General features: G+C 47.2%; 1 protein-coding gene across 1 annotated transcript; it reads right to left on the reverse strand.

Moving 5' to 3' along the window:
• Window positions 1–636: 636 nt before the first annotated feature.
• LOC147100386 (sialic acid-binding Ig-like lectin 12) lies at window positions 637–32,979 on the reverse strand. Its single transcript, XM_085968233.1, has 5 exons — window positions 32,839–32,979; window positions 31,412–31,574; window positions 6,436–6,783; window positions 1,697–1,999; window positions 637–959 (listed from the first exon to the last, which is right to left on the reverse strand). Exons 1-5 carry the CDS (start codon window positions 32,977–32,979, stop codon window positions 637–639), a joined length of 1,278 nt encoding a protein of 425 aa, XP_085824359.1.
• Between the last annotated feature and the right edge of the window lie 39,110 nt (window positions 32,980–72,089).

Raw genomic sequence — 72,089 nt, forward strand, 5'->3', positions numbered from 1 at the left:
AGGCAGTGAATTGTTGTTGGATATTTTACCAATGTCAAATTTTAAATTCTCAATCATTATTCTCATTGGTTAAGGGGATACCCTTTTCGTCCCGTTGTTCACCAAGGTCGCAGATTCCCTGTTGCCCTCACTGCGCCATTACCAGCTCACACTTCCAGCAACTTTGTCGGACAAAAATGTTCAAACCTAAACATGCACGAACAAGTCTAGGTAACAGGGCATGCTGCGAGATGCTCTGCTCCAGCAAAATCTGGGCCAGCGATCTCCATTCTTCTCATAACTAGAGGAAGGTCACCTCTTCTTAATCTGTCAGATGTTCTCATAATCTAACAGTTATTCTCCAGACCATTTTGTGTATTTGTCTTCAAGGCAAAGGCAAAATAAATTCCGTTAAAGCAACTGATAGAGCTCCATTATAAAGTCACAGCACAATATCTGAGCTATGATTTTATATGAGCAAGATATAAAATCGAAATATGCTATATCTGATGCAGAATGCACCCCACATCTATCACACCTATAAATCAAACATTGTTTTGCAAATTAAATTATTGGATAGGGAGCTTTTTGTAGTCTATGTCCCAGAATGTTCCCTTAATAATTCATGCATCAAATCCGTCATTAATCTTTTAATTTCTATTTACCTTCAGCTTTTATCCAAACACTTGTGTTACCCCAGCCGTAACTGTTGTTTGCCATACACCAGTAGACTCCTCCATCTTCAGTCTGGAACTTTCTTATCTTTACTTTTGAACTATTTAATCCAGCAGTGAGTTGTAACATCTCAGTGAGGTTTACCCTGTCTTTCACCCAGGTCACAGAGGAGGTTGGGTTACTATCCACAGAGCATCTCAGTTCCAGGAATGAGTCAATGGGGACAGTGATGGGGCTACTCGTCCCAGGATGGTAACTGTCATTGTTGTTCAACCTGTACATTATTGTGGGATCTTTTGGTCCATCTAACAGTAAAGATAATGTACACTTAATTTTACATAGAAACAATATGAATACAATAATCTTAACAACTTGCATTTACATAGCGCATTTCTGATAGGAAAACATCCCAAGGTGCTTCACAGGAGTCTAATTAGACAAACATTGACACCGAGCCAAAGAAGAAAATATTAGGAAGTGTAACTAATAAATAATATTATAATTATACTTGCATTTATATAACGTAATGTTTCCAAAGCACATCACAAAATGAGTGATACTTTTAGAGTAAGTGACTGTTTTTATGGAGTTGAAAGTGGCAGAGGTGTTCCAAACCAGCCATGGGGTAAACAACTAGTTAACCTGTTTACTGATGGTATTGGCTGCTAGGGGGAATATTGATCAGCACACTGGGTAACTCCCTGCTTTTCCTCAAATGGAGCCATGGGATCTTCAACATCCACCTGAACCAGCAGCCAGGACCTTGGTTTAACATACCCGAAGGATGGCATCACCAGCAATGTAGTACATTCTCAGTATTGCATGCGAGTGTGAGTCTAGATTATGCACTCAAGTCCTGGTGTGCAGTTCAAACCCTCAACTTTCTCATATCAAGCTGAGAGTGCTACTAACTGAACCAAGCTGACATAGTTGTAAACCACTGACGGAAAAGGAATTGCTAATTGGACAGTGAGCATTTTTTTTATACCTTATGCTCTTAAACATTACTGAAAATAACAATAATGTTGAGGATAATACTCACACATAACATGTAGTTTGATCTCATTTATTACTGGCTGCCTGAAAGTCACGTGGTTGATCTGACATCTACAGACAGATCCATGGTCTCTCGCTTTAGGGACGATTTGAAGCTGGCTGGTGGCAACAGATGTATTGTCACCAGATCTTTTCGAGGTCAGTGTAGTGATGGTTGTGGAGATGTTTGTTCCAAGGCATGCCCAGGTAAAGGAGATATTTTCAGAGTACAATCCCTTGGCAGAGCAGGTCAGGCTGGACTGATGTCCAGCAACCAAAGCACCATCCACAGTAGAAACTTCAGGAGGTCCTGAGAGAGAGGACAACAGATAATATATGAAATTATAAACAGCATATCCTGCTCTGTGAATATTTATTAACATCATGTGCATTGATGTGAATGGCAACATTATTAGAGATTCTTAGTGCCACTAATCTGAAGATGTATTGCATATCATAATGTAAAATCATTCATTGCTGAATGAATAGTTAATTCTAAATTAAAATACACTTTGCCATACTTTCATGCAGAACCCGTTATTTTGGTGAAATAGAGTCACATTGGTAGATAAATCAGCCTTTCCACTTGATCAAAAGAATGAAGAAACAAAATATATGTTAGAGAATTACACCAATGTCACTCTCGATGCCCTACAGACTGTTTGTGGTCTCCCACATTAGGGACAATCTCAAGCTGGCTGGTGACAACAGATGTACCACCACCAGCTCTTTTTGTGGTCAGTGTAGTGACGAGCATAGAGATGTTTGTTCCATGATCTAGCCAGGTAAAAGAGATATTCTCAGATTAGAACCCTTTAGTAGAGCAGGTCAGGGTGGACTGATGTCCAGCAACCAAAATACCATCCATGGTAGAAACTTCAGGAGGATGGGCAACAGTCAGCAGCCATGTCAGTGGGCAGCAGTTTTTTTCTGTGTGCCTTAATGCCAAAATGCCAGTATAACTCAGGAGTCAGGATGGTGAAGTACAACAACAACAACAACTTGTATTTCTATAGCGCCTTTAATGTAGTAAAACATCCCAAGACGCTTCACAGGAGTATTATCAAACAAAAAATTTGACACTGAGCCACATAAGGAGAAATTAGGGCAGGTGACCAAAAACTTGGTCAAAGAGGTAGGTTTTAAGATCGTCTTAAAGGAAGAAAGAGAGGTAGAGAGGTTTAGGCAGGGAATCCCAGAGCTTAGGGCCTAGGCAACAGAAGGCACGGCCACCAATGGTTGATCGATTAAAATCAGGGATCCTCAAGAGGGCAGAATTAGAGGAGATTAGATATCTTGGGAGGTTGAGGGGCTGAAGGAGATTACAGAGATAGGGAGGGGTGAGGCCATGGAGGGATTTTGAAAACAAGGATGAGAATTTGAAATTGAGGCGTTGCTTAACCGGGAGCCAATGTAGGTCAGCGAGCACAGGGGTGAAGGGTGAACGGGACTTGGTGCAAGTCAGGACACGGGCAGCCGAGTTTTGGATCACCTCAAGTTTACATAGGGTAGAATGTGGGAGACCAGCCAGGAGTGCATTGGAATAGTCAAGTCTACAGCTAACAAAGGCATGGATGAGGATTTCAGCAGCGGATGAGCTGAGGCAAGGGAGGAGACTGGCGATATTGTGGAGGTGGAGATAGGCAGTCTTAGTTATGCCGTAGATGTGTGATCGGAAGCTCATTTAAGGGTCAAATATGACACCAAGGTTGCGAACAGTGTGGTTCAGCCTAAGACAGATGTTAGGGAGAGGAATGGAGTCAGTGGCTAAGGAACAGAGTTTGTGGCGGGAACCAAAAACAATGGCTTCGGTCTTCCCAATATTTAATTGGAAAAAATTTCTGCTCGCCCAGAACAAGCAGTCTGACAATTTAGAGACCATGGAGGGATCAAGAGAAGTTGTGGTGAGGTAGAGCTGGGTGTCATCAGCGTACATGTGGAAACTGACGCTGTGTTTTTGGATGATGTCACCAAGGGGCAACATGTAGATGAGAAAAAGGAGGGGGCCAAGAATAGATCCTTGGGGGACACCAGAGGTAATGATATGGGAGCGGGAAGAGAAGCCGTATGACTCCCTAATACATTACAGCAAGAATTGTGAGATCACCTCCAACAACAACTTGCCTTTAATGTAATAAAAAGTCCGAAGGAACTTCACAGCATGGACACCAAGCAGTAATAAAAAAGTTAGGATGTAGTAAGGTGGAGAGATTTAGCAACGGTGTCCAGAATGTGGATCAAGATGGCTGAAGGCTTTGCAACAATGGAATATAGATGGGGGGCATGTACAAGAGGCCATGATTGGTGGATCAAAGGACATAGGCTATGATATAAGACTGGAGGAGATTGGAAAGATAACATTGGGTGAAAACATGAAAGGATTTGTAAATTAGGGAAAGGAGTTTTGAAATTCCTGTGGATAGTTTTTACCTATTTGGAGCATCAGGTGTAGGTCAATTCTAGACCCTCATGATTCACATTTGAAAAGTTCCTGGGCGTAAGGTTCTTTAAATGTTACCACAGCTCTCCCTTGTCATTGCTCTGAGTAAGTCAGCTGAAACACTGGGCTGGATTTTCCGGGGGATCAGCAGGCAGGATCGGTGGCGGGTCAGGTGTGAAAGTGTTTTTTTTCCCCTAGCGGGTCGGGAACCCGCTGTGAATCCGCTGCCATGTGCAGGCCGGGTCTGTCAGCGCTGAACAGACCTGACATGCAGTGGCGGGGGTCTCAATTCAGCTCATTATGACTTTGTTTAGAGATGATTAAGAACACATTTGAGCTCACCTTTCGATTTTACGTGCTCTCCCAGGGAGTCCTTGCTGCACGGCAATCACGACTGTTAAGCTGAGGCTGGAGTTCAATTGCCATTGAATCAGCTGTTGAGTTGACAGCTTCAAATGTCAATTAAAAGCTCCCACCTTATAGAGATATCTTCCCTCAGCCACAAGCTCTTCCTCACTGCATTTCCACAACAGATTCACCATGCTGCAAGTCATTACACAAGTCTCCATCCAGTGACCTCATTACCTCGCTCACCATTGACAGATCGCTTCTGTCATCTCTGCTTCACCTGCCATCTATTCCATCATCCCTGGGTGCAGCCCTTTATACTCTCTCACCTTGGTCCTCAGAATCCCACCATGATCAGCCCTAACACCAGCATCACCAGGCACAGCAGCAGCACCAACAAAAATAACAACCTTCTCTGCAATGGCACAGGGCACCAGCACCCGACCACATTGCTGCCTGGGAGGCCAGGGGTGGCCTCACCATGTTTAGATTTACTTCACTTGATGCTCTACACCCTGGCTGCCACAAGATGCGCCAGGTTGACACCACCTCACAACAACACCATAAAGCATCCCTACAATGCCCAAGCCATTCCTTTCACACTCATCACCATTGCGGGGGGTATTGCTACGTCTCACCATTCACTGCAACTCACTAAGCCACTTCCAAGAGTGCACACAAATCTGTCCAAGAACGCAAAGTGTTGAAATGAAGGTTTGAATGTTTGACACCACATTAACAGAAACTTTACATGAACGTTGCATAAAACACCCAACTGCCTACCCTTGTGTGTTGTTAGTTGGTATGATTGCACTTGGATGAGGGTGAATGTGAGGAGTGGCTAGTGTCCTGGACATTATGGACATTTTTACATGCAGATAGCACCCTCTGGTGGTGGTTATTTTGTTAGCAGTGTGTTTGTATGAAGCAGAGGTCATTTGACCTTTCTTCCTGTGTGAGAGGTCATTTGACCTTCCTACCTTTCTTCCTGTGTGACCCAGGAAGTAGAATCCCAGGAAGTAGAATTCCAGGAAGAACCTGAACTGAGTAATGGAGAATTCCATGAGGGTTTCACAATCCAATGTAATCTGAGCTCATATGTTAGGCCAGACGCAATATCTGTGAGTATCTTTGTCTGTTTGCATGACAGCAACTTTGTCAGTGTAGTATTTTGATAACACTATGTTTATAAAAGGTTAATATTTAATAGTTACAGAAGTTAGTCCAAATGTTAGTTAGTTATACAATTAGTCTATTCTAGTGTTGTAAATATGTTATATCTTATGTAATATTGAATGTATAGTACTCAGTTTATGTACAAAACATACTTTGTCTTTGTTTACAGTTTCACAAATTTGTTCAAGTAAAGCTTCAAACAGCAAATGGCTTCACGAGGAATTATTTTGAATAAGTGTTTAACTTGCTGGATAACTAGATAGGAGCATGTCTAGTGAGGCCAGTACAGCTAGTGAGATGGGGAAGTGATAATGTAGATAGAGAGGGATGGGTGGAGGTGCAAGCTAAGATGGTAAGTAAGGATGTGCAGGAGTAGGGTAGGGAAGGCAGAGTGCTGGGGATGTGATGAGTGACACAGCAGGATGAGGTTGTGTGTGGCTTTGTACTAACATTTTCGTGATCTATTGAGATCATTGAAAGATTTGCGGCACTGCCCCCAGGTCCTCCTGACAACATCCCTGCTTGTGTCCTCCTCTGCAATGTGCAACCAGACTGTGTTGATCTCCTAAGGAGGTCTCTTCCATCCGTGCTGTGACTCTCTCCATAAACATATGGTAGGGAAAACTGCGGCAATGGTCACCGAGCCAAATAAGCACAGCCTGTCCTACAACTTGCTAGTGTACATTGCACCATGCCTGAGATTGGTCTGTAGTTATTTTTATGTGTGTGTACAAAATAAATGCTGTTGTTAGCTAACTGCAATAATATATACAATACTTTACCATAAATCTGTATCCGTGTTCCTTGCCCCTTTCTCTCTACTGGCGGGTAGCTTGTCGGTACCTTCACCACACAGGTATAGTTATAGTCAGAGTGACCAAAAGAAACATTTTCAATCTTCAGTGATACACAACAGTGCCTCAAACCACCCGGAGTAACGTCAGGAATGCAGGCCAGTATCTTATCTTCAATGGGAGTATCAGGGAGCCCTGGAGAACCCCTGTACCAGGCTGGATGGAGCCAGTCATCATTACTTCCATTATAAATACATGTACAGCTTATTGTGACTGACTCTCCTCTCAGGACACTGACCAGACGCGGCTGAGTCACCTCCTCAATCAGCGAGATACCTGATGGAATAAAATAAGTTTGTCATTTTCAGTTTGAGGTCCAGTTAGCAATTCTTTCAACATAAATGGGAAACATCAAAAACTCAATTTAAACAGTGTTGAATTTGAGATATCCTTCCTATTGGATATAATTTTTTTTTAAACTATTAAAATATTTGTCTTTTTCAGATTTAATTCTAAACTATGCGACGGTTTGAAACCCAATATACTGCAGTAATTTTTTTTACTGTTTTGAATTTTGTTTATTCTACACAAACTGCTGCAGACAGATCAGGATTTCGCCATAATAATCTATGGGAGATCTTTGCTTCCGGTTCTGTGAAGTAGCTGCTATCTCTTTGAAAATGTTCAGTGAACGATCCACTTTTACCCAAGATCGACACAACTTTACATAACCCGACCCTTACTGAGAGGAGGAGGAATTTCTTCACTCAGAGGGTTGTGAATCTTTGGAATTCTCTGCCCCAGAGGGCTGTGAATGCTGAGTCTTTGAGTGTATTCAAGGCTGAGATAGGTAGATTTTTAGACTCAAGGGGAATCAAGGGATATGGAGATCGGACGGGAAAGTAGAGTTGAGGTCGATGATCAGCCATGGTCTTATTGAATGGCGGAGCAGGCTCGAGGGGCCGTATGGCGGAGCAGGCTCGAGGGGCCGTATGGCGGAGCAGGCTCGAGGGGCCGTATGGCAGAGCAGGCTCGAGGGGCCGTATGGCCTACTCCTGCTCTTACTTCTTATGTTCTTATGTTCTTATATCAGTGTAAGGATTCACAATCAATAATACACAACAGTATCTCAACCTTAATATCAGTTATATAGAGATGTAACCCAACGTGGTGAGGGGCTTTGAACAAGTATTCAAATTATTTCAACTGCACAAACTTCATTTTGATACTGTTTTTCTGAACACTGTTATTGATCAATTCTTCAGCTATACTTTAGAATAGTCCACACCAGGTAACATCTACTTGTAATAACTCTCAGTCCGAAGCCAGTGAATTCAATTCAAGGATTGAATGTTAAAGGACTTTAATCAGATCACTTACCTACTAAACCCGTCCCTGGAAGCAGGAGCACAATCAGTTGCACCAACATGCTTCCCATTTTACTGATCCTTCCTTTCAGATATTATATTTTATTGAACTATAATCCTGTTTTCATAAATGTTTTATACACAGGGGTGTCTTCTCTCCATTATTCGTGCTTATTCCAGTGTAAGGGTCGAGCTGCTTTTTTAAAAACACACCCGCTTCCTTTCATAAACCAGGTTTGATGAGAGGGGAAAGGAAACGTGTTTTATTTTTAACTTGTTAATGGTTGGTAAATAGACCCGTGACGCAATGGAAATAGTAAAAAAATACTCCCCACAGAAACCACGGATTTTGGCTAAAACAAATACATAATCAATAAATAGAGAAACAATGAGCTGTTTTAGTATATTTTATATTCACCAATAATACAAGTAATGTTTCTATAGAATGGATATTTATTTGTGTATATTTATTTTATGTTTTTCTGCATTAATCTGCTTGACATTTATTTTGTGCCAAAGGCGATAATGAGAGGGTTGAATTTTTAGTGTGCGTTATTTCAATGTAAAGAGAGGGACAGAGTGCAACAAGGAGACTATAATTAAAACTCTAAACAACAATTATAAACCTAACCTCTCCTTTGGTGGAGGGAGGCAGCAAATGTCTGTTCTTACTGTGCTGATAGTTTGTAGAATTCAACATTAGATGGAAATATGGAGCAGCTGCTGCAATGAAAAATACTCATTTCAGATAAAGCAACAGGAGCTTGCATGTAGGCAGTGCTCATGAGGCACTGAGGGAAATGTCAACGGGCTTTATAATAAGAGGGGAAAGGATATGGTGGATACTGAGTGGGAAGGGTGGATAAAAATGGAGAATATATGATAAGAAATTGAAGACACAATTGATCAGGAGGATTTTGTAAAGGTTTTTCAAAACAGGGAATGGCAATGTGGATGCAAATGAGTAGAAGGTTCCAGAGGGCAGGATCATTTGGCCGGATTTTCCGATCGGAGGCTTCCTGCGGGCGGATGCCTCCGATCGGAAAAAATCTACGAACCTACCTGCTGGCTCCATAGGTCCCAAGACTTCCGATGATGGGCCTCTCCTGGTGCACGCGTGCAGAGGTCCAGGTATCCCGGGGGTGCAGGCGGTTCGTAAGCGTCCCTGGGATCACGTGGGCCATGGAGAACCAATCAAAGAAGGGAATCCCCCTTCTTACCTTTGACAGGTCTCTATGCACAGATCTGTCAAAAGTATGAAGGGGGATCACATTTAAAAACACAGTTAAACATTAAATAAATTTTTAAAAATGAACGTATTTAAAATTAGTTAAAATTACATTAAATTCAATATTTTAAACAAAAATTTAATTTTTTGAAAAAAATAATTTAAGTTTTTTACGGGGCTAAAAATGATCTTACCTTTTTTAAAAGTATTTTAAAATTATAAATGAATGAAAAAAAGTTATGTTTAAATTTTTAAAAACTCTTATGCTGGTAAAAGCAGGTTCTTTGAAGATGGTTCTTTGAAGATTTTTATTGGCACTAAACACTAGGGCCTAGAAATTCGGTTGGTTGCGCTAGCAATAAGCGCCGAAAGAGCCCGTGATTTGGGGCGTTACCCAATTTTCAGACGTGCGCAGTGATCCTAGCGCATCCGGCCATATTGAGTCACTGTTGCGCTCAACTTTTACGCCAGCGGATTATTTCAGGCAGCAGCTGGGGACATATCTAATATCTCTTAATTTGCGGTGCATTGCTGCATCCGGCAAGTTGCAGATGCCCTCTACAAAAGGAGGCGCAAATTCATCACCTTCTCTCTGACCCTGGAGAAGCAGGGGGAGCGCACACAGGGCTTCGCGGCTATTGCGGACTTCCCCATGGTGCAGGGGGCCATTGATTGTACACACGTGGCTTTGCGGGCGCCATTGCAGAATCCGGAGGAGTTCTGTAACCGAAAGGGGTTCCACTCCCTTAATGTGCAGCTGGTCTGTGATCACCGGCAGATGATCATCGCGGTGAACGCACAATTCCCTGGCAGCAGCCATGATGCCTTCATCCTGCGGCAGACCTCAGTGGCTGACCTTTTTGAGGCCCCGGCTCACCCACGAGGCTGGCTTCTGGGCGACAAGGGCTATCCTCTCTGCCCATGGCTCATGACCCCGCTCCGTTTGCCCAGCAGCCCGGCAGAAGAGCTTTACAACAGCAGCCATCAGGCCACCAGGAACATTGTGGAGCACACAATTGGTGTGCTGAAGCAGCGTTTCCGCTGTCTAGACCATTCGGGGGGCGCCCTATAGTACTCGCCGGAGCATGTGGCGCGCATCGTTGTTGTCTGCTGCATGCTCCACAACTTGGCCATTCAACGCACCCAGCCAATGCCAGCCGACCCTCAAGGTCCAGCAGAGCAGGCGGACGAGGAGGTGGAGGAGGAGGAGGAGGAGGAGGAACAGGAAGATGGGAGGGCTCCAGAAACTGGAAGGGCCATTCGTCAGAGGCTCATAAGGACTCGGTTCTAGGCCCCTCGGACGCAATGGTGGCTGTGATTCGAACAGCGCCCTCCGGTTTGCTGTAAGCCTATGAAGGCATCGATGATTGTAAATAGTGTACAGCTCGATTGGAAATAAAAAGTTTTCTTTATTTTCAAACAAGTGCTTCCTTCCAGCATGACAACGTAATGGCAACAGAAATCATAACTAACAAACTAACAGATAACTGTGTGGCAACCCGCCGAAACTAACCAAACCTTCCCTCCCTGCAGCTCCTCCGTAATTGTACCCCAGTGACTGGGTCAAGGCTGGGGGACGCCTGCTGAGTGTCTGCAGGCGCTGAAGCCCCTGAGGGACAGCCTGGACGACCTCTGGGCTTGGAGGTCCCGCAAGCAGGCCGCTCCAACTGGGCATGTCTGCTAGCAGTGTGCCGCGCAGGTGGTGGCAGCTGCTCTGCTGACGTGCCAGCATTGGCATCAGGACTGGTCACATGCAGAGAGAGGACACCTGCACTATGGTCAGCCGACACACTGGCACTCTGACGGTGCCGCACCGGATCATCCACCGCTATCGGCTGCTCCACAGATTCATGGCCTGCTGTGGTGCTGCAAGGGCCTGGGGTGATCCTGCCCGATGCAGCTACGGTGGCAGCAGTGAGTGTTTGTGTGGCCTCAATCTGCGTGTGGACGAGGCCAGCAAGTGACTGCGTGGCAGCAGTGAGGCCCTGCGTAGCAGGTGCCAGTGCTTCGGAGAAGCCATGAACAGTCCTTTCCACTGCTTCGGACAAGGCCGGAACAGTCCTTTCCACTGCTTCGGACAAGGCCGGAACAGCCCTTTCCACTGCTTCGGTCAAGCCCTGGACAGTCCTTTCCATTGCTGCCCCGAAGCCCTGGACAGTCCTTTCCATTGCTGCGCCAAAGTCCACCACACTCTTTGCCAGTGTGTCAATGGACTCAGGCATCCTCCCCACTGCAGCCATAAGCTCAGTGTGCTTGAGCCGGGCCTGGGCGCTCATTTCCGCAAGGCTACGCACCTCCTCTGCACTCTGTGCAGCAGTCATGGTGGCCTGCCTCGCCCTCCGGGGAGACGGCCCCCGAGCGTCCCTACCCCCCGCGCGTTGCTGTAGGCCGCTGCTCCCTGCAACTGGCTCCTCATCAGAGCCCCCCCCCCTCCCCTCAAGGGAACTACTATCCCCAGTCTCCACATGCGGGGGCTCCCCTGAGGCTGGCACGGATGGTCCGGCTTCCTCCTGGTCGTCGCCTCCGGAGGCACTTGCACTGGCAGCTTGAGGGGCTGGCTCCCGAGCTGGTGATGCAGCATCTGAAAGCAGGGAGGTTGAAGAGTGGCTTTAGCAAAAGGACAGTTTGGCAGCAAGGGATGCAACAGTGCGGCAAGTATGCTGGCGGGGGAAACAACTGAAAGGTGACAGCTGTAATAGTTGAGAACCTTACCATCGCTGTGGACAATGGGGTCGGCAGCTGCAGTGGTGACAGGACCACTCAGACGTCCTCCCACAATCTGGTGGACTCTCTCCTTGAGATCCGTCAGAGGCTCCACTTGAGGACGGCCTCCTCCGGTGCGAATCTGCTCCTTCTGATTCCGCGCCAGCTTGGCCTGCAGGGCAAAGGACGGGAAGTGATGTTACATGATGCCCTGAGTTATCATCTCATGCCCCCCATGGTGGAAGAGCCCTTACATGATGCCCTGAGTCAAATGTGGATGTGTGTGACCAGAAAGGGCCATGGGTGCTTGCTGACAGATGGCCATTGGGGTATCGCGCACCCTGTAGCCATAAAGTCAGGTGCTCATGGAGGGATGCATAAGTTTACATTAACTCCACTCACCCTGACGACCCGAGTGAGGTCGTTGAATTTCTTCTGGCTCTGTCCAAGTATGATAAAGTGGGAGGGACAGAGGTGAAATGGAGCGAGGGAAGGATTATTGTGAGCACAAATGTAAAGTGTATGACAAGGTTTGGCTTGAATGAGCAAGACTTTTACAGAGATACCAGCCACTGGAACCATTATTAATGAACTACAGTGATGTTGTTTAGAAATGGTGAAGTCATATTGGTGTTAACTGGCACTTTTTATAGAATCATAGGCTGCGGTTTCCCCAACCTCGGCCGGTCCACGGCAGCCGGGGTCGGTGGCGGGTTGCGACACCGCTGTCTGCTACAGCCTGCTGTCCAAAGTGATCTTATGTTGATTGGGCTTGTTAAGCCCGCCCAGCGCATTTCCCAGCCAATTGAAAGAAGCGTGTCTGATGACATCACTTGATGATGCGTCATCAGCCGGTTTCCTTAAAGGGACCATGCGCAAATTTATTTTGACAGATGTGCTATCAGTGTTCTGCAGCATTGAGGTGCTGCAAACACTGGCAATGACTGCACAGAGGTGCACGGCTGCACCCAGGCTCGCCCATGACTCCCTCCATATGCTCATGGAGGGAGTCACAGCACACAGGGAGATTCTCTTCCCTTCCAATAGGTGGAAGAGTCCGCCCCAGGAGATCAACACAGCCTGGTTGCACATTGCACAGGAGGACACAAGCAGGGATGTAATTAGGAGGACCAGGCTGCAGTGGCACAAACATTTCAATGATCTCAGTAGATCACGAAATATTACTGCAAAGCCACACTCAACCTCATCCTGCTGTGCCACTCATCACACCCCCATCACTCTGCCTTCCCTACCCTACTCCTGCACATCCTTACTCACACCAGCTTACCTTGCACCTCCAATCATCCCTCTCTATCTACATTATCAATTCAATTCAATTCAATTCAAATCGCTTTATTGGCATGACAAGGTACATCTTATGTTGCCAAAGCATCGAAAAACATTCATGGTTGTACACAAAAATACAGATCTATCCATACAGTGTATAAACAGATATATCCCTGAGTGTATAAATATACATTCATATAATTTGTATATACTCTTTTCTTATATTTAGTGGTTGTCCCTCTGTTTATGGCAAGCTGTAACATAGTGTGCTGCTAAGGTTACACAATTTCTCTCTTCCCCTAGTAGGTATGGGAGTTTTTGGTCGTCATTCAAATTTCTGAATTCCGGGCATATTTTTGTGAATTTTGGGTAGAAATTCTCCCTTATGCCCTGACATTTTCTACAAGCTGTGAGGAAGTGCATCTCTGTCTCCACCACTCCCTGACTGCAGTGAGAGCATATCCTGTCCTCTCTTGGTAGCCGGGTCTGCCTGTGTCTACCTTTTTCGATCGCCAGGCTATGTTCACTAAGTCTGTACATTGTCAAGGTTTTTCTCAGTTTGCTATCCTTTACCATGGTCAGGTAATCAGCCATGTTGTATTGTCTGTTTAGGGCCAAGTAGCAATTGAGTTTGCTTTGGGTTTTTGTTGTTTCTGCCCAATATGACAGATATTTTTCCTTTTGCTTAGCGACGATTGTGTTGGGTCGAATTCTTTGTGTTACGCTGTCACTGTCCTGGGGCTGGTTATTGTTAGTAGTGTTTGTAGTTACTTCACTGAGTCCCAGGACTAGTTGACTGAGGGTATTCTTCTTTATGGTCCTCTCTTGGCATTTCAGGGCTTCGTAATGATAACATTGGGGGTTGCTCATTTCTAGGTGTTTCCAAAATTTGGTGGCTCTTTTTTGGATAGTGATTATTAATGGATATTGGCCTAGTTCTGCCCTGCATGCATTGTTTACGGTTTTCCTTTGAGTCCGGAGGATACTTTTACAGAATTCTGCATGTAGGATCTCAATTGGGTGTTTGTCCCATTTTGCAAATTCTTGTTGTGTTAGCGGTCCCCACACCTCACTGCCATAGAGTGCAATTGGTTCAATTACTGATTTAAAAATTTTGAGCCAAATGCTAATTGGGATTTCTATTTGGATTGATTTTTTAATGGCATAGAAAGCCCTTCTTGCTTTCTCTTTCAGTTCATTCACAGCCAGATGAAAATTTCCCGTATAACTGATTTTTAAGCCCAAGTATGTGTAGTTAGTGGTTTGTTCAATTTTGGTTGTTCCTAGTGTGAAATTTATTTTGGGTCCCTGATGTCTGGATCTTTGCTGGAACACAAGGATTTTGGTTTTTTGGGGATTTATTGTCAGGGCCCAGGTCTGGCAGAATGACTCCAGCAGATCCAGGTTCTGCTGTAGACCCTCCTTAGTTGGTGACAGCAGAACCAGGTCATCTGCATAGAGGAGGAATTTAACCTTGGATTCATATAGGGTGAGGCCGGGTGCTGTAGATTGTTCAAGTAGTTTTGCCAATTCATTTATGTAAATATTAAAGAGTGTCGGTGAGATGGGCGAGCCCTGCGTCACCCCCCGCCCCTGTGGGAAGTATTTTGTTTGTTTGTCTCCAATTTTAACCGCACATTTGTTGTTTGTATACATTGATTTAATTACATCATATGTTTTTCCCCCTACCCCACTTTTGATAAGTTTCAGGAATAAACCATCGTGTCAGATGGAATCGAAAGCCTTCTGGAAATCTATAAAGCATGCGTAGATTTTGCTTTTGTTTTGATGAACGTGTTTGTCAATTAGGGTCTGTAGGGTGAAGATATGATCTGATGTTCTATAGTTTGGCAAAAATCCAATTTGGCTTTTACTCAAGACATTGTGCTCCTCAAGGAAGTTTATAAGTCTTTTGTTTATGATACTACAGAATACCTTCCCCAGGTTACTGTTTACACAGATGCCTCGATTGTTATTTGGGTCGACTTTGTCCCCACTTTTGTATATGGGCGTTATGAGTCCTTTGTTCCAGATATCAGGGAAGTAACCGACACTCAGAACCAAGTTGTAGAGTTTTAGGATAGCCAGTTTCATTTTATCATCTGTGTGTTTAATCATCTCGCTTAGTATGCCATCTGCACCGCAAGCTTTTCCTGGTCGCAGGTCCTTGAGTTTGTCAAATAGTTCTTTTTCTGTTATTCTGGAGTCTAGCGGGTTTTGGTTATCTTTTATGGCCATTTCGAGCTTTTCCAGTGTTTTGCATATTTGGTGTTGCTCTGGCCTTAGTGTGTTTTTCTGGTATAATTTTTCAAAGTGGTTTTCCCATGTGTCTCCATTTTGAATGGCCAATTTGTCGTGTTTTTTTTTGTGTAATGTATTCCAGTTGTCCCAGAAACAATTGGAATCAATGGATTCCTCAATGGAGCTGAGTGTATTCTTAATATACTGCTCTTTTTTGGTTCTGAGTGTGTTTCTGTATTGTGTTAGTGTCTGACAATAAGTAAGGCGTAATTCCTCATTTTCTGGCTGTCTGTGTTTTTGGTTTGATATTTTTCTAAGTTTTTTCCTCATGTTATGGCAATCTGGGTCAAACCATTTTTCATAGTTTTTTGTTTTGGGTTTGTTCTTGCGAGCTTTCAAGTTTGACCTTCCCCATCACTTCCCCATCACTTCCCCATCTCACTAGCCACCCCTCACACTCACCCTCATCCTAGTCCAATCATACCAACTAACAACAGACAAGGGTAGGCACTTGTGTGCTTTATCCAAAGTTCATGTGAAGTTTCTGTTAATGTGCTGTCAATCATTGAAATCTTTATTTTCAACATTTTGTGTTCTTGGACAGATTTCTGTGCACCTTTGGAAGTGGCTTAGTGAGTTGCAGTGAATGGTGATGAGTGTGGAAGGAATGGCTTGGGCATTGTAGGGATGCTTTATGGTGTTGGTGTGGGGTGGTGCCAACCTGGCACATCATGTGACAGCCAGGGTGTACAGCATCAAGTGAAGTAAATCTGACAGGGGTGAGGCCATCCCTGGCATCCCAGGCAGCTCGGGTGCTGATATCCTGTATCTTGTGCAGCATCAAGTGATTGTGGAGATGGTGTTGTTGGTGCTGCTGGTGTTGGGGCTGATCATGGTGGAATTCTGAGGACCAAGGTGAGATAGTTTCAAGGGCACCGTTGCTGATGTAATAGATGGCAGGTGAAGTTGAGATGACCGAAAGCTTGTGATTTCAAATAAAGCTGTTGGACTATAACCTGGTGTTGTGTGACTTCTTACATTTGTCCACCCCAGTCCAACTCCGGCATCTCCACACCATGTCAACAGTGAGAGAGGTTGTTCCAATGAGGTGACACTGGATAGAGCTTTTGCTCCAAACACTGCATAAAGCTCAATCTGTCTTCCAAATGCAGTAAGCAACAGCTTCTGAACTTGGAAAGTGAACAGATGTGAGATGGGAGCTTTTATAGCACATTTGCAGCTTTCAAGTAAAGAAATGATATCATGGTGACACAACTCCCGACCTGCTTACCTGACGTGATCCCCGAGCAGTGTGGAACCCGTGGGCGACCTCGTAAAATTTAAAGGTGAGCTTAAAATAGTTTTTAAGTGCCTGTTAACAAGCTCTTAATCATCTAAATCACCTCCCCTGCCACTTGGTGTTGGATCTGTTCGGCAATGACAGACCTGACATCTGGGAAACTAGCACGGTGGCGGGTTAAAACTGTTTCCCTACCTGCTGTCAAAAATTTTTTCCCACCTGACCCGCCACCAAACCTGCCCGCTGACTCCCAAAAAATTCCCCCCATAGAGCACAGAAGGAGGCCATTTAGCCTATTGTGCCTTTGAAAGAGCTATCCAATTAGTTCCACTCCCCTGCTCTTTCCCCAAAGCCCTGCAAATATTTCATTTTCAAGAATATATCCAAGTTACTATTGAATCTACTTCCTTTCAGTCAGTGCATTCCAGATCACAACAATTTGCAGTGCAAAAAGAATTCTCTCATCTCCTCCCTGGTTCTTTCACCAATTACCTTAAATCTGTGTCCTCTGGTCACCAATCCTCCTGCCAATAGTAAAAGTTTCTCCCTATCTAATTTATCAAAAACCCATATAAATTTGAACACCTCTATTAAATCTCCCCTTAGCCTTCTCTGTTCTAAGGAGAATAATCCCAGCACCTCTAGTCTCTCCACATAACTGAAGTCCCTGATCCCGGGTACCATTCTATTAAATCTCCTCTGCACCCTCCCCAAAGCCTTGATTTCCTTCCTAAATTGTGAATGGGCAAGAATTTTACAGAGATAACATGGGAACCATTATTAATGAACTGTAATGTTGTTTAGAAATGTTGCAGTCATAACTTGGATATACACTTGAAAATGAAATATTTGCAGGGCTTTGGGGGTGCTAACGGGAGGCGCAAAGCAACCCAATTTTTCCCCCCTAACAATTTAAGACACAATTTCTGGATTTTTGCTCAAGATCAGTGGGCAACTGAAAAATAAAGTAACTATAATTAGTCTATGTATTTGTGAGTTGTATTATCCCATGGGGCTTCCTGTGCGCTGTGCTGCTGCGTGTTTAAGTTGTCTACTGCGGGCAGGAAGCTTGCCCTCAACAAGTGCTTTTGTGGACTGTCAGTGTGCATTTTGCAGCCTGTCATTCACTCAGCGGTTATTTTACCCTGGTGCCCCTGAGCAACATATTCCGATCGCTGTTCAGGGTAGCGTGAGAACACTTTTAGTAAACTGTCTCACATTGCTTCAGTCTCACTTTGGTTGCCATCGACTCTTCTCTGAGCTGTAAGATTTCCTCTGGCGTTGGCACATCAGGAACAGAAGTAGGCCATTCAGCCCCTCTAGCCTGTTCCGCCCTTCAATTAGATCATGGCGGATCTGTATTTTAACTCCATCTACCTGCATGTGCACAGGGATCTCTCTTTATGGAGCAGAGAGCAGTGTAAGCAGGATGAAATAGCTGAACTTTAACTGCAGTATTTGATAGCTCTGTTGCTAGTTTGTCTTATTTACCAGAAGAATAAAGTCATCTAGAGAATGAGGGGGTGGATTTCCACTCATCTCTCTCGTTCATCCATCAGAACCTCAGCTCAGGAGCCCCTGTAATCTGGAAAATACGGTGTAAATGCTGTTTACGTCTCTTTTCCAGCTTTTTCCGTGGTTCTTCCTCTGAATTTCTAGCAGGCGATTTAGAATGCAACAAACGAGAATTGCCAACTCACATGCTGATCTGAAGTTCACAAGGTTGTGTCACTCAATTTCAATGGCCCAGAAATTAGGTTCGGGGGCTTGCCGCGCGTGCAAGCCCCCGATGTGCACTCACCCGGCGAGCCGACAGCTGAAGCCTGGGCCGGCTTGGAATTCCTGTCACTGGCCCGGTTCAGCTGTCGGCGCGCTGTGCTTGCCTGATCCAGCGGCGTAGTTAGTGCGATGTGCTGGCTGGGATCAGGTGAGCACTGGGCAGCCAATCAGGGGAGGGAAAACTTCATTCATGAGTTTGATAAGAACTGTCAAACTCATGAAAACTACGGGCGCCCAAAACACTACTTAAACTTTAAATAAAATTTTAAAAAACATCCCACTAATTAAATGAACTATAAATAACTTTAATAAACTATTTTAAACAATTAATCAAATTTTTGAAAAAAATAATTTTTTAAGAAATCGGGTCTAAAAATACACTTACCTTACTGTAAAGTCCTTAAAAACAATTAAGCTCTGGAAAAAATGTTATAATTTTAAATAATAGACCACTTACCTTAAAGAATCAAGTCCTTACGTCTCCTTTTTACATTTCTAAAAAGTTCAGGCCCTTACACACGGGCAAACCTGCCAAAAAGAAGGAAGTTCAACGCGTGCGCGCAGAGTCCTGTGCGCACGCGTTGGACCTCTGAACCCCTTGGAGGAAATGCCGGTTTCCCGCGCATGCGCTGTGCATGCTGAAATCCGGCACTTCCAACGGGCCCACGCGTGAGTACCCCGTCCGTACTCACGCGTTGGGACCGGAATTACTGGGCCATTATGTTTTTATGTGAATTTTGTGCTCACTAAGGTGAGGGATGTGATTGCAAGAGAATGGAACACTTTACATCGAATTACACAGAAATTATAACACAGAAACTGGCCGTTCGGCCCAACCAGTCCTTCTTGGTGTTTATCCTCCACACGAGCAGTAGTCCTAATCCCATGTGCTCGCTCTATTCCCAGATTCCTTTACTCCCTTTTCCTTCAACCAATTTATTCTTAAATGTTGACATGGGCCGCGAATTTAATAGACCTCAGAGGGCGGGTTTGGAGGTGGGTCGGTCGCGAAAATCAGAAAAATTGACGGCGGGCTGCGAACCTGCCGCCATCCCGCCTCCACCCGACTTTGGCAAGTGTCGGGTCAGCCGCTCCCGAACTGACCCGTCACCAAACAGCTTGTTAACTGTTGGATAATCCTATTTGAACTGCCTGTTCGGATTTTGCAGCTTTATCAGCATGCTGCCCACCTTCAGAAAAACACGCCAGCTGAATCGAGTCAGACTGAGCGAGGACCTGAATTGTTGGCAGCTGCTCGAACAGCTTAAAAGCGGTCCTGCAATCTCTCACTCTTTTAAAACTTAGTGCTTTGAGGTTTGGGAGACATTTTTCAGCTCTACTAATCTTGTGAGTGTTGAGGCTGAATTCCATCTGCAGTGTGCACTCCTTGGAATACCCTCTGGCCGCTTTGTCTGAACACACACAACCTCCATTCCTCGACTGAGATATATACCAGCGGTATGGGAACCATTTCTCTCCTCTCATCCTGGTCGTCAGATTTGGAGTACAAGCAGCCACGACAGCAGCGCAACCAGGCACAGCAGCAGTACCAACAACAGGAGCACCAACCTTCTCCTCAGCCACCTGATGCTGCACAGGGCAGAGGGTGTCAGCACAGGGCTCCACCTCGCCACAGGAGATACCCCCAACACCGTGTTTACAGGCAGAGGATGAGCTTCCTCAACATGAGTGAGAAGCAGCGCCAAAGGTGGCTGAGATTTCCGCGAGATGTAGTCGCTGACATCTGCACAATGCTGCACCAACGCCTGGAGCCCAGAGGAGCGGGTGGACACCCCTTACCAGTGGCTGTCAAAGTCACCAATGCCCTCAACTTCTTTACTTCGGCCTCCTTCCAGGCATCAGCAGCAGACATCATTGGCATCTCCCAGATGGCTGCACACACTTGCATCATGCAGGCTACCGATGCTCTCTTTACAAAGGCACACAATTACATCCACTTCTCCACGGATGAAGCAAGTATAACCGCGTGTGCGGTTGGCTTTGCAAGTATGGCAGGCTTCCCAAGGGTACAGGGCATCATAGACGGCACACATGTGGCCATTAGGGCACCCCATCACAATCCAGCTGTACTTGTGAACCGCAAGGGCTTCCACTTCCTTAATGTCCAGCTGGTGTGTAGCCACAAGAAGAATATTATGCATGTTTGCACCAAGTTCCGTGGCAGTTGCCATGACTCGTTCATCCTCAGCTCTTCAATCTGCCAATCCAACTTTCTGGATGGCTACTTGACAACAAGGGCTATCCCCTGAAAAAGTGACTCATGACACTGATGAGGAGGTCATCAAACGAAGCTGAGGGGTGGTACAATGTGAGATACATTTCCACCAGAAGCATCATAGAGCAAACCATCAGCTTGCTCAAAATGCAATTCCGATGCCTCGACAGATCTGGTGGAGGCCTGCAGTATGCACCAGCCAGGGTGTCCAGAATCATTGTCGTCTGCGTGCCATGCACAACATCGCACAAGTGTGGCTTAGTGCCGCCTGAGGAACAAGTGGTTCAGTGCAGAGCATCTTCAGAAGAAAAGGGGGAGGACGAGGGGGAGGAGGCCGAGGTGGAGAAGGAGGAGGAGGAGAAGGACGAGGACGTGGAGGAGGCCCGCCTTGCGGGGCCGGATGTGGCCAATGCAGCAGCACTTTTCCACATTGCTGCCCATCACACAAGGCATGCACTCATCCATGCCAGATTCGCGTAAGCTTGCGCTTCAACCACAAGTGGCTGGCATATGGCTATGAATATGTGGACAAACTTCTTAACACGCCATACATCATCACTACAATAAACAGTGCTTTCCTATCACTCTCAGCACCATCATTACAAATGCAAGTCGCCCTGAGCCCTCAATGTGCAACTTCCATTTCCCAGGACACATAGCCCAGAACTTCAACTCTTTGCCTTCACTTTTGTTTAATCACATCACAAAGGATGACAATCAAAAGTTTACAACAGAACAAAACACTCAAGTGACTACTCTTGTGGCTATTTCTGTGTTAACTTCCTCTTACGCGTGCTTCTACATGGTGGTTCCCCCGTGGCTTCAACAGATGTAGAGGCACCTTGCTCACTTTGATGCTGCGCCTGCTTAGATGCCTTTGACAGGTGTCCTCTGGGTTTCGGAACCTGGGAGTGTTCCTCCACAGTCTGCTCTTCCTGTGGGTGTGCAGGGGCTGAGATGGCCATTTCAGTTGGGTGAGGAACCTAGGGCTCTGACCGAGGGCTCCACAGTGGCATGGTCGTTTGAGCACTTGGAGAGGAGCCCACACTTCCTTGTTGTCTGCCACCAACATCCCTCTAATGGGTCACCTGCACTTCACTGCTAGCAAGTGACTGGAGAGCAGCTTCAGTGGGGCCATGAGGGAGTTAGGAGGTAAATTAAAAAATAGGACCTCAAAGGTAGTAATCTCAGGATTGCTACAAGTGCCACATGCTAGTCAGAGTAGAAATAGAAGGATATTTCAGGTGAATACGTGGCTAGAGGAATGGTGCCAGGGGGAGGGATTCAAGTTCCTAGGACATTGGAACCGGTTCTGGGGGAGGTGGGACCAGTTCAAACCAGACGGTCTGCACCTGGGCAGGGCTGGGATCGATGTCCGAGGTGGAGTGTTTGCTAGTGCTCTGGGGGAGGGTCTAAACTAAAATGGCAGGGGGTTGGGAACCTGAGCAGGGAGACAGAGGAAAGGGAAACAGAGATAAAAGCAAAAGATAGGAAGGAGAAAAACAAAAGTGGCAGTCAGAGAAATCAACAGTTTAAATCAAACATGGCCACAGTAAATAATAATTCTAATAGGTCTAAGAGCATTAAAAAAATAAGCCTGAAGGCTTTGTGTCTTAATGCGAGGAGCATTCGTAATAAGGTGAATGAATTGGCTGCGCAAATAGAGGTAAATGAATATGATTTGGTTGGGATTATGGAAATGTGGCTCAAGGATGGCCAAGACTGGGAACTCAATATCCAGGGGTATTCGATATTCAGGAAAGATAGGCAAAAAGGAAAGGGAGGTGGGGTAGCATTACTGGTTAAAGAAGGGATTAACACAATTATAAGGAAGGATATTTGCTCTGATGATGTGGAATCTGTATGGGTAGAATTGAGAAATACCAAGGGGCAGAAAACATTAGTGGGAGTGGTATATAGACCTCCAAACAGTAAGGCAGAGGTTGGGGATGGCATTAAAAGGCAAATTAAAGAAGCATGCGATAAGGGCACAGCAGTCATCATGGGCGACTTTAATCTACATATAGATTGGGCTAACCAAATTAGTAACAATACTGTGGAGGAGGAATTCCTGGAGTGTTTACGGGATGGTTTCCTGGACCAATATGTCAAGGAACCAACCAGAGATCAGGCCATCTTAGACTGGGTATTATGTAATGAGAAATGATTAATTAGCAATCATGTGTACGAGGCCCCTTGGGTCGGAGCGATCATAATATGATTGAATTCTTCATTAAGATGGAGAATGAAGTAATTGACTCAGAGACTAGGGTCATAAATTTAAATAAAGGAAACTACGATGGTCTGAGGCACAAGTTGGGTAGGATTGATTGGGGAATGTCACTCAAAGGGTTGATGGTGGATAGGCAATGGCAAACATTCAAAGACCACATGGATGAACTACAGAAAATGTTCATCCCAGTTTGGCACAAAAATAAAACAGAAGTGGTGACTCAACTGTGGCTAACAAGGGAAATTAGGGATAGCATAAGATCTAAGGAGAGGACATATAAATTGGCCAGAAAAAGCAATAATCCTGAGGATTGGGAGCAATTTAGGATTCAACAGAGGACAAAGGGATTAATTAAGAAGGGGAAAATAGAATATGAGAGTAAGCTTGCAGGGAACATAAAAACTGACTGTAAAAGCTTTTATAGATAGGTAAAGAGAAAAAGATTGGTCAAGTCAAGCGTAGGTGCCTTGCAGTCAGAATCAGGGGAATTTATAATGGGGAACAAAGAAATGGCAGACCAACTAAATACATATTTTGGTTCTGTCTTCACAAAGGAGGACACAAATAACCTCCCAGAGATGCCGGGGAACATAGGGTCTGATGAAAGGGAGGAACTGAAAGAAATCATTATTTGTAGGGAAATGGTGTTAGGGAAATTGATGGGATTGAAGGCCGATAAATCCCCAGGGCCTGATAATCTACATCCTAGGGTATTTAAGGAAGTGGCCCTAGAAATAGTAGATGCATTGCTGATCATCTTCCAACTTTTGATGGAATCTGGAACAGTACCCATGGATTGGAGGGTAGCTAATGTTACCCCACTATTCCAAAAAGGTGGTAGAGAGAAAACAGGGAATTACAGACCGGTAAGCCTGACATTGGTAGTGGGGAAAATGCTAGAGTCCATTATAAAAGATGTAATAGCAGAGCACTTGGAAAACAGTGACAGGATCGGACAAAGTCAACATGGATTCACAAAAGGTAAATCGTGCTTGACTAATCTACTGGAATTTTTTGAGGATGTAACTGGTAAAATAGAAAAAGGAGAACCAGTGGATGTGGTGTATCTGGACTTTCAGAAGGCTTTCGATAAAGTCCCGCATAAGAGATTAACGTGTAAAGTTGAGGCACATGGGATTGGGGGCAAGGTATTGACTTGGATAGAGAACTGGTTGGCAGACAGAAAGCAAAGAGTTGGAATAAACGGGTCCTTTTCCGAGTGGCAGGCAGTGACTAGTGGGGTACCGCAGGGATCGGTCCTTGGACCCCAGCTATTCACAATATATATTAATGATCTAGAGAAGGGAACTAGATGTAATATCTCCAAATTTGCAGATGACACAAAGCTGGGTGGGCGAGTGTGCTGTGAGGAGGATGTCGAGAAACTCCAGGATGATTTGGACATGTTGGGTGATTGGGCAGAAACATGGCAGATGCAATATAACATGGATAAATATGAGGTTGTCCACTTTGGTGGCAAAAACAGGAAGGCAGATTATTATCTAAATGGCAATAGATTGGGAGAAGGGGAAGTGCAACGAGACCTGGGTGTCCTTGTGCAACAGTCGCTGAAGGTAAGCATGCAGGTGCAGCAGGCGGTTAAGAAGGCAAATGGTATGTTGGCCTTCGTAGCGAGAGGGTTTGTGTACAGGAACAAGGATGTCTTGTTGCAGTTGTACAGGGCCTTGGTGGGACCACATCTTGAGTATTGTGTGCAGTTTTGGTCGCCTTATCTGAGGAAGGATGTTCTTGCCATGGAAGGCGTTCAGCGAAGATTCACCAGGCTGATACCTGGGATGGCAGGAATGACGTATGAGGAGAGATTGGGTCGATTGGGCTTGTACTCGCTGGAGTTTAGAAGAATGAGAGGTGATCTCATTGAAACTTATAAAATTCTGACAGGACTGGACAGACTAGTTGCAGGAAAGATGTTCCTGATGGTCGGGGAGTCCAGAACCAGGGGACACAGTCTAAAGATAAAGGGTAGGCCATTTAGGACAGAAATGAGGAGGAATTTCTTCACCCAGAGAGTGGTGAACCTGTGGAACTCTCTACCACAGAAGGCGGTGGAGGCCAGTTCATTAAATATATTCAAGAAGGAGTTGGATATATTTCTTAAGGCTAAAGGGATCAAGGGGTATGGGGAGAAAGCAGGGACCGGGTACTGAATTTGGATGATCAGCCATGATCGCATTGAATGGCGGAGCAGGCTCGAGGGGCCGAATGGCCTACTCCTATCTTCTATGTTTCTATGACCCGTCTCTGTACTGACAGTCCTCATAACGGGGACGTCCATGTACCTCTGGTGCCTCTCCTCAATAGATGCTCATCTATCCTCCATAACGGACCATCTATTTAGAAGAGTAACCATGTTCTCCTGTGTCTGGTGACTTATGTTCTCCATGGAGGTTGCCACCCGCTCCATGGCAGAACATTCATGCACCATTGTCTCCACAAAGGCTGTGCTCATGTTTGAGAGAGACTCCTCCATTCTCTGCACACTCGCAGTTACCCTGGATGCAAACCCTATCAGAGACTCCTGCACTTGTTCCTGAAGTTCTAGCACCACTCTCATTCTGGATGGCCCCAGAAGCACAGCATCTACATGCAGCTGAGCAGAGCTAGGAGTGTCCTGCGACCTCCGACGAGGACTCTCCACTGCCGTCGCTGTCTCTACCATCTGCTGATGCTCACTTGTGAGCTGTGATAGACCAGGTGACAACACTACTCTATGTCGCGATGACCCCGCCGAAGTGTACATTTCTGCGCTGGTGCTGGGTGCGCTGAGTCCTGGTGACGCTGCTCCCTCAGAGGTTGCAGGTTCCTCTGAGGAGTCGTCCGGCTCTTCCTCCTGGACATTGGGGAGGGGGGCTCTCGATGGTCCTGTGGGAGAATAAAGGCATGAGTTAGACATCTGATTTTTCGGTAGCAGACACATCCTATTGTGCATATGATCCAAAGTCAATCTCTATGAACATCATATGTCATTGTTGTCAATCATGAAATCTAAATGCGAGGGTTGAAAATCTAATCTGTCACCAGCTTCATCTAGTGCGCCCATCTCTCCGTCCCCCACTTCCAGCTCCTCGCCACCTCCCACAATCTCGTGTGCAACCTCCTCAGCACTTGTCAATGTCGCCAGGGATGGTGGGCCTCCTCCTGTCTTCGCTCTCTCCCTCTTATTGTAGGCTATCTTTTCCTGCAAGGAGGGACACAAGTGGAGTTTCAGCGAGAGTGATGGAGTGACTTTGAAGAATCCATAACACAGAAGCTTAGAGGGAGACGAAGATGGAGTGAGGTGCCAAGAGGAAGCTGTCTCCCTGTGCATTGTTAGTTGTTGTCATTGCATAAGTGTGAGAGCAATTATGAGGGGTGCATAGTAGGATGGTGAAGTGATTCAGTACAGAGAGAGAGAGGGATAGGTAAGGGTGCAAGGGAAGTGAGAGTAAGGTGGGATGTGGAGGAGCAGGCTTACAAAGCAGAGTGCTGGTGATGAGAAGAGAAGGGAAACAGATTGAAGGTAAGTGTGATGCGATACTCACTTTTGATGATCGCAGAAGTTCATTAAACCGTTTTCGGCACTGGACCCGTCTGCGTGAATATAAGGGCCTTGCGCTTACCTCCTCAGCAATTTGCAGCCAGGCTGCCTTTGTTTGCTGAGGAAGCTTCCTCTGGCCATTGGGAGGAAACAGAATCTCCCTGCGCCCTCTTACTCCCTCCACAAGAGCTTGGAGGGAGTCCTCATTGAACCTTGGAGCAGCCTTGGCTTTGGCAGCAGTCATTGTAGCCTGGGCCCATTCAAACAGCAGCAGAAAGGAGAAATGAGAGGCTGAGGCTACATGGGCCTCTTAAAAACAGCAGCAGCAATGACATCATCAGTGAAGAGCAACAGACGTGCTCACACTCATTGGACCGGGCAGTGCGCACAACAGGACTAATTAGGCCACTTAAATTAAATTCGCAAATCGGGATCGCCTGAAACTGGAAGTGGGACCGGAACCCGCCCACCAGGCAACCCGACTCCAACCCGCCTCCTTGCGGCCATGGTCTCTGTTTCTATCAGTAACTCTGGTATAGTGCATTCCACAACCTCACAACAGAAAAATTTCCTGCTGTCTGTCCTAAATCTGTTATCTATGTCCCCTTGTTCCAGGCCACTCAACTACCGGAAACAGTCGATTTCTATCGACTCTGTCCCAACCCTTCATAATGGGCCAGTAATTCCGGTCCCAACGCGTGAGTACGGACGGTGTACTCATGCGTGGGCCCGTTGGAAGTGCCGGATTCCAGCATGCACAGCGCATGCGCGGGAAACCGGCATTTCCTCTCCATCGAACTAAGGGGTTAAGAGGTCCAACGCGTGCGCGCAGGACTCTGCACGCACGCGTTGAACTTCCTTCGTTTGGACAGGTTTGCGCGTGTGCAAGGGACTGAACTTTTTGGAAATGAAAAAAGGAGGCGTAAGCAGTGGATTCTTGAAGGTAAGTGGTCTAATATTTAAAATTATTACATTTTTTCCACAGCTTCATTGTTTTTAAGGACTTTACAGTAAGGTAAGTTTATTTTTAGACCCGAATTCGTGAAAAAAAAAAATTTCAAAAATTTTATTAATTGTTTTAAATAGCTTTTTAAAGTTATTTATAGTGCATTTAATTATTGGGATGGTTTTTAAAATTTTAATTAAAGTTAAAGTAGTCTTTTGGGCGCCCGTAGTTTTCATGAGTTTGACAGTCTTTACTATCAAACTCATGAATGAGTTTCCCCTCCCCTGATTGGCTGCAGAGTGCTCACCTGATCCCAGCCAGCACATCGCACTAACTACGCCGTTGGATCAGGTAAGCACATCGCGCCGACATCGGAACCGGGCCTGTGACAGGAAATGCAAGCAGGCCCGGGCTTCAGATGTCAGTGCGCAGGGTGAGTGCAGATCGGGGGCTTGCACGCGCGGCAAGCACCCGATCCTAATTTCTGGCCCAATGTTAAACACCTCTATCAAATCACCCAGTAATCTGCTCTGTTCTAATGAAAATAGCCCCAATTTTCCAAGTCTTTCTTTGTATTTGTATTCCCTTGTACCAGGCAGCTGCCTTGTGAATCTGTGCTGTGCTGTGCTGCTCTGTTGCCTCAACATCCTTCCTATAACGTGAAGCACAAAACTGCATACAGTTCTCCACCTTATATAGATTCACAATTACATCTCAATTTTTATATTCTAGGGGGGAGAAATTCAGTTGTTAGCGCCACCGATTAACGCCTAAAGAGGCCGAGAAGTGGGGCGCTAGCCAATTTCCGGCCGGGCACAGGGAGCCTGGCGCCTCGCCCCATATTGAGCATGCATTTAGCGCTGGCGCAAAATCTTAGCGCCCGCTCACGGGCGCAGGCAGATTATGATGTCATTTGAGTGTACAACGCCTTTTGGGCGCCCCGGACTGGAAATTCAGTGGCGCCCCCCTCCGTAGCGCCTGGCACTAATAGTGACAGCTTACATGGAACCTTACCCATTCGCTCTCGGCCTTGGGGGGTGTTATTTAAAGGGGACTGGTGTGGTTTAAAAGCGGCAGCCATTTCTGGAGCACAACTTCTTCGTGAGTTACAAAGAGTTGCTGAGCTGCACACAGAGAGCCTTTTGACCACTGAGCCCACACAGGAAGAGGAACTTCAGCCTTCTGACCATCGCCTTGCTGTTGGTGAGCATTTACAACGGTAAAACTTCCTGTACGCACTTATTATGGGGGCTGCATTGGAGGAGAACGTCCTGCTGCAGAACCATCTGGAAAGGGCACTGAGACGCAGGGAGAGGGGGGCGGCCATGGCCAGACGGAGGAGGGCCAACAGACGTCGCCACACCAGACCTTACGCTGGCAGGGTTTTCCGACAGCAGTTTTCCTACATGAACATGTCGGAGGAGCAGTGTGTCAGAAGGCTACGATTTAGAAAGGAGGTGGTGACTGAGCTGTGCCACCTGCTTCGGACAGCACTGCATCCTCAGATAAGGTGCAGGACATCTCTGTCGGTGGCTGTGAAGATGACTGTTGCCCTGAACTTCTACGCGAGCGGCTCTTTTCAGGCTGCATCTGAGGACATAGCCAGCATCTCGCAGTTTGCGGTGCATTGCTGCATCCGTCAAGTGACTGATGCCCTGTTTAAAAGGAGGCGGCAGTACAGCTCCTTCCCAATGACCCCGGACAAGCAGCTGGAGCGCGCAGAGGGCTTCGCTGCAATAGCGGACTTCCCCATGGTGCAGGATGCCATTGACTGCACGCATGTGGCTTTGCGGGCACCTGTTTTCAATCCAGAGGAGTTCCGCAACCGCAAGGGGTTCCATTCCTTGAATGTCCAGCTGGTCTGTGACCACCGACAGCAGATCCTCGCAGTGAATGCGCAGTTCCCAGGCAGCAGCCACGATGCCTTCATCCTGCGCCAGACTTCTGTAGCAGACCTTTTCGAGGCCCCGGCTCACCCAGAGGGCTGGCTTCTCGGGGACAAGGGCTATCCTCTGTGCCCGTGGCTGATGACCCCACTCCGGATGCCCAGTACCCCTGCTGAAGAACGCTACAATGCGAGCCATCAGGTGACGAGGAACATTGTGGAACACACAATCGGCGTGCTGAAGCAGCGGTTCCGCTGTCTGGACCATTCCGGGGGAGCACTGCAGTACTCGCCTGAGTGAGTCTCGCACTTCGCCGTTGTTTGCTGCATGCTCCATAACCTCACTATCCTACGCACCCAGCCAATGCCACCAGACATTGACGCACCAGAGGAGGAGGAGGAGGAGGAGGAGGACCAAGATGGGAGGGAGGTACTAACTGGAAGGGCCGTGCGTCAGAGGCTGATCACAAGTCACTTCTAGGCCCCTCTCACGGAATGCTTGTAGCCATTCCAAGAACAGGAATGGACACACCCTTATACCCCCAAGCCTGTGAAGGGCAATATGCATGTAAATAGCAGACATGGCTGTTAAGTCTGTGTGTTATATTGAGAATTACTACACAGACCACAAGAGTAAACTTTAACAGGTCTTTACTAGTTGAAGGTCAGGGCGGAACTGCCCAATAAATCATTGCACAGCACTTATATACCGGTGTGGTCACCACCGGTATTACAGTATACAGCAGCCAAGATAAAGTAGTGCAACCCTTAAAATAGTTCTCTTAAAGGTGGAACGGTTACATACACTACAATGGCCATTGTAAATGAATAAAGTGTTTTATTACAAAAAATGTGCTTCCTTCCAACATGAAAAAGCAATAGGAACAGAAAGCTTAAATAACACACAGACACATTATTGACTCTCCCTCCCGTGAGACTGGCCAAAACATAAAGTGCATTCATAAGAGTTGCTCTCCCTCCCGTGAGACTGGCCAAAACATAAAGTACAGTCATGGCATCCTCCTTGGCCTTGATTCCACCTCAGCAAAGGCTTCATCACCACCCTTTACTCTTTGCCCCCTGATGGGGATCTTGGTCTCTTTCGACTCTGGCCCCTTCCCTCCCTGCAGCTCCTCCTTAATGTGACCCCAGTGGCTGCAGCAAGGCTGGGGGAGGCCTGCTGACTGTCCTTGAGCGCAGATGCCCCTGAGGTGCGGCCTGGACGACCTCTGGGCCTAGAGGGCCCAGCTGCTGACTGCTCCACCTTTGCATGGGTGGAAGCAGTCTGTCCTGCAGGTGGTGGCAGCTGCAGTGGAGAAGTGCCAGTGGTGGCAGCAGGAATGCTGTCATCTTGAGAGAGGACAGCACCTCCCTGCTCCAACAACACACTGGCACTCCCACGGGGCAGCACTTCAGCATCCGGAGCAATCTGATGGAGCACAGATTGCTGGCCTGCTGTGGTGCTGTGAGGGCCCCGGGTAATCCTGGCTGAGCCATCGAGGGTGGCAGCAGTCACTGGTCGCATGGCTTCAATCTGCGTATACAGGAGACCAGCGAGTCCTGGACACTCCTTTCCATTGCTTCGCCGAAGCCCTGGACAGACCTTTCCAATGCTGACCCGAAGTCCAGCGCACTCCGGGCCTGTGCTGCGCCGATGTCTTGGACACTCCTCGCCAGTGTCTCGATGGTTTCAGCCAACCTTGCCACTGCAGCCATGAGCTCAGTGTGCCTCCGGCCAGCCTGGGCGCTCATTTCACTGAGGGCACGCACCTCCTCTGCGCTCTGTGCAGCAGCACTGGTGGCATGACTCGCCCTCCGGGGAGACGGCACCCGAGCTTCCCTCCCCCCCCGCGTTGCTGCAGCCTGCTGGTGCCTGGCGTTGCCTCCTCCTCCTCAGAGCTGTCCCCCCCGTCCCCCTCCAGGGAAGTTGTGCCCCCAGTCTGCCGTTGGGCTGGCTCGTCTAAGGGTGCTTGGGATGTTCCAGCTTCCTCCTGGTCGTCGCCTTCAGAGTCACTCATAGTGGCAGCTTGAGGGCCCGCCTCCTCACCTGGCGAATCAGCATCTGAAAGCAGGGAGGTACAGGAGTGGCTTTAGCGTGAGGACAGGGTGGCAGCGAGGGAGGCATAAATGCTGCAATGTACTGTAGTGGATCGGCAGTGAAAAATCATGCTGGTGGGGGGAACAAGTGGTGGGAGAGAGATCAAAAAGGTGATAGCCTTACCATCACTGGCCACTCTGGGGTCGGCAGCTCCAGAGGCGACAGGACCAGTCAGCCGGTTTCCCATAATTCTCTGCACTCTCTCCTCTAGGTCGCTGAGGATGCGCAGGTCAGGCCGGCCTCCTCCGGTGGCCATCTGCTCACGCAGGTTCCTGGCCAGCTTCACCTGCAGGAGAAAGGACGGGAAAGTGTTGAAACATGCTGCAATGAGCAGACATCACTTGCCCCCCATGGTTGAATAGCCCTTGCATCATGCACTGAGCAGCATTTGCGTGTTTGTTTCCTGAAAGGGCCACGGGTGCTGGCTGACAGATGGCCTTTGGGGGTTCGGGCACCCTCTAGCTATAAAGCCAGGTGCAGATGGAGGGGTGAAGATGATCGTGGAAAAGGCACTCACCCTGACGACCCGAGTGAGGTCGTTGAACTTCTTCCTGCACTGAACTGCACTCCTGAGCACCACGCTTCTGCAGGTCACTCTGGTGGCCACATCCCTCCAAGCTCGCCAGTAATCAACATGTTGAGCCCTCCTTCCATCCTCAGGGTACAGAATATCCACAGCGCCAACCAAATCTTCCAATGCCAGATCTGTGAAGCGCTCCACCCTCTGCCTCACCCTCTCCATGTCTTGACAGGCTGGAGTGCCTCAGGTAAGTTAGCGCCGAATTTAAGGCCTGCCAAGAAGTGCTGTGTCTGGTGATCCTAATTGACCCGCCCCTTTAAGAGCTGTCCGGTGCCAGTGTGTCTCGGGGTAAGTGATTATTGACAGCACCTGCGCTGCGCCCCGCCGCGGTGAAATTGGGTTGCGCCGCCGGGTTAGCGCCTTAGGAGTCTCGTGCAGCGCCTGATTTAGCACCGCAATCACCCTCGGGCGCAACGACCCAATATCGTGCTAGGTGGCGCGAAAGTGCGCCTGGCGCTAAGCTTTGTGCTTCGCCAGGACTAGCGCCCCAAACGCGGCTATACCGAATTTTTAGCCCAAGCTTAGATTTCTTATAAAACCCAGTTTTCCATTAGTTTTTTTATGTATAATAATTACTGTCATTTTTTAACCAAACCTCACTGGTATAGGAGGAGAAAGTAGGTTTTCGAGTGGAACCAGCGCGAAAACAGCGATGCGTTAAAAATGCCACCTGAAGACGGAGGCCTGCTGCTCGCCCCACATTGGGCCTTGAATTCATTTCCATAATGCTGGCGAGCTGCAGAGGCCATCCGAAAATCAGCCAGCCTGGACGCCGAGTCAACCCACAGGTAACTTCTGGAGCTCCTGGGGGAAAGTTGGAAAGGAGGTCGGGTGGGGGTGGGGGTGGGGGGCGAACGGCAAAGGGATGAGCACATGCAGCCAGCAGCCCGTAGTATTGCTGTAGAGCCAGGAGGAGCAGCCCTGGCCCGCCTCGCTTCACATTAAGGTAAGTGGAAACTGGAAAACTTACCTCGTCTTTGCCGGCCTCCCTTGGTCCCTTAAAGCACCGCGGGTTAGGCCGCTGTCGGCCCAGAAAAACTGAGCGGAGCATGCTCAGCATATGATCCACCCAGTTTCTGCCCAAGTTGGCATCGGGGTCCTGAAACAGCATATTCAAAGGGCCTAACACCCGTTTCGGGTGGGCATTCTAAACTAAACCTCGTCTGATCCAAAATGGTGGCCACTGAACTTCTGGGGCAGATCTGGCGCCATCAGGAGATTTGGGGTTTCTTTCGATGCTTTTAGTTTCTGATCAGCCTGTCTAGATACTGTTGTTATGGTACTTGAAGTTAGCAGTATTTAGATTCATTTACTGTATCTGAGTATGGTTTTGCACCATCTGCTGGTCAAATACGGTGACGTCGATGACCTCTGGCTGCAGAAGACTTGTTATTCTCTGCTTGCAATGTTTTTGGAAACAGCGACAGTTGTTGGTTTTGGTATTCATATTATGCCAACCTAGCAAACTCACAATCGCTGATGAATAACTTCAAAGAAGCTGAAAGCTTAGAAAACGACCAACAACTCAAAGACCAGAACTAAGGCCATTGATTTGAGGTGATGAAATAAGTAGCATATTTTTAATAAGATGGTATTTTGGAACTGTTATCAAAGTTTTGAGGATTGAATTCTTCAACTGTGTTTGTTCTTTTTTCGAAAACATTAAATAAATTGAAAAAAAAATCACGTGTTTAAAGTTAGTTAAAATTACATTAAATTAAATGTTTTAAACAAAAATTTAAATTTTGAAAAAATAATTAAAGTTTTTTACAGGGCTAAAAATAAACTTACCTTTTTTAAAAGTATTTTAAAATTATAAATGAGTGAAAATTTTTATTTTTTTATTTTTTTTAACTTATGCTGGTAAAAACAGGCCTTACATCTGCTTTTACCAGGCGTAAGCTTTTTAAAGGCTTTCAGCGGGTGGAGGTAGTGCAGAAAGCGGAACTCTCCGCCCGCGGAGGCCCTTCTCCCAGGCAGGTGGAGGATCTGTCAATTCTTGACAGATCGCAAGTGCCGAGATTTAGCGCATGCGCTTCACATGCTTGAAACCGGCACTTGCGCGGTCCCTACGGGCACGTACACACCTCGTACACACCCATGGGGATTGGAAAATCTGGCCCAATGAAAACAACAGAAGTGGATTTCCTGAGTCCTTCGACACTGTCCAATCTTTATAAAACCACAATCTGTTCTACAAAATGCAACCTGTTCATTTTGGTTGCTCTGCAGGTTTCCGTACCATGTCACGTGTATGCCATGACATCCCAAAGAAGCATCTCAAGAGCCACTGATAGCAGCAAGATTCCTCGGTAATTTTGGGCTCACATGTATATCCAGCAGAGGGAGCCTCTCCCCGGGTGATAACGCGACCATTCATTTGATGAGCTCTTGGCTGAATGGAAGAGAGTCAACAAGATAGAAATGAGGCTGAAGGAACAAAACACAGAAATAGTGATCTTGTAAAAGGAATGGTTTCCCTTGAATATGATGCACAAGTTTTCAGGGTGAAAAGAAGATATTCCCAATATAATCCTGTAGTAGTTCTTAGTTTAAACTCATTTATACCTACATCAAATAAGTGATAAAAATATGGGGGGAAAAATTGGGTTGCTTTGCACCTCCCATTAACGCCCATGGGGGGTGCTAACGGGGCGCAAAGCTTGGGTGCGGCGCCGCTAACGCCTCCCGCGAAATTCAGCGGGAGGTTAGCAGCAGGCGGTGGCCAGTAACGCCTCGCGGCGCTGTGCCTCCAGCGATGGCATCATCGCCGTGCGCAGCGCCCCGCTCGCGCCCCTGGCCGCAAACTTCAGCCGCGCCCCCTGACCTATCACCGGACGATATGTCTGACAGGGTGAGGGTGGCGTTCTTGCAGCCGTGGCAGCACAAGTAAAAGGGCAGGTGTCGGGCAGCCATTTTTTTTGGCCGACTGCCAGCACCTGCCCCCTTCCCATTTTTTACCTGGGGTGCTGGCCGCGATCCTCAGCCCGACACTCCTCTTGAGTGCAGGGCTGCTTTCTCAGCAGCCCACTCCCCGGTGGTCCAGCAGGGCCCCGGTGAGCGCAGTGCTAGGCCCCTCCCCTTTAATCAGGGGAGGGAGGCCTGCAATACCGCGCGCTACGTGCCGACGCTGTTGCACGTAGCGCCGTGATATTCATAGTGCCCCAGGAAGGAGGGGGAGTGCTTCTAGCAGCCCCCTGCCTCCTGCTTGGGGCGCTACCACTGAATTTATGGCGCAGGGGCGCTAACTTTTTCAGGGAGCTAAAAGTAGTGCCCCGGTGAAGTTAGTGCCCCAAAGGGGGCGCCACCGAATTTTTCTGATCTGTTGTAAATAACAACATATTGCAGTTATACAAATATCATTTATTGGAATAGATTTGTGACATAGGTTTATGAGCAAGTTAACTCCAATTAAAAACAAAGAATGCTTTGTATTTCTGTACTCAGTTTAGAGTGAACTCTGTAACTTAGATTATCACCTATAGTTTAAACAGTTAAGCCAGATGATCCAGATAAGCAAGATATGTGTGATACATGCCAACCCCAGAAAGGCTGTCTAACAGTTTGGAAAGAGTTGGTGCAGCCCCAAATAATGACAACTCAAAAACAGCGTACATCTGAAAAACAGTCCTGAATGCAGGTCGATGACCAAGTCCACTGCTTCAAGGTGACTGAATGAATTAAATGTATTTTTATTATTTTGGATTTCAGTATATCACACTCCGTAGTTCACTTGTTTTTTCTGTGAAAACTGACACCTATGGGGCTTGTGTATGCATAGCTCATTATTATTTCGAGTGGACATCAGCATTTCCAGAGGCTTGGCAAACACTTGATTCAGGGACCACTTCAATCCACAGTGGCTGACTCACCTCTGCATTGGCAGCAGAACCGCGAGACGATGTTGAAGAATATGTCAACTTTTCTTCATTCAGGGGACATAGTTCCCCTCTAAATCTAAACATTCTGGGGTAATACAGGTTTTTAATGATTCTGTCAGTACTGTATGATAAACAAATCCTATAAAGGTGTCAGGGGTGGCTCAGTGGGTAACACTCTCCCCTCTGAATCAGTAGGTATGGGTTCAAGTCTCACTGCAGAGATTTGAGCACATAATCCAGGCTGACACTTCAGTGCAGCACTGAGGGAGTGCTGCACTGTCGGAGGTGCCGTTTCTTAGATGAGACAAAGCGAGGCCCTGTCTGCCCTCTGAGGTGGACGTGAAAGATCCCATGGCACTATTTTGAAGAAGAGCAGCAGAATTCTCCCCAGTGTCCTGGCCAATATTTATCCCTCATCCACCATCATTAAAAACAGATTATTTAGTCATTATCTGGTTGTGGGACCTTGCTGTGCGCAAATTTGTTGCCACATATCCTATATTACAAAAGTGATTACACCTCAAAAGTGCTTCAGTGGCTGTAAAGCACTTTGGGATGTCCTGAGGTCGTGTAGGTGCTGTATAAATACCATTTCTTTCTTTCTATAAAGCTGAATTTACCTCTCAGGCTTTGGTTTTAAAGTACAGCTGCCATTTTAATTCTCCGCCCCACTCCTACTCTGACCTGTGTGTCCCTGGCCTCCTACACTGTTCTAATGAAGCTCAATGGAAGGTCGAGGAACAGCACCTCATCTTTCAATTAGTTACTTTACACCCTTCCAGACTCAACATTAAGTTCAACAATTTCAGATCATAAACACTGCTCCCATTTTTTCAAACAGCAGCTGTTGTTAATGATTCTGCTATTGCCATTTACACCTCCTCTAGACCCATCTTTTGTTTCTTTACTTGTCCCATTTACCATCCACTTTTGCCTTGCACAATCATCCCTTTTGGAATTTAATCTCTCCTGCCTTCCTCCCTATCACAGACCTTCCCCTTTGTTCTTTCCTGAGCATTTCCAGCATTTTCTGTTTTTTATTTCAGATTTCTAGCCTCTGCAGTATTTCACTTCTGAAATTAGGGTATTGTTGTGTTCCCAGTCAACTATTTTAACACTGGAATTCTGTTACAGAAAATTTTATTCCTTTGTAACGCTAATCTTTGTGACTTGAGCATGCTGGAAGTTTTTTTTTATATTCGTTTATTGGATGTGGGCGTCGCTGGCCAGCCCAGCATTTATTGCCCATCCCTAATTGCCCTTGAGAAGGTGGTGGTGCTTGAACCGCTGCAGTCCGTATGGTGAAGGTACTCCCACAGTGCTGTTAGGGAGGGAGTTCCAGGTTTTTGACCCAGTGACGATGAAGGATCGGTGATATACTTCTAAGTCAGGATGATGTGTGTCTTGGAGGGGAACTTGGAGGTGGTGGTGTTCCCATATATCTGCTGCCCTTGTCCTTCTAGGTGGAAGAGGTCACGGGTTTGGGAGGTGCTGCCAAAGAAGCCTTGGCGAGTTGCTGCAGTGCATCTTGTAGATGGTACACACTGCAGCCACGGTACGCCGATGGTGGAGGGAGTGAATGTTTGTCCTGGATGGTGTCAAGCTTATTGAGTGTTGTTGCAGCTGCACTCATCCAGACAAGTGGAGAGTATTCCATCACACTCCTGACTTGTGCCTTGTAGATGGTAGAAAAACTTTCGGGAGTCAGGAGGTGAGACGCTCGCCGCAGAGTACCTAGCCTCTGACCTGCTCTTGTTGCCGCTGTATTTATGTGGCTGGTCCAGTTAAGTTTCTGGTCAATGGTGACCCCCAGGGTGTTGATGGTGAGGGATTCAGTGATGGTAATGCCATTGAATGTCAAGGGGCGGTGGTTAGTGATGTGCCTCAATGAATCCGAGACTCGACGTTAACGGAGCAAAGCAAGGCTTTTATTAACTAAGAAAGTAATACACAGTGGAGAAGTGTCTCCCATCCAAAGATCTGCTGCACTGTCTGTGAGACAGTGCAGCCTGCTTAAGTAGTGGCCAGGTATGGGCGGAGCCCTACACACAATACAGTACCGGAGGGGAAATGAAACTGAAACTAAACTAAACACAGAGAATACAGTGCCTGAGAACACAGAGAATACAGTGCCTGATGAACAGCATATTTCATCACATTCACCCCTTCTATAGATTTAGTCTGTTCGGGGGTTTGATAGTCCTCTGTGACCGACGTGGTGCAGCGGGTGTCGGCTGGGTGTCCCCGGTGGCCTCCTGGGTCTCTGCCGGGGGCGCCGCCAGGGTTGTTGAAGGGGTAGTTGGTGGGGGCACCGTTGGTCGATGTTCTTCCGGGGGTGATGAAAGAGTAGTGGGTGGGTAAGAGTTGCTGTGATCGCTGTTGCTGTTGTTGTCGTGGTTGTTGTCGTTACCGGCTGGGGCGACGTCTTTTATGGACACGGTGTCCTCCCTTCCGTCGGCGTGCCGGACATATGCGTATTAGGGGTTGGCGTGGAGTAGGTGCACTGACTCCACGAGAGGGTCCGTCTTGTGGCCCCTCACATGCCTTCGTACAAATACCGGACCTGGGGTGGAGAGCCATGACGGCATGGATACGCCTGAGGTGGATTTCCGGGGAAAGACAAACATTCGTTCATGAGGCGTGGCATTAGTGGCAGTACACAATAGCGACCATATCGAATGGAGCACATCTGGGAGGACTTCCTGCCAGCGGGAGATAGGGAGGCCCTTGGTCCTTAGAGCTAGAGTGACTGCTTTCCATACTGTCCCGTTCTCTCGCTCCACCTGGCCGTTACCCTGGGGGTTGTAGCTGGTGGTACGGCTCGTGGCGATCCCCCTGGACAGCATGTACTGGCGTAGCTCTTCACTCATGAAGGACGCCCCCCTATCCGTGTGGATGTAGCTTGGCATACCGAACAGGCAGAACAAGCTGTTCAGGCATTTAATGACCGTGGCGCTGGTCATGTCTGGGCAGGGGAAGGCAAATGGGAAACGGGAGTATTCGTCCACAATGTTCAGGAAGTAAACATTGTGGTCGACTGACGGGAGGGGGCCCTTGAAATCTAAGCTGAGCCGCTCAAAGGGCCGTGTAGCTTTGATTAAGTGGGCTCTATCTGGGCGGTAGAACCGAGGCTTGCACTCAGCGCAGGTGCGGCAGTTCCTGGTCAGAGACCGAACTTCCTCAATCGAATAGGGTAAGTTGCGAGACTTTATGAAGTGGAACAGCCGCGTGACCCCTGGGTGGCAGAGGTCGTTGTGGAGGGTCTGTTGCCGATCCCCGGTGGCGCTGGCACACATCCCTCGTGAGAGGGTGTCGGGGGATTCGTTAAGGGCCCCTGGCCGGTAAATGATGTCATACTCGAAGGTGGAGAGCTCGATCCGCCACCTGAGAATCTTATCATTTTTAATCTTCCCCTTCTGTTTATTATTAAACATAAACGCTACCGGCCGCTGGTCGGTAAGTAGGGTGAAGCGTTTGCCGGCTAGGTAGTGGCGCCAGTGGCGCACTGCCTCCACGATGGCTTGGGCCTCCTTTTCCACGGAGGAGTGTCTGATCTCGGGCCCTTGGAGGGTCCTCGAGAAGAAAGCTACGGGCCGTCCCGCCTGGTTGAGGGTGGCCGCCAAGGCAAAGTCAGACGCATCACTTTCCACTTGAAATGGAGTGTTCTCGTCCACTGCCTGTAGCGTGGCCTGCTCAATATCCTGCTTAATGCTTTTGAAGGCGGCGTGGGCCTCAGCAGAGAGCGGAAAAGAGGATGCTTTCAAGAGGGGGCCGGCTTTGTCGGAGTAGTTGGGGACCCATTGGGAATAATAAGAAAATAACCCCAGGCACCTTTTCAGGGCTTTGGGAGTGTTGGGCAGGGGCAGCTCCCGAAGGGGGCGCAATCGGTCGGGGTCTGGTCCGATTTCCCCATTCTCCACCACGCTGCCTAGTATGCAGAGGCGCGTGGTGTTGAAAACGAACTTGTCCTCATTGTAAGTGAGGTTGAGTTTTTGTGCGGTTTTCAGGAACCTCTCGAGGTTCGAGTCGTGATCCTGCTGGTTGTGACCACAGATGGTGACGTTGTCGAGGTAGGGGAAGGTTGCCTGCAAGTGGTGGTCATCGACCATGCGGTCCATCTCCCTCTGGAAGACCGAGACCCCATTCGTCACCCCAAAGGGGACTCTGAGGAATTGGTAGAGGCGTCCGTTCACCTCGAAGGCGGTGTACGGGCGGTCCTCTGGTCTGATAGGGAGCTGGTGGTATGCTGACTTGAGGTCGATGGTGGAGAACACCCGGTATTGGGCGATTTGGTTCACCATCTCGGATATGCGGGGTAGCGGGTAGGCGTCTAGCTGGGTGTATAGATTAACCGTCTGGCTATAATCTATCACCATCCGCTTCTTCTCGCTACCCCTCACCACCACCACTTGGGCGCGTCACGGGCTGTTGCTGCGTTCGATAATGCGCTCCTTCAGGAGCCTGTCTACCTCGGTCGCGATAAACCGCCTGTCCTCCCAGCTGTACCTACTGCTTTTGGTCACTATTGGCCGGCAGTTGGGAGTAAGGTTCGCGAATAGCGAAGGCGGCTTTACCTTCAGGGTAGCCAGACCGCACACTGTGAGGGGCGGCTGGGACCCACCGTAATTGAGCGTGATGCTTTGGTGGTGGCACTGGAAATCCAGGCCCAAGATCACGCTCACACATAGATTCTTCATGATTAACAATTTAAAATTATCGTATACAGTTCCGTTAACGGACAATTGTACCGCGCAGTAACCCATAACGGTCGATGTCTCGGTTTTATCAGCCATAGAGATGGTGCCCCGAGCAGGGACCACCATTAGAGAGAGTTGTTGTGCTAGTTCAGGGTGGATAAAACTCTCCGTGCTTCCACTGTCAATTAAACATTTAACCCCGCACCCGTTTACCTCGATGTCCACCATTGATTTGGATAGCGGGTGCGGTCTGGTCTGGTCCACTGTGACCGATGCCACTGTAGAGCCCTGATCGAGACAAGATGGCGTCCATGCTGTCTGCTCACAAGATGGCGGACCCCACGAGGTCGGGCAAGATGGCGTCCAAGATGGCCGCTCCCACGGCGCACACGCGGCGGTGGCGGGTTTTCCAGCGGGGTTCCCTCTGCACACCTTCCCAAAGTGCCCCTTCTTACCGCACTTAAAGCAGGTGGTGCCTTTCGCCGGGCACAGGTTTCTGGTGTACTTCGGCTGCCCGCAGAAGTAGCAGTTGGGGCCCCGACGCGTCGCGGCTGTCGTAGGGCTTCTGGGGGGAGAGCGGGGCCCCGACGGTGTCGGGCTGCCGGGCGGGGAAGATGCCTTCCAAGATGGCGGCGCCCTTGGTGCACACGTGGTGGCGTGGGCGGCGCGGGCTGAAGAGTAGGCGTCCGAGTTTCTCTGGGCCACATCCAGGGATCGCGCTGTGTCCACAGCCTGTTTCAGGTCCAATCCCGTTTTTTCCAGTAGTCTCTGCCGGATGTAAGTGGAGCTGAGGCCTGTGATAAAGGCATCACGAACAAGCTCGTCAGTGTACACTGCGGCTTTTACATCTTGGCACTTGCAGTCTTTGCCAAGCGTTTTCAGGGTGACTAGGAACTCATCCAGCGATTCCCCAGGTCGCTGTGCGCGAGTAGCGAGCAGATGCCTAGCGTACACCTCATTCGTAGGCTGCTGGTAATGCGCCTTTAGGATGTCGCAGGCGGCTGGGTACGTGTCGGCGTCTTGGATGAGGGGGTAAACTCGGTGACTTACCCAATTCCGCAGGATTCCGAGTTTCATACTTTCGGCGTCCGTAGCGCCTGTGACAGCTACGGAATTGTCCAGGCAGAATTCCATACACTTAAACCAGTGTCCGAAGCGTGCCGATGCGTCCGAAGCATGCTGGTCCAAATCCAAACGTTTGGGTTTCAAGAGTTGATCCATTGCGTTGAAAATTTAGTTAATAAAATTGATGTGCCTCAATGAATCCGAGACTCGACGTTAACGGAGCAAAGCAAGGCTTTTATTAACTAAGAAAGTAATACACAGTGGAGAAGTGTCTCCCATCCAAAGATCTGCTGCACTGTCTGTGAGACAGTGCAGCCTGCTTAAGTAGTGGCCAGGTATGGGCGGAGCCCTACACACAATACAGTACCGGAGGGGAAATGAAACTGAAACTAAACACAGAGAATACAGTGCCTGAGAACACAGAGAATACAGTGCCTGATGAACGGCATATTTCATCACAGTTAGAACCTTGCTTGTTGGAGATAGTCATTGTCTGGCACTTGTGTGGTGCGAATGTTACCTGCCACTTATCAGCCCAAGCCTGAACGTCATCCAGGTCTTGTTGCATGCGGGCATGGACTGCTTCATTATCTGAGGAGTTGTGAATGGCACTGAACACTATGCAATCATCAGCGAACATCCCCATTTCTAACCTTATGTTGGAGCGAAGGTCTTTGAAGAAGCAGCTGAAGATGGTTGAGCCTAGGACACTGCCCTGAGGAACTCCTGCAGCAATGTCCTGGGGCTGTGATGATTCACCTTCAATCACCACAGCCATCTTCCTTGGTGCGAGGTATGACTCCAGCAAATGGAGTGTGTCCTGCCGCACCCCACCCCCCCCACCGATTCCCATTGACTTCAGTTTTACTAGGGCTCCTTGATGCCACACTCGGTCAAATGCTGCCTTGATGTCAAGGGCAGTCATTCTCACCTCACCTCTGGAATTCAGTTCCTTTGTCCATGTTTAGACCAAGGCTGTAATGAGGTTAGGAGCCAAGTGATCTTGGCGGAACCCAAACTGGACATCAGTGAGCAGGTTATTGGTGAGTAAGTGCCGCTTGATATCACTTTCGATGACACCTTCCATCACTTTGCTGATGATTGAGAGTAGACTGATGGGGCGGTAATTGGCTGGATTGGATTTGTCCTGCTTTTTGTGGACAGTTTTCCACATTGTCGGGTAGATGCCAGTGTTGTAGCTGTACTGCAGCAGCTTAGCTAGAGGCACGGCTAGTTCTGGAGTACAGGTCTTCAACACGATAGCTGGGATGTTGTCAGGGTCCATAACCTTTGCTGTATCCAGTGCGCTCAGCCGTTTCTTGATATCACGTGGAGTGAATCGAATTGGATGAAAACTAGCTTCTGTGATGGTGGGAACCTCAGGAGAAGGCCAATATGGATCATCCACTTGGCACATCTGGCTGAAGATGGTTGCAAATGCTTCAGCCTGTCTTTTGCACTCATGTGCTGGGCTCCACCATCATTGGGGATGGGGATATTCCTCCCATTAGTTGTTTAATGGTCCACCACCATTCATGACTGGATGTGGCAGGACTGCAGAGCTTTGATCTGATCCGTTGATTGTGGGATCGCTTAGCCCTGTCTATGACATGCTGCTTCTGCTTTTTAGCAAGCATGTAGTCCTGTGTTGCATCTTCCCCAGTAGGCACCTCATTATTAGGTACGCCTGGTGCTGCTCCTGGCATGCCCTTCTACACTCCTTATTGAACCAGGGTTGGTCCCCTGGCTTGATGGTAATGGTAGAGTGAGGGATATGCCGGGCCATGAGTTTCAGATTGTGGTGGAATACAATTCTGCTGCTGCTGATGGCCCACAGCACCTCATGGATGCCCAGTTTTGAGCTGCTAGATCTGTTCTGAATCTATCCCATTTAGCACGGTGGTAGTGCCACACAACACGATGAAGGGTGCTCTCAGTGTGAAGATGGGACTTTGTCTCCACAATGGCTGTGCGGTTGTCACTGCTACCAATACTGTCATGGACAGATGCATCTGCGACATGTAGATTGGTGAGGATGAGGTCAAGTAGGTTTTTCCCTCGTGTTGGTTCTCTCACCACCTGTCGCAGGCCCAAACTGGCAGCTATGTCCTTCAGGACTCGGCCAGTTCGGTCAGCAGTGGTGCTACCGAGCCACTCTTGGTGATGGACATTGAAGTCCCTCAACCAGAGTACAATCTGTGCCCTTGCTACTCTCAGTGCTTCTTCCAAGTGGTGTTCACCATGGAGCAGTACTGATTCATCAGCTGAGGGAGGGAGGTAGGTGGTAATCTGTAGGAGGTTTCCTTGCCCATGCTTGACCTGAAGCCATGAGACTTCATGGTGTCCGGAGTCAATGTTGAGGACTCCCAGGGCCACTCCTTCCCGACTGTATTCCATTGTGCCGCCACCCCGATGTGCCTGTCTTGCCAGTGGGATAGGACATACCCAGGGATGGTGATGGAGGAGTTTAGATTTGCACCGCCAGGAAGTGGGAGGACAATAATCACCCAACGCTTTGCCTGAAATGTATAGTTCGAATCTACACTACCGAGTGGAACTTCACAAGGGGCCCAACTCTGGTGCTCTTCCATTACAATTCTGTGGGATATTAACAGCTGTGTTCAGTTACACCGCTGGTACAATTAATGAAGGGGTGGAATTTGATGCATTCAGGCTGTAGACTGACGGTACTGCATTGAAGTTCTCTAGTGAGGTTCTCTACATGGCTAAGTGTAGAACTCAACAATGTACAGTGCTTCAATACGGAACAGTACTTACATTTGGGCTGTGCTTGAGCAACTGAGCGACGTTTCGCACATTTGTGTCCCCGGTCTGGCAGCGGTGTCAATATTCACTGTGATTTTGTTTTGCTACCAAATGCAAGAAAAGCACAAATCCCTGCCTCTATTTTCTGCCCTACCTCCTTCGCTCCCGCACCCCACCAGATTAGGACAGACTCGTGATCCCAAAGGCATGGAGACACATCTGCTGCCCTGCCCAAGTGCCGATTCTATCATGTGTGAGCCCAGATAATAAGTTCCATAGACTATTCAAGCTGGGAGTATCACTGCCGAGTCTATCCTCGATCCTATCTTTATCTGACATCCACATTCAATTTCCAGCAATATTAACTGGCTAAAAAGCAGAAACAGGAATCCTGTCTGATTTTTGTTATTCTCTCTGCCCAGGTGTGCCGATGTCAATCATAGCATCCCTAGCAACACTCTAAAGTGTCATTCTCAATCCAAGCGGAGAACCTCCCCTCACAGGAACATAGGAACAGGAGGAAACCATTCAGCCCCGCTAGCCTGTTCCGCCATTCAATGAGATTGTGGCTGATCTGTATCTTAACTCCATTTACCCGCCTCGGTTTCATATCCCTTAATAACCTTACCTAAAAAAAATCTATCAATCTCAGTTTTGACATTTTCAATTGTCCCCCAGCCTCAACAGCTTTTGGGGGAGAGAGTTCCAGATTTCCTCTACCCTTTGTGTGAAGAAGTGCTTCCTGAATGGCCGAGCTCTAATTTTAAGGTTATGCCCCCTTGTTCTGAACTCCCCCACCAGAGGAAATAGGTTCTCTCTATCTACCCGATCAACTCCATTAATCAGCTTAAACATCTTAATGAGATCACCCTCAATCTTCTATACTTAAGGGAAGACAAGCCTTGTCTATGAATAGCTGTCTTCATCATAACTTAATATGGAGAATGTGGATCCGATGTAGGAGTATAATGTTGTAGCTCTGAATCTCCAACACACAGCTCCCTGCTGCGAGTGCAGATTTACATTTACGATTTAGGCTCAGGAAGGAAGTCCAGTTGGGCTAGGCACTAGAGGGATACAGGCAGCTGGGGAATCACATCCCTGGAAGACTAAGTGGGGATTTTAAGTTCCTCCACCCATCGGAATCCTGACCGTACGGGAGTCAAACTCAAAGTGGTCCCCTCACCACTCTTTTTCCACCCTGCGGTCATCTTAAAACTGGGCAGCTGAGGTGTCCGTCTGACTCAGGTAAGTGCCACATAAATTTATGCTAATCAGGGTCCTATGATGTAAAAAAGACCCAAAAGCCATTTTTACAGCCTACTGAGCTGGCCGCAAACACCCCGTTCAGTAGAAGCTGTTGGACCAGAAACAGAGGCCTTCCGAGGTAAGTAAAAAACCTATTCTTGTAGGGCCAGGAGGACAACCTCCAGACTCCACAAACAGTCTGGGCTGCACCGCGCTTCAGGAAACCCTACCAAGCATACAACCCCAGACCCTGAAAACTTAATTTGTTGTTGGCTGGGTAGCCTCCAGGAAGCGCAATGTTAGGTCTGTCTCCCAAAAAGAAAGGTTGGAAAAGCAATGCTTTCCTTGTTCATTTTGTATGAAGAATCTCTGCTCAACTTGTCAGCTGTGGCTCAGTTGGTAGCACACTCGCCTTTGAGTCAGAAGGTTGTGAGTTCAAGTCTCACACCAGGGACTTGAGCACATAATCTAGGCTGTCACTCCAGTGCAGTGCTGAGGGAGCGCTGCACTGTCGGAGGTGCTGTCTTTCGGATGAGACGTTAAACCAAGGCCCCATCTGCCCTCTCAGGTGGATGTAAAAGATCCCATGGCACTATTTTGAAGAAGAGCAGGGGAGATATCCTGGCCAATATTTATCCCTCAATCAACATAACAAAAACAGTTTATCTGGTCATTATCACATTGCTGTTTGTGGGAGCTTGCTGTGCACAAATTGGCTGCTGTGTTTCCCACATTACAACAGTGACTACACTCCAAAAAGTACTTCATTGGCTGTAAAGCACTTTCAGATATCCGGTGGTCATGAAAGGTGCTATATAAATGCAAGTCTTTCTTTTTGTATTTAACCTGTACTTTTTTTTCCCCGCTGTGTATTTTCAGCATTTTGTATTTTACTTGATGTGTTTAAGATTGGCCGGGGCCGATTGCTGGTGCAGCTGGTTGGAGTTCCAATGTTCTGTGCTACGGATGTCAGTCAGTGCCTGTAATATACCACATGAAGATATTTTTCACCCTGCCTTGGAGAACTGCCAAGTGAAAGGGAGAGTCACAGGAAGAAATGTTAGATTAGAGGAAGTGCCATCTGGCCACCTCTCACACACCACCCAGTGCTGGTGATTGAGTGAGGTTAGTGAGGTCCATATCCTCTGAAGTGACTCATAAAGAGATGAAGTAAGAAATACATTGAAAAAAAACAGATACAACTGATACAAAAGCAAAATACTGCGGATGCTGGAAATCTGAAATAAAAACAGAAAATGCTGGAAATACTCAGCATCTTACCATCGGCCTCTTACACTGTTCCAATGAAGCTCAACGTAAGCTCGAGGAACAGCACCTCATCTTTCGATTAGGCACTTTACAGCCTTCTGGACTCAACATCGAGTTCAACAATTTCAGATCATAACCTCTACCCCATCTTCTTTTTCCCATTTTCTTTCTCTCTCTCACATGGCAGCTGTCTTTCATTCTGCCATCGCCATTTACACCTCATCTAGAGTCACCTTTGTTTCTTAAGTTGTCCCATTACCATCTCCTTTTGCCTTCCACCATCATTCCTTTTGTCTTTTAATCTCTCCTGCCTTCCATCCTTTTGTTCTTTCCTCCCCTCCCCCCTTTCCTTGCTCCTACACTTGCTTAACAACCAGTTCCATCTCTAACTTCTTCCAGTTCTGACGAACCGTCATTGACTTGAAACGTTAACTCTGTTTCTCTCTCCACAGATGCTGCCTGACCTGCTGAGTATTTTCAGCATTTTCTGTTTTTATTACAGATACAACTGACCAACACTATCAGATTGTGGAGTGAGCAAAATCATATTCCTGTTGTCTCCCCACACTTCATTTAGAAAATGTCACCATTCACTTTGGGCCTAGTGAGTCTGGCTGCAGATTTACTTTCACTTTGGTGATTTTGGATGCTTATCAATGTGAAAGTGTCAATATAACTCTGGAGTCTAACTGATCCTGAGACCAGCATCTTCAGCCTAATCCACCCCTCTTTATTTTTTGGAAAAACCTATGAAAAAATACCCTGATTCAATCAAAGCAGTGAAGATTATTAATACAGAAAATAATGGATAGAAAGGACTGATTAAAATATTGGACTTTTAGATGTCAAAGTTCTGAAAGGAATTAAAATCATTTATAACAGGGATTTGAACATCAGGATTAGACCATTGCTTTGAGATCACTGTTTTATTATATACCATGAACTTTAAGGCTACTTTATTCAGCTTTTGCCATCAGCAGTAGATGACAAAGAATTAGTACTTGCAATATATTTATTGAAAGTTTACTGAAAAGTAACTGAAGCTGAGTAACAGAAAGTTCTATTGTGGCTATGTATTTAATTTCCTGGTATATGTATCGATCCTTGTAAAAAAAGAAAGACTTGCATTTATATAGCGCCTTTCATGACCCCTGGACATCTGAACGCGCTTTAAAGCTTTCTTAAGTGTACTCACTGTTGTAATGTATGAAACGCGACAGCCAACTGCACACAGCAAGCTCCCACAAACAGCAATGTTATAATGACCAGATAATAATGGCCCAGAAATTCGGATTGGGGGCTTCCCGTGGGTGCAAGCCCCAGATCTGCACTTACCTAGCGCGCTGGCCATTGAGCTCTGGGCTCCCGTGGAGTTCCGATCCGGGGCCTGGTCCAGCTGCCGGCGCGCAGTGCTTGCGTATCCCAGGGGCGCAGTTAGTTTGATGCATCCCCTGGGATCACGTGGGCCATGGGCAGCCGGAGCAGGGAATGCTCCACTCATAAGTCTGACAGGAAGAGCTGTCAAGACTTATAAATACTACGGCCCCAAAACATCACTAAATCTTCAAATAAATTTTTTTTAAATCACATTTTTTAAATAAACTATAAATTACATGAAATAACTATTTTAAACAATAATTTAAATTTTTGAAAAAAATAATTTTATTTTCTAACGGGGCTAAAATTAAACTTACCTTGCTTTAAAGTATTTAAAAATAATAAACCTGTGGAAAAAATGTTTTAATTATAATTAATTCACCACTTACCTTGTAAAAAGCAGGCCTTACGCCTGCTTTTTATATTTCTAACTTCTGCAGGCTTATGTCCCCGGGAAAACCTGCAAAAAAAACAGAAGTTTGATGCGCACGCGCAGCCTCCACCGCGCACGCGTTCGACCTCTGAACCTCTTCGTTCAGAGGAACAGAAGTGTCGGTTTCCTGCGCATGCGCAGTGCATGCTGGATACCGGCACTTCCATCGGGCCTACGGGTGAGTACCCCGTGCGTACTCACCCAGGGAGACCCGAAGTTCTGGGCCAATCTGTTTTAGTATTGTTGGTGGAGTGAAAAGTATTGGTCAGGACACCAGGGATAACTTCCTGCTCATCTTCGAAATAGTGCCAGGGGATCTTTTACATCCACCTGAGAGAGCAGACCTGGCCTCGGTTTAATGTCTCATCCGAAAGACGGCACCTCCGACAGTGCAGCACACCCTCGGTACTGCACTGGGAGTGTCAGCCTAGATTTTTGTGCTCAAGTCTCTGGAGTGGGACTTGAACCCACAACCTGCTGACTCAGAGGCGAGGGTGCACTGTTTATTTACTGTTCGAAGTGTACCTCCCCTTTAAGAGGCGCTGGCTGCCTTTCAGTGGCGTCAGAGACACCCGATATCCGTCCCCCAAACAGCCGTGCAGCCAATGAATAGCGCAGATAACGCCGGCTGCATGCCTGAGTCCTGGTAATGAGCAGGCAGCACAAATATTGCACGCAGTCAGGGACAACACCAAGAGGCACGTGCGCACTGCGCGCCTGTTTAATCGAATTTCTAGGCCTCTGACTCCTGGGTCAGTAAGTGCTTTGTGTTGGTTGGGGAATTTCAGTACATACTTTCCAAATGACTGCCTTTTTTTCTCTTTCTTACAAATACGTTTGCTTAAGAGTTAATCAGCAGCAATAAATGTACTTAGAATAAATTTGATTACATTTACCTACGCTTAAGTATGACAAAACGTGTGATGCACAGCAAATATGTGCACATGCACTTTTGATTATACAAGAGAAATAAATACATAGAGAGATTGCAGAACTCAAGCGTACAATACGGCAAGACCTCCCTGGCATTTCTACACTGAACTAGAAGGTGTTTTTGATGTAGTGTGACACTTTCTGTCATTTTGATTTTTGTTACTGGTCTTATCATTGAAAACAGGGGGCTACAGATACCCCGACACATTTTGGGTTTGAGAGACTGTAAATGACATTTATGTGAGTTGTTAACCTGAAAACAAACCACGACTTTGATAGCATGGTTTTGATGCCAATAAACCCAATAACGTGACCCCAATTGGTTGAAGGTTTTCCACCAAATGTTTCTTTCCACTTATGCATATTTCTGTTGATATTTTTGTTTAATCCACACTCTTTTGGACAAGCATTCAGACAGTTTTATTTTTGTAAATCAGCCAGGCATCTGACATGTGCAGAAATCTTCACTGTTTTGGAATCTCCAAACCAAGTTACTGAAAAGTCCACAAATGTACACGGCTGCCCAGTGTGCAGAGCAAAGGCTTAAGAACCGTCAAATGTGGGCAGTACTTCTTTGGCTGTAAAGCACTTTGGGACATCCTGAGTTTGTGAAAGGAGCTCCAGAACTAGCTGCACCGCTAGCTAAGCTGTTCCAGTACAGCTACAACACTGGCATCTACCTGACAATGCAAATCTTTCTTTCTTGACTTTCAGGGGTATGACTGGAATTTATACCAACTGAACAATTTACCTGTAGGGATGACAGGAATGTTTCCTATTGAAAACCCACAATCAATGGATCAGATCAAAGCTCTGCAGTTCTGCCACATCAAGTCATGAATGGTGGTGGACAATTAAACAACCAATGGGAGGAGAAGGCTCGATGAATATCCCCATCCTCAATGATGGCGGAGCCCAGCACGTGAGTGCAAAAGACAAGACTGAAGTGTTTGCAACCATCTTCAGCCAGAAGTGCTGAGTGGATGATCCATATTGGCCTCCTCCTGAGGCCCCCACCATCACAGAAGCTAGTCTTCAGCCAATTCAATTCACTCCACGTGATATCAAGATATGGCTGAGCGCACTGGATACAGCAAAGGCTATGGGCCCCGACAATTTCCCGGCTGTCGTGCTGAAGATTTGTGCTCCAGAACTAGCCAAGCTGTTCCAGTACAGCTACAACACTGGCATCTACCCGACAATATGGAAAACTGCCCAGATATGTCCTGTCCACAAAAAACAGGAGAAAGCCAATCCGGCCAATTACCGCCCCATCAGTCTACTCTCAATCATCAGTAAAGTGATGGAAGGTATCGTTGGCAGTACTATCAAGCGGCACCTACTCGCCAATAACCTGCTCACTGATGCTCAGTTTGGGTTCCACCAGCTCCAGACCTCATTACAGCCTTGGTCCAAACATGGACAAAAGAGCCGATTTCCAAGGTGAGGTGAGAGTTACTGCCCTTGACATTAAGGTAGCATTTGACCAAGTGTGGCATCAAGGAGCCCTAGTAAAATTGAGGTCAATGGGAATCAAGGGAAGAACAGTCCACTGGCTGGAGTCATACATAGCAAAAAGGAAGATGGTTGTAGTTGTTTGAGGCCAATCATCTCAGCCCCAACCATCTTCAGCTGCTTCATCAATGATCTTCCCTCCATCATCAGGTCAGAAATGGGGATGTTCGCAGTTGATTACACAGTGTTCAGTTTCATTCACAACTCCTCAGATAATGAAGCAGTCTATGTCCGCATGCAGCAAGACCTGGACAACATTCAGGCTTGGGCTGATAAGTGGCAAGTGTTAAGTCCGTGAATGATTGAGACACGGACCAGCAGGAGTGAAAACAAACAAGTCTTTACTGGTGGAAGTCAATAGTGAAACTAACAAACAGAGGCTCTCTAGCACCTTTTATACAGGGGTGGTGACTGCCGGTACTGCAGTCTGAGACCAGTTATTCTCTTAAAGGTACATACACAACAATTCCTCCCCTTTTAGATAAACAGTACATAACATTCATTTAACAACTAAATGATAACGAATTACAATCACAATTACTGTTGCTAGATACATTGGTTAAGTTTAAGCAATTATAAGTTCAGTCTTTGAGGAGGCTTCCTGATTCTGTCTGGATAACGCCTCTTTGGGGTATCAGGTTCTTCTGGCAATGTTGCGTCAGGATCAATGTCTTTGTTTGGTTCATCTGCTTCCAATATTACCGGTTCTGCGGTAGCTGCAATTGGAACGTCAATTTCATTACCAGGTGTATCAGATCGTGGTGTGGAGTTGACGTTTTCCAGTGACTCTAGAATCTGGTCAGCATGGCGTCTTACAATGCTCTCCCCAACATCCACGGTATACATGAGAGGTCCTTGTCATGTACAAATCATTCCTGGCTGCCATTTCTCAGTGCGGTAGTCCCGGGCCAAAACTGGTTGACCTATCTTAAAACTCCTGGTCGGCCTTTCATTCATATTCTGAAACTGCCTGTTCTCCACATCTCTTCGGACGTTTGGCTTAACCAAATCCAAGCGGCATAGTAGTCTTCGATTGAAGAACATCATGGCTGGAGTTTGGTTGGTAACCGCATGTGTCACATTCCGGTAGGCAAACACGAAGTTGTCCACCTTGTGTTGTAGGGGTATATCTTCATTACACATTGCCTTGATAGCCTTCTTGAATGTTTGGACAAACCTCTCGGCCAATCCATTAGTGGCTGGATGATATGGGGCAGATGTGTAATGCTTAACGCCATTGTTCTTTAAGAACCTCCGGAACTCTTCAGACACAAACTGTGGTCCATTGTCAGAGCAAATCTGTTCAGGCAGCCCATTCCTGGTGAATATGGTTCGCAAAACTGTGATAGTTTTTTCCGTGGTGGTTGAGGACATTTTTATTACCTCTGGCCACTTTGAATGTGCATCCACCGCAATTAAAAACATCGAGTCCATGAAGGGACCAGCAAAATCAATGTGCACCCGTTGCCATGGAGATGAGGGCCACTCCCATGGATGCAGAGGAGCTTGTGGTGGGGCGTTTTGAACCTTCTGACATCCTGCACAGCTCTTGGTCATCTCTTCGATTTCTCTATCGATTCCCGGCCACCACACAAACGCTCTGGCTAAGTTCTTCATTTTTACCCCACCCAGATGACCCTCATGAAGCTCATTGAGTACCCTATCCATCAACTTAGGTGGAATTACTACTCTGGATCCACACATCAAGGTTCCTCTGCACGCTGACAGCTGTTCTCTTCTCGGCGAGAATGCTGGCAGCAGTGGTTCACCATGTGCTGGCCATCCCTTCACCGTTAAATCATAGACCCGTGATAGTGTCGGGTCATTCCGTGTTTCCTTTTCTATGTTTGCATTCGTCACAGGGAGACATTCGACTATGGTCGAGTGGAATAACTCCATTGGATCCACTGCAAGGTCTTCTTCTTCCACCGTCGGCAACGGTAGGCGTGACAATCCATCAGCATTTCCATGCTGTTTAGTTCCTTTGTACTCAATGTCATATTGGTGTGCCCCTAGGAAAAGGGACCATCTCTGCAGCCGTTGTGCCGTCATTATCGGTACACCCTTCTGAGGGTTGAAAATGGAGACAAGAGGTTGATGATCGGTTAGTAGAGTAAATTTTTGACCGTGCAGATAGTGATTGAACTTCTTCACCCCCCACACTAGGCTGAGGGCCTCTCTGTCAATCTGGGCGTAGTTACGCTCGGCAGAAGTTAACGAGCGTGACGCAAAAGCTATCGGCCTCTCTAAACCATCAAGGAATTTATGTGACAGTACCGCCCCAATGCCGTAGGGAGACGCATCACACGCCAGCCTGATTGGCAGTGCTGGGTTGCAGTGAGCCAATACTTCCCTTGAAGTGATTAAGTTCTTACTCTTCTGAAAAGCACGCTTACAATCATCGTTCCATTTCCATGCTACCCCCGTTCGTAGCAGGGCGTTCAGTGGGTGCAGAATTGTCGACAAATTCGGCAAAAACTTATGATAGTAATTCACCAACCCGAGGAATGACCTCAGTTGCGACACATTTTCAGGCGCTGGGGCCTTAACAACCGCTTCAATTTTGTCAGGGGACTTATGTAACCCCTCTTCATCAATCACGTGGCCACAATACGATATCTGTTTCTTAAAAAATTTGCACTTGGGGCGGTTGGCTCGCAGCCCATGTTCCCGTAGTCTAGTGAGCACCTGTTCTAGGTTGTTAAGGTGTTCACTGTCATCTTCACCTGTTACAAGGATGTCATCCAAGTAACACTGAGTCCCCAGAATCCCTTGCAGGACTTGTTCCATCGCTCTTTGCCATATCGCCGGAGCCGATGCTACTCCGAATACCAATCGATGATACTGGTAAAGACCTTTGTGAGTGTTTATCGTGAGATACTTCCTAGAGGACTCTTCAACCTCCATCTGCAAATATGCTTGTGCTAGGTCAATTTTTGTAAAACGCTTCCCTCCAGACAGTGAGGCGAAGATGTCTTCTATCCTTGGAAGAGGATATTGTACTGTGTGAAGGACAGGGTTCACCGTCACCTTGAAATCCCCACAGATGCGAATCTTCCTTGGCTCTCCGGACTTATTGCTTAACGTTTTCTTCATGACAGGAACGATGGTTGTCGCCCACTCGTTCCAGTCGACCTTAGACAACACCCCGCCTTCTCCAGATTCTCCAGCTCTGCCTCGACGGCTGGGCAAATTGCATATGGTACCGGTCTTGCTTTGAAAAACTTGGGAACTGCATTCTCTTCTATTTTTATCGAGGCGGTTACGCCTTTAAGCGTGCTCAGTTCTTGTTGAAATACCTCTTTGGCGTTAGCTAAGATTGTTGACAATCGTCCAGGAGTGACGTCGTCATCTTTTTTACCGTCCACCGTCATTGCATGAATGGAATGCCAATCTAAGTTTATCTTCCTGATCCATTCCCGTCCCAATAACGGTGGTCCACCATTTGGCATTATGTAGAGATACAATTTCCGTATTTTCTTGCCATTGTATTCGACAGGCACCCTTATTTTTCCTCTGGGGTATACTTTTTGCCCCGTATACGTCGTCAAGACGATGGATGTCTCTCTCAAGGGTATGTGTGAAAATAGCCACTCGTAGTCTCGTCGATTCATGACGGTTAGCGCTGATCCTGTATCCAATTCCATTTTAACTTGGGACCCTGCTATCGTGAGGGTGACCCAAATGGTTCGGTGATCCTCTTTTGCGATTACATTGTGAAGTTTGAGACAGCTTAGTCTCCTGTTTCCGGATTCACTATCGCTCATCTGGTCTTCGGAACTACTGTCCGTCATCTTTTGTACTTTCTTGTACGGTTCCTTAGTAGCCTTTTTGTTGTCGCTGGTCTTCTTCCCAGACCTGCAAACTCGTGCAATGTGTCCAATCTTCCCGCATTGTCTGCATATTTTGTCTTTGGACCAGCAGTCCTTCTGGTCATGGTTAGTTCTGCCGCAGCGATAACATTTTGCAAATCCCCATGTCATTTCGTGGGTGCCGTATTCCTGTGGTTTTTGTTGAATTTCTGAAGCTCCCCTGGCTGCTGCTTCATACGATACTGCCTCACTGAAACCCTTATCCAGCGTCAGCTCTTTTTCTGAGAGTAACTTCTTCTCTGTTCCTTCACTCAGGAGTCCACAGACAAATTTGTCCCGTAGGGTATCTGCCAGTCCTGCTCCAAACTGGCAGTGCTTTGATAGCTTGCCTAGTTCCGTAAGATACTCAGTATTGCTCTCATCTTTGTGCTGAGTTCTCCTGTGGAATTTAAATCTTTCTGCTATCAACAGCAGTGCAGGGTTTAAGTGTTCCTGTAGGACAGCAACAATTTTGTTAAAACTCTTTGCCTTCGGTTTGGCTGGAGTGATCAGGTCCCGCAATAGGCCGTACGTTCTAGCGCCCATTAAGTTTAGCAATATCGATGCCTTTTTCCCCTCCGCTATTTCGTTTGCCTCGAAATATACCTCGACTCTTTCCACATACGTGGTCCAGTCCTCTAATGTATTATCAAAAGCAGTGATACAGCCAGTCTTCGGCATCTTGCAAATCTAAAATGGCGCCTCCCGCGCTTTGCCTTCTTCCCCGATTTAACAAGATGGCGCCTCCCGCGCTTTGCCTTCTTCCCCGCTGTTGTTAGCGCTACTTTGCACGGTTTCTTGCGCGTTAAATATTGATTCTTTTTCTTTTATTATTTTCCCGTCGTGTAGCGGACCCTCTGGGACACTTCCCTCCCTCTTCTTAGGTCCGAACGCTGCCCGGCTTCGAAGCACCGGCCGCGCCCTGTGTGCTCCACCCTCTCTCTCTTTGCTTCCCGACTCGCTGCCCGGCCCCGTTGAAAAGCCACCCGATCGAGCTTCAGCCTGCCGCAGCCCAGGAAGGATCAGAGCACTACCTGCCACCAGCCCAATTAGCTGGGAAACCACAGACCGAGGAACCCAGCCTGGCTCTGGACAGTCTCTCCTGCAAGTTTTCAAACCGATGATTGACGGTCGACGCCCGTTTCTCGAGTTTCTTTGGACTCTTTTTTTTTCTTTCTTCTGGCTCCGACCTTCAACAACGTTGTCTGAGTTGCTGCCGAGTTGCAGGTAAGTTCGTTTCTTACTCGTCGCCAGTATTAAGTCCGTGAATGATTGAGACACGGACCAGCAGGAGTGAAAACAAACAAGTCTTTACTGGTGGAAGTCAATAGTGAAACTAACAAACAGAGGCTCTCTAGCGCCTTTTATACAGGGGTGGTGACTGCCGGTACTGCAGTCTGAGACCAGTTATTCTCTTAAAGGTACATACACAACAGCAAGTAACATTTTCGCCACACAAGTGCCAGGCAATGAATATCTACAACAAGCAAGAATCTAACCACCACCCCTTGACAGTCAACAGCATTACCATTGCCGAATCCCCTATCGAACATCTTAAATATTCACTCCCTCCACCACCGGCGCACCATGGCTGCAAGTTTGTATCATCTACAAGATGCACTGCAGCGACTCGCCAAGTCTTCTTTGACAGCACCTTCCAAACCCGTGACCTCTACCACCTAGAAGGACAGGAGCAGCAGGAGCATGGGAACACCACCACCTGCAAGTTCCCCTCCAAGTTACACACCATCCTGACTTGGAAATATATTTCCGTTCCTTCATCATTGCTGGATCAAAATCCTGGAACTCCCTCCCTAACAGCACTATGGGAGTACCTTCACCATACAGACTGCAGCAGTTCAAGAAGGCGGCTCACCACCACCTTCTCAAGGGCAATTAGGGATGGGCAATAAATGATGGCCTCGCCAGCGATGCCCACATCCCAGCAATTAATAAAAATAATAGTTGAGCTGGGACCATCTGCTCATTTGACGATTGTCTTACAAGGTTACATAAGCCAAGTGGGAAGAATCCATCATCCATTAGGATATTAAAAGTTCCAAGCACCAAAAGTGGAACTTTTCAATAATGACCCTTTAAATATTACTTATATTTCAGCTGCATGTTCAAGAAATTCTGTTAATTAATTACAGACACAAGATTAGGAGAGATGACTTCAAGCTTTCTTGTACATCTTATTAGTTTCTGTTCTAAATGTAGATCGATTCTTCTTAATAGGAAACTTGTGATCTTAAGGTAAATATTAAAGTGGCAGTTTAGCTTCATATAAATGAATTATTGTGTGTCTTGAAGTTGACTCATCTGTCAGAGTTCACATGTCAACATATGATCAGCAGAAAGCCGAGTGCAGACTTAATTTGTCTAGTTTGCACTGTGTGGGGATTTTGTGTTGCATGTTATGACATGAATGAATCATCACGAAGCCTCAAAGGCATTCTAAGGGTTCTTTTTCCCTTTGTCTCTATAGATTATTTTGTTTTAATTCATTCTTAGGATGTGAGCATCTCTAGCAAGGCCAGCATTTATTGCCCATCCACAGTTGCCCTTGGGAAGGTGGTGGTGAGTCATCTTGAACCGCTACAATCCACGTGGTGAAGGTACTCCCACAGAGTTGTTAGGTAGGGAGTTCCAGGATTTTGACCCAGCGATGATGAAGGAATGGCAATATGATTGATCTCTATATGGCCATGAGGAACATCACAGCACTCTGATATCAGGTATGTTTGCTGTCCTGGATCACCTGGATCCAAAGGCTCTGGTAGATAACCTGCTTTAAAATATGATCGAAGGCCCAATGTAGAGCACAGTCATAACAAAATCAATCAATTCTCTCACATAGGCTCCAGAGGAGTTTCATGAAGTTTCCCCATCCCTGGTACCATTCTAATAAATCTCCTCTGCACCCTGTCGAAGTTTCGACTGTTCAATAAGACTCTGTGAAACAAAGTGATCGTCAAAGGCAGACTTTATTTAACTACTTGCTAGCAAGGGGAGCAATCACATAGGCAAAGGCTATCGTGACTTCTCCGAATACATGGACAACAGCACCTCTTTTTATACACAAAGATCAAAACACTTTATCATATGACATGGTATGGTATTGAGACACAATTAATAACATTAAGAAAGAGATGAGTAAGGAATGTTTAAGGTCAACAAGAAGATGACTAAAGGGTCAGCAGAGCCTCAGTGTCTTAAGATAAGGTTAGTCAATAGATAATCAAAAAGTCATGATGCAGGAATACCTTTAGATAAAGTTAATTCATTTTATACAATGGAGACGGTTTGTCTCTCGCTTTGGTTCTGGACATTCATACGAATGTTTACAGTACATGTCCTTCGGTTATCATGCTTTTTGTTCTGCTAAGCTTATCTTGTTTATGGAACTGTCTAGCCTGCAAGCTACAAAGGAGTCACATCCTCGTCCTTAAACCGCTTCCTAATATGGGCCTGCCCGTTTCCCCTTATGTTATACTGTGTGAAGCCATTTTGGCCTGTTGAAACAGTTCCAGACTCCATTTTAATATAAGAGAGTATGTGTGCTTATTTTATACTAATATGTGTGGATATATATTTCTATGCTGATGCACTTCTACATTCCCCCATTTTGTCCTACCTAGGACAATATAGCCCACATTAATTCTTTCAGTCCCTTTTGTCGGTCCTCGTGCCAAATTTAAATTTTGGCCTAAGGATACCGACTTCATTTCCGTTTTGACCATCCCCGGGATAATACCTGTATTGATGGCTGACCTTATCTAAGATCGTCTCTCCTCTCTTGTCTATCCTAATTGTTAAAATCGTATTTTGTCCAACCGTATCATCTCTTCACGAAAGGGATTGTCCTGATCTCCCTCCATAAGCGGAAAGCATCGCCAGCCCATAGCGACTTACTGGTTTTATTAAACACCTTGGTCCATTCTAGTAAAAACGTTCCCTGCTTGGTCAGACCAGGAATAGGTGGTTGCCACGTGATTGTTTGATTGCAGGAACTCTCTCCTATTCTCTGTCCAACCTTCCTCCCTACCTTGACCTCCTTTTTAAGGCATAACGACCCTTGCGGTCTGCCAACTCCTGAGGTGTTTGTTAAGGAGAGGAAGGGGGCGCTCGAGTATGGTTATAATTGGGTTGATACCATCCCTGGAAGGTGGTCAGATTATAACCTGCTGATCTCCACTGAATCATATCCATGGTTCTGTCTGGGTTGCCTGAACTATTTCGCCTTATGATCCATTCTGCTGTTTCGGAAATATTAAAGGGAATAGATCTTAGTGGGATTCCTCCTGTGGTGTGAATGGGTATGTGGGCACAGACCCAGCAACTAGATCTACCACTATCCTTAGCATGCTCGTAAGCCATATACAGAAAAGTGTTAACATGTAATTCTCGTTTCTTTCGGGGTTCTTCAATATATCTCTGACAGTTTACGTATACCATCTCAATGAGCACATACAGCGTAAACAATAATTTCATCGTCTCAAGTCTTTTTTTTTAAATGTCCCCGTCTGGTGCTTTCTTGCAATGGGATGCGTGTATCCAGGTCGGTCTTTCCTTGATTTTAACAGCTGTGTTCGTTGTCAGGAGTACTTGGTATGGCCCTTCAAAGCGTGGTTGTAGTCCGTTCTTTCTTTTGAAGACCTTTACGTATACGTTATCTCCTGGTTCCAAGTTATGGCACCTTCCTTCCGCTGGTTCCGTTTGCGCCTCTTTTACCTGCTGGTGAAAGCTGGAAATACATCTAGTTAATGCAATACAATAGTTTAACATGTTCTCATCCATTTTATGGATGTCCATTTGCTTAACCGTAAGTGACGCTGAAAATGGCAGTCTTAGGGGTCGTCCCATAACAATCTCTTGTGGCGATAGTCCGGTTGTCCTGTTAGTTGCTGCTCGCATTATCATCAATGCTAGGGGTAATAGTTCGACCCATTTAAGTCCAGTTTCATTGCAAAGTTTAGAAAGTTTATTCTTCAGCATACCATTATATTTTTCTACCAGTCCCGCTGACTGTGGATGATAGCTGCAGTAGAAGTCCATTGTCACTTGAAAGTTTTGCAGGTATACCAAATCGTGGTACAATTTCTTTTAACAAACATTTTGCAACGGTAACTGCATCTTTTTTTTTACATGGAAAGGCTTCAATCCATCGTGAAAACACATCTACAATAACTAATACATACTTAAATCCTAAACATACCGGTAATTCAATAAAATCCATCTGTAAATGTACAAAGGGTCCTGTTGGATTTGGGTGGGAGGCAGCCTGTACCTTTTCCGTTTTACCTGGGTTCATTGTTTGGCAGGTAATGCGTTGTTCACTAATTTGTTTTGTAATTGTCATAATTCCTGGTGCATACCATGTTTGATTAATATAGTCTGCCATCCCCCCTTTGCCCGCATGCGTGAACATGTTAACGCATCGGGCAATCCATGGACTTAAAGATTTAGGAGCCACCATACGGCCATCCTGGTGAACCCATACCCCTTCGGGTGTTTTAAAACAAGAATCATTCACCCAAGCTAACACTTCGTCCGGACTGGCCTGTAATTGATAGGCCAAAACGTCATCAATTGTGGGTGGGGGATTGTCTGGATCTTGATTTCTAAGAACATATGCAGACACTTGTGACCCTGTATCAGAAAGAGCAGCAGCCTTAGCTGCTCGATCCACCCTATCATTGCCCAAAGAAGCCTGGTCTTGATTGCCTGTATGTGCTTTGCATTTAATAACAGCAATTTTTTTTTTGTTTTTAGGACACTGGAGAGCCTTTAAAAGGTTATCAATTTGTTCAGCATTTTTAACTGTAGATCCTGATGAAGTCAGGAATCCTCTAAGTTTCCAAATTTGACCATAATTATGAGTGACTCCAAATGCATACCGAGAGTCAATATAAATATTCACTGATTTTCCTGTAGCTAAAATACATGCTCTTGTAACGGCAAACAGTTCTGCTTGTTGTGCTGAAAAGAAAGATGGTAGTCAGCATACTTGGATAATTGAATGATCATTGGAAATGGCATATTCACTTTTTTTGCGAGCCCTTTTCGTCTCTGAGGGCTGATCCATCCACATAAAATATAAAATCGCTATTGTCCAGAGGAGTTTCTACAATGTCTATACGAGGCTTAGTGATAAGCTGAGTCACTGATTCACAATGCCTCTTGGGTAGGTGATGCAATTAGCAGGTCGTCTACTTACTGTATGAGGGTTGACCCATCGGTTAAGACAATGTTCTGTAAATCATGTTTGAGGCACTGCGAAAAGAGAGTTGAGCTTTCTGTATAGCCTTGTGGCAGCCTGGTCCATGTGTATTGGGTTCCTTTGAACGTGAAGGCAAACAGGAACTGGGAATCTTGGTGAATAGGAATGCTGAAGAAGGCTGAGCAGAGATCAATGACCGTATAATACCTTGAATTAGGAGGTATACTGGTCAGAATGGTGGCTGGGTTTGGGACCACCGGGTAGGCAGGGAGAACAGACTCGTTAACTGCTCTTAGGTCTTGAACCAACCCTGACTTATTCTCCACTCCTGTTGAACTGCAGCTTTTGATAGGCGTAGGACCATCTGTCCTAGATCAGAAGGTTTGAATTCATGCGCCACTGCTAGTGTACAGTGTGGCTTAGAGTCTTTTACCCTGAATAATTCCCATGCTGTTTGGGTCAACAAGATTGGTGACGCTATTCCTTCTTGCCCAATTAAAATTCTTCGGATTTTAAGTGAATATTTCTGATGCAGAAAGGGCTTGTAATTAATTGCCACTTCTAGATCTTCTCCCGTTTTGTCATAATAGGCTATACAATGCAATTTATCATGCCAATGTCCTAAATTAAACTGCTTCTGGTATTCTGATACTGATCTTGTGGCATACTGCAATGCTCCCACAGCCATCAGTAATTGTTTACTGAGGTTGTCATCATGATTAGTTCAACAATACAAAATAGGAGAATTGTGGACCTGCAATGGGTACATCCCACATCTGTCAGTTGGAACATATACCTTCAGTCCTTTTTCCATACATGATATCACTGCTTTCATTTTACACAACAAATCTCTTCCTAATAAGTTGATGGGAACGTCTTCAGATAATAAGAATGCATGCTGTTCATGAAAGTCTTTCATCTGTACATCCAATGGAGTGGGCCATACCATAGTCTGGGTTGTTCCTGAAAGTCCTACACACTTGACACTCTGATTGATACAAGGTGCTCCTACTGCATATTGTTTAGTCAAGACCGAATTAGTTGCTCCAGTGTCTACCAAAAAATGGAACTTGTGTTCCATTCATATTTAAATTTATAAATGGCTCTTCTTTAGAATTTAATGATACTGCAGGCAATTGTACCACAGCCTGTTGTTCCTGGGCAATGTCTGGGGTGGGCTCTAAGTAACGTCATGCTGAACAATTTGGATTTTGTCCAAACTCTTCGTTTGGGCCACTTTGTTTTCCCCAGGGATTGCTAGTTGTCCAATTAGTCTGTGGACGAGTGTGAACCTGGGCTTGGGTATTTCTGTTTCCGGATAAATTTTGTGGACCCTGCCAACCCTGATTTGTTTAACTTTTTGTTGTTTATTCTGTTCCTGATTAATCTCATCCCTCTTTTTATTATGTTTACTAACTTCTATACTTCGTTCGCGTCGCCTCTCTGCTTCCTTTTTCCAATCTGAGAAGGCTGACCAATTAACTTCCTTTTTTTTTTTCTTTTTCTCTGCGGGTCTCTAGTTACGAGGCAATTCTCTAGACATGTTATTCTGTCTAAATTAAAGGTTCCGTCTATAGGGAATGGGTATTTGTCATTCTTGGTCCAATTAGACCATTTAGGTAAATCATTTGTGGATGATTGGCCACAATTTTGAAAAATATGGAAAGCTGGGGTTCCCCTTTCGGGGACCTTTCTTTTGTGCAGCTCCCATCCTAGTTAGTTTTCAATTTCCACTAGCTGCACTTGTTCTGGGTCGCAAGTTTTACCCTCAACCCTCTTACGACCCCTACAGGCTGACCAAAGTACTGAAAGCGATGAACAATAACATACAATAATAACAATCAAGGAATAACTTGAAGGTCCAAACAGGTACACAAAAGAACTCAGACATAAAATAACATAAGTACAGTTATGCAGGCTTTCTACAAAAGCTAAATTACAATCCGACAGTTTTCTCGATCTGCGTGGTACGCTCTACAGATCGAGGCCTTATTTTACAAGCTTTTAACAACTAATGACTGAGTATCACGATCCTAAGTGCCTTTATGCCTCTCCGCCCACTTCAGGGTCCTGACCTTCGCGTGGGGGATTTCCCCTCTTAACAACCGGTCTAAGGCTGCGCGTTTGAGACAGGCACTTCCTTGTCCTAGTCGATCAACTCAGTCACTAACAGTTTTCCTTTAAATCTTTACAAATTTTACATATGCATATAAGCGTTATTTTACAAAACAGTTGTGTTTTATTTCTGAATCCTTATTCTATACTTATCCTTACTCTAACTGCCTATCTGTCCTTCGGGATTACTAGGTAGTCCCTTCACAGATTACGTCACTGTGCACTCTCTGCCTATCCTTCGAGCTAGTCTCTTCACAGGCCCTCTGGTACCCTTATTTCTTTCTTTCTGTGTCTATCCTTCAGGCTAATCCCTTCACAGTACACTCACATATATTCCGGAACTCAACCTGGTCGCGACCTTTCTGCTGTCTCCCTTTGTCCGACAGTTTTGAAACCTGAACCGGCAGTACCCTTCTCCTTTTAATGTCAAGATAAAAGAAGCAAAAGGTTACACAAGTTAACTCAAGTTCCAAACACACATGAGTCTTAACAGATCGCAGTGCTCCCGTCGGAAGTAACAGACTACACCAACTATGTATCTAAAGAGAAATCCTTTTCTGTGAGAAAACCTCACTTATGGCCATTCAGGATTTGTCATTAGCAAAGTATGGTGTCCTCGTCCGTGACTTACCGAAAGGCAGCAAGCGATCCCGGACGAACCTCCAAGAAACTGTCGAAGTTTCGACTGTTCAATAAGACTCTGTGAAACAAAGTGATCGTCAAAGGCAGACTTTATTTAACTACTTGCTAGCAAGGGGAGCAATCACATAGGCAAAGGCTATCGTGACTTCTCCGAATACATGGACAACAGCACCTCTTTTTATACACAAAGATCAAAACACTTTATCATATGACATGGTATGGTATTGAGACACAATTAATAACATTAAGAAAGAGATGAGTAAGGAATGTTTAAGGTCAACAAGAAGATGACTAAAGGGTCAGCGGAGCCTCAGTGTCTTAAGATAAGGTTAGTCAATAGATAATCAAAAAGTCATGATGCAGGAATACCTTTAGATAAAGTTAATTCATTTTATACAATGGAGACGGTTTGTCTCTCGCTTTGGTTCTGGACATTCATACGAATGTTTACAGTACATGTCCTTCGGTTATCATGCTTTTTGTTCTGCTAAGCTTATCTTGTTTATGGAACTGTCTAGCCTGCAAGCTACAAAGGAGTCACATCCTCGTCCTTAAACCGCTTCCTAATATGGGCCTGCCCGTTTCCCCTTATGTTATACTGTGTGAAGCCATTTTGGCCTGTTGAAACAGTTCCAGACTCCATTTTAATATAAGAGAGTATGTGTGCTTATTTTATACTAATATGTGTGGATATCTATTTCTATGCTGATGCACTTCTACAACCCTCTCCAAGGCCTTAACCTCCTTCCTACAGTGTGGTGCCCAGAAGTGGGCAAAATACTCCAACTGAGGCCTGGCCAGTGAGTTATAAAGGTTTAGCATAACTTCCTTGCTTTTGTACTCCATGATTCTATTCATAAAGCCCAGGATTTCGCTTCAAAAACTTGCTTAAAATCTACCTCTTTGATAGCCTTCAGTCATGACCCCTAACTTTTTTCCACCGTGTTCAATGTTTTTTTTTTGTCTTTCTGCAGTGTTTGGAAATGCATTATTACATTAGCATTACCAGGAAAGTGTAGGATGTCGAGAGGAGGCATGTATATTTCTTAAGTCGAGGACGGAACATCTGCGATAAGTAATTTCTATTTTTTTTTGTAGTTTCTTTTCTTTTTCTATATATAGTTTACTTTCTGCAAACTGCTGACCACCCAACCTCCCATCCTGGCCCCCATGTTAGCTGATATTGTTAACAGTGTTCTCTCCTCAGGCACTGTCCCCCTCCCCTTCAAATCTGCCGTCATCAACCCGCTCCTCAGAAAACCCATCCTTGACCCCTCTGTCCTTGCAAACTACCGCCCCATCTCCAACCTCCCACTCCTCTCCAGGCCTTCAACGTGCTGTCGCTGCCCAAATCCATGCCCATCTTTCCCAGAAATCCATGTTTGTATTTGTCCAATCAGGTTTCTACCCCTGTCACAGTACTGAAACAGCTCTTATCAAACTCACAAATGACATCCTCTGTGACTGTAGTAAACTATCCATCCTCATCCTTCTTCACCTGTCTGCAGCCTTTGACACAGTTGACCACACCAACCTCCTCCAACGCCTCTCTTCTGTTGGCCAACTGGGTGGGATTGCACTCGCCTGGTTCCATTCTTATCTATCCAGTCGTACACACAGAAACACCTGCAATGGTTTCTCTTCCTGCTCCTGCACCATTACCTCTGGGGTTCCCCAAGGATCTATCCTCGAGCCCCTCCTATTTCTCATCTACATGCTGCCCCTCTGCAACTTCATCCAAGAACACATCATGTTCCACATGTATGCTGACGACACCCAGCTCTACCTCACCATCATCTCTCTCAAACCCTCCACTGTCTCTAAATTGTCAGAGTGCTTGTTCGACATCCAGTACTGGATGAGCAGAAATTTCTTCCAACTAAATATTGGGAGAACCGAAGCTATTGTCTTCAGTCCCCACCACAAACTCCATTCCCCAGCCACTGACTCCATCCCACTCCCTGGCAACTGTCTGAAGTTGAACCACACTGTTTGCAACCTTGGTGTCATAGTTGACCCCGAGATGAGCTTCCGACCATATATCCGCACCGAATGTCTATTTCCACCTCGCCCTCCTCCGCCTCTGCCTCCGCTCTTCTGCTGCTGAAACCCTCATCCATGCCTTTGTTACCTCTAGACTTGACTATTCCAATGCTCTCCTGCCGGCCTCCCATCTTCCACCCTCCATAAACTTAAGGTCATCCAAAACTCGGCTGCCCGTATCCCATTCACACGTCACCCCTGTGCTCGCTGACCTACATTGGCTCCTATTCCGGCAACGCCTCAATTTTAAAATTCTCATCCTTGTTTTCGAATCCCTCCATGGCCTTGCCCCTCCCTACCTCTGTAACCTCCTCCAGCCCTCCAACCCTCTGGGATCTCTGCGCTCCTCCAATTCTGGCCTCTTGCCCATCCTCTATTTTAATCGCTCCACCTTTGGCAACTATGCTTCCAGCTGCCTAGGCCCTAAACACTAGAATTCCCGCCCTAAACCTCTCTGCATCTCTACCCGTCTCCTCCTTTAAGAAGCTCCTGAAAAGCCATCTGCTTGACCAAGCTTTTGGTAATCTATCCCAATATCTCCTTATGTGGCTCGGTGTCAAATTTGGTTTGATAATCCCTCCTGTGAAGAGCCTTGGGGTGTTTTACTACATTAAAGGTGTTGTGGCAAAACCACTACGTGACTTACATAATTTTCTTTAACCAATGTTATTACCTTTTAAGTTGGCTCTGGTTAAACAGAGCTAGATCGACAACATTGCGATCTGACGCGATGATGTTATCACGTGGGTCACGTGACGTCCCCTTCGGCGGGAAACGTGATGACGTCATGACGTCAGAGGTAGAGGGCGGGACCAGCCAGTCCTCGTGTGGATTGAAAGAGAAAAGACCTGTTTTGAGCTTCCCCTGTAGTTTCTTGTTTTGTAAAGTTCTTAGACAATAAATTCAGTTTGTTAACTTCCAGTAAGTTATAGATTCTTTGTTAGGAGTGCAGAGACTCCTACATTGGTGACCCCGATTCCTCGCGATTGTTTTTCGCGGTGAACGCCGAACACAGACCAGTGATGGAGGCCAACGCAGTGGCCTTGAAGCTCCCCCAATTCTGGGAACAACAGGCAGCCTCTTGGTTTGTGCAAGCCGAGGCGCAATTTGAGCTCCGCAACATCGTTCAGGATCAGACCAGATATCTTCACGTGGTCTCCGCCCTCGAGAGCTCGACGGCGTCGAGAATCATCAGCCTGCTGGAGAGTCCTCCGACTGCTGACAAGTATGTCGCCATCAAGACACGATTGCTGCAGGTATTTGGTCTCACCAAAGCGGAGCGCGCTCGCCGTTTACTGGCTCTACCAGGGTTAGGAGACTCCAAACCCTTGGAAATGATGAGTCATATGCTGACTCTCCTGGGGTCCGAGCCCCAGTGCTTTCTGTTTCGCGAACTGTTCCTTACTCAACTTCCTGAGCAAGTACAGGCGTCCCTCACCCGAGCAGAGACCACAGACTGCGTCGCGCTCGCCGAAGAGGCGGATAAGATTTACGTGGTCCGGCAACAATACTGCGCCCTTGCGCAACGCCCCGCCACGAAGAGCCCGGCTCCGACAAAGGTGCCTCCGACGACCGGTTTCTGGTACTAGCACGCTCGTTTCGGCCCGAAGGCCCGCTGCTGCCGCTCGCCGTGCACTTTCATTACCAGACCGTCGAACAGACCGCTGCGAGTCAAACACGCTGGTCCCGGTACCATCCCCGCGGCCGCAATGGCGATAGGTGCTTCCGGGAATCTCACCTACGTAACCGACTCCATCTCCGGCCGTCATTTTCTATGCGACACGGGGGCGCAATGCAGCATACTGCCCGCCTCGGTCATAGACCTTCGCTTCGGCAGCCGTGGTCCCCCTATGCAAGCGGCCAACGGGGGTTCGATCCGCACTTACGGGAAGCGCCTCGTCCGAGTATGTTTCGGTGGACAGTTTTTCAGCTGGAATTTCATCACCGCTCAAATCTCACAGGCCCTGTTGGGTGCTGACTTTTTAGGCGCCAACGGCCTGTTGGTGGATGTGAAAAATTGACGCCTCGTTCGCGCCGCCACGCTTGACGAAATTTCGGGGACGCGCAGCACGGCTGCGTCACACACGATTTCATGTGCGCGGCCGCAGCCCGACGATTTCGCCCGGCTCCTCGAGGATTTCCCTGAGCTGACGAAGCCCAACTTTTCGGCTCCGACCGTCAAGCATAGGGTGGAGCACCATATTTCGACTACCGGCTCACCCGTTTACGCCAGGGCACGACGTTTAGGGCCCAGCAAGCTAGCGGCAGCAAAGGCGGAGTTCGCCGTGATGGAAAAAATGGGGATCATCCGTCGGTCCAGTAGCCCCTGGTCCTCCCCTCTCCACATCGTCCCCAAGCCCGGCGGGGGATGGCGGCCCTGTGGGGATTATCGCCGCCTCAATGACATAACGACGCCCGACCGCTACCCCATTCCCCATATACAGGACTTCTCAGCACATTTGGCGGGGACGTCCATCTTCTCCAAAATCGACCTCGTCCGTGGTTACCATCAGGTGCCAGTGCACCCTCAGGATGTCGAAAAGACAGCGGTAATTACCCCCTTTGGACTCTTTGAATTCCTGCGAATGCCCTTTGGGCTTAAGAACGCGGCACAGGCGTTTCAGCGCCTCATGGATTCAGTCCTGTGGGACCTTGACTTTCTGTTTGTTTATTTGGACGATATTCTGGTTGCCAGCGCCTCCAAGGAGGAACACCTCGAGCACCTTCGGGTCCTTTTCAGACGGCTTCAGCAGCACGGCCTCATCGTTAACTCGGACAAATGCCATTTCAGCCTATCGCAACTGGATTTCCTGGGCCACCGCATAACTCCCACGGGGGCAACGCCACTTCGGGTCAAGGTGGAGGCAATTGCGGCGTTCCTGAAACCGAAATCGGTGATAGCTTTACAGGAGTTCCTGGGGATGGTTAACTTCTATCATCGTTTCATCCCCAGGGCTGCACAGCTCATGCATCCTCTATATGAGGCCCTCAGAGGCTCGACGGGAAAGGACCCTGTGGTATGGTCACAGGACATGGATCGTGCTTTCGAGGAGACGAAAGCCGCACTCGCCAAGGCGACCATGTTAGCACACCCCCTGCCGGGAGCCACCATCGCTCTCACGACGGATGCGTCAGACTACGCGGTGCGGGCCGTCCAGGAGCAGTGGGTCGACGGCGCGTGGCAACCCCTGGCCTTTTTTAGCCGCCAGCTACAACGGCATGAACGCCGGTACAGTACTTTCGATCGAGAGCTGTTGGCTTTGTTTTTGGCCATCCGCCATTTCCGTTTCCTCCTCGAAGGACGACGCTTCATCGTGTTTGTCGACCACAAGCCATTGCTGTTCGCAATGGCCAAGTCTGCAGAACCATGGTCGGCTCGGCAGCAACGGCAGCTGACGTACATATCGGAGTTCACCACCGACATCCGACATGTGGCCGGTAAAGACAACGTCGTCGCCGATTGCCTATCCCGCGCCGCCGTCCAGCCCGTCCAATTGGGCATTGACTACACACAGATGGCGGTTGACCAAGCGGATGACCCGGAGACCCAGGGTTTTCATTCGGTTCCAAACAGCCTACAGCCGAGGGATGTGCCTTTCCATTCCGCAGGTACCACTCTGCTCTGCGACGTTTCGCTGGGCGCACCCCGTCCGATCGTCCCGTCTAAATGGTGTCATACGATTTTCGATGCCTTACACGGCCTATCGCACCCTGGGGTGCGGGCATCGCAAAAACTGCTGGTCTCCAAATTTGTATGGAGGGGAATACGCAAGGACGTCAGGGACTGGGCGAACACTTGTGTTGTTTGCCAACGGTCCAAGGTGCAGCGCCATGTCAGAGCCCCGCTCGCCACCTTCGAGGTCCCGGAACGGTGATTTGATCATATTCACATCGACTTAGTGGGGCCACTCCCACCTTCCCGGGGCTTTACGTACCTTTTGACGATGGTGGATCACACCACGAGGTGGCCGGAGGCAGTTCCCCTGACGTCCACCACATCTGCGGACGTTGCCCGAGCTTTCGTTTGATCCTGGGTAGCCCGTTTTGGTGTCCCTGCGGATATTTCGTCGGATCGGGGGCCGCAATTTTCGTCCGAACTGTGGAACGAGGTGATTTCCGTGTTGGGCGTTAAACTCCACCGCACTACGGCCTATCACCCACAAGCGAACGGCTTGTGCGAGCGGTTCCACCGCTCCTTGAAGGCGTCGCTCAGGGCCAGCCTGCTGGATGCATCCTGGGTCGACAAACTACCGTGGGTGATGTTAGGACTCCGCACGGCGCCGAAGGAAGATCTCCAGTCATCGGCGGCGGAGATGGTTTACGGGCAACCGCTTCGAGTCCCAAGTGAATTCCTGCCGTTAACTACGCGACCATGGTCCGCGGCCACACAAAAAGAGACCCTCCGGGATGCGGCCCGCTGTTTCCGCCCAGTTCCGACCTCACGGCACGGTTTGCTTTCGTCCAACGTCCCGGGGAAGTTGTCGAAAGCCAAGTTCGTGTTTGTGCGCCAGGACGGCCATCGTACCCCACTCGCACCGCCGTATGCCGGACCCTTCAAGGTTTTGCAGGCAGGGGACAAGAGTTTCGTGATTGACGTCGGGGGCAAATCGGATCACATCTCTGTCGATCGCCTCAAGCCTGCGCACCTGGACCTCGAACGACTGATCGAGCTGGCGCAGCCTCCGCGCCGCAGCCGGCCGCTGGCCGCTACCACACCTGACACCGCCGTATTGCCTACCAGTTCGCCGCCTGCTCAGCGTTTTCCCCTCCAGGAATTTCGGAGTCGGTCCAACAGACTTGTCCGACCTCCTCAGCGATTGACTCTTTTCGTTAAAGACAATTCTGGGGGGGCGTATGTGGCAAAACCACTAAGTGACTTACATAATTGTCTGTAACCAATGTTATTACCTCTAGCATTAATTGTCTGTAACCAATGTTATTACCTTTTAAGTTGGCTCTGGTTAAACAGAGCTAGATCGACAACATTGCGATCTGACGCGATGACATCATCACGTGGGTCACGTGACGTCCCCTTCGGCAGGAAACGTGATGACGTTATGACGTCGGAGGTAGAGGGCTGGACCAGCCAGTCCTCGTGTGAATTGAAAGAGAAAAGACCTGTTTTGAGCTTCCCCTGTAGTTTCTTGTTTTGTAAAGTTCTTAGACAATAAATTCAGTTTGTTAACTTCCAGTAAGTTATAGATTCTTTGTTAGGAGTGCAGAGACTCCTACAGTGTTATATAAATGAAAGTTGTTGTTGCTACTTTATAGATTGATGCTGGTCAATCTTGATCTCATAATATTTAGGCAAAGCTAGCCCCAACAGTTTGTCCTGTCTGTATATACGCAGGTTCATTGGACTTACAGTAGAAGAAAATGTTCTTATGTTTTTGAGCATGGGAAATATTGGCTGTTGCAGAACGTGACATCAATCCCTGCTTGAAATACCAGCCTTGTGGGCTGATATTACGAGCAGCCCTACTGCAGTTATATCTGATCCATCTATGGCTGTGGGTTGGCGACATTTTACGAGCAGCCCTACTGCAGAGGTGAGGTGAGAGTGACTGCCCTTGACATCAAGGCAGAATTTGACCGAGTGTGGCATCAAGGAGCCCTAGTAAAACTGAAGTCAATGAGAATCGGGGGGAAAACGCTCCACTGGCTGGAGTCATACCTAGCACAAAGGAAGATGTTTATGGTGATTGAAGGTCAATCATCACAGCCCCAGGACATTGCTGCAGGAGTTCCTCAGGGCAGTGTCCTAGGCCCAACTATCTTCAGCTGCTTCATCAATGACCTTCCCTCCAACATAAGGTCAGAAATGGGGATGTTCGCTGATGACTGCACAGTGTTCAGTGCCATTCACAACTCCTCAGATAATGAAGAAGTCCATGCCCGCATGCAACAAGACCTGGACGACATTCAGGCTTGGGCTGATAAGTGGCAGGTAACAATCGCGCCACAGAAGTGCCAGGCAATGACTGTCTCCAACAAGCGAGAGTCTAACCACCTCCCCTTGACATTCAACGACATTACCATCACCAAATCCCTAACATCAACATCCTGGGGGTCACCATTGACCAGAAATTTAACTGGACAAACCACATAAATACTGTGGCAACAAGAGCATGTCAGAAGCTAGGTATTCTGCGGCGAGTGTCTC

The sequence above is a fragment of the Somniosus microcephalus genome, chromosome 26, assembly GCF_052327205.1.
Source record: "Somniosus microcephalus isolate GS21.2 chromosome 26, FLI_Smic_1.0, whole genome shotgun sequence".
NCBI classification, from domain to species: Eukaryota; Metazoa; Chordata; class Chondrichthyes; order Squaliformes; family Somniosidae; genus Somniosus; species Somniosus microcephalus.

Coding starts and splice junctions, on each gene's coding strand:
- LOC147100386 (XM_085968233.1), bottom strand. CDS start 32,979: ATGCTGTTTCAGGACCCCGATGCCAACTTGGGCAGAAACTGGGTGGAT. Junction 31,575..32,838: donor GGGAGGCCGGCAAAGACGAG/GTAAGTTTTCCA, acceptor TTTCTCCTGCAG/GTGAAGCTGGCCAGGAACCT. Junction 960..1,696: donor GATCAAACTACATGTTATGT/GTGAGTATTATC, acceptor CTTTACTGTTAG/ATGGACCAAAAGATCCCACA.